The following is a 72,089-nucleotide window of genomic DNA, read 5'->3' on the forward strand; positions in this document are numbered from 1 at the left end:
GTGGAGTTTTTTACTACTAGAAAGAGTGTTAAGTGAGACAAATGATTTATACATAACTAAAATGCTCAGGAAAATATGTAAAACTAAAATAAAATAAAATAAGGGTAAATTGCAAGAAATAAAGTTTGATTGATTGGTATCTTCAAAATGATATTTCAACAAATATATTGAGACAAGAGTAATGAAGCCAAATCCTACCATGCATGACATTGGGTGATACCTAATGTGTGATTATACTAAACTCATGTGGTAGTGTGCCAAACTGTGATATGCGCCTGTCCAATATTACCCCAATAAACAAGCATAAATAAATCAATTCAAACAAACTATAAACTTTAAGACCCTTAACATGTTTTTGTGATATCATAATTGGTTTTATAATCATTAGATTGATAAGAAATTAATAATGCAAGTTGAAATGGATATTTCATCTACAATATAAAGGGCTATATAATTGACCTGACTGAATCTCATATACTTGTTGCAAGATCTGTCAAGTTGGTGAATTGTGAATTCCTAAATTGATATTTGTTTGGAAGACTTTTAAAAATAAAATAAAGGTTTTCCATAATGCAAGACATGTTCTTTGGAATGACCATTGGATTTGTCTTTGTTTGAGGCCCTATTGGCCATTGATTTTACCAATGTTTTTAGAAAGAGTGTGGATTCTTTTATACAATATTATCAAATGGTTTAATGGGTAGAAGAAAGTAGGAAGTGGCCATCCTTTGATGGAAAAAGGCAAATAATAATCTAGTGGCTTCAACTTCTAAGGTACCTTAATTAGTCAATCAAGATGACCTAATATTGCAGTTTAAGATATGGGTTTGGACCATTTTTCTTTACACAAAGTACACTAACTCCATCCTCCATGGCCCTTTTTTCAACCCTAAATTAAAGGGGGAAAAGAAACACTAAAAGATAAGGAAATTCACAAGGCACCAAATTTGTCAAATTCATTAGATACCCACTATGTATCATGGACGCACTATTTGTCATATTATCTTCCTACGTCTTTTTTTGCTATTACGTTTATTTATTTATTTAGTAAAATAATTATAGTATATAGAGTTAATTGTAAGTGGACCAACGACAAATGATAGTTTGTAAAGTTAATTTATAACATTTTATAAAATTAAGAGTTGAACTAACCAATAAATATAAAATTATTTTTTGATAATATTTATTGATTTACATATTTGTGTAATCTGTCTAACACAACTTTATTATTTTATCTGAGTGTGAGATCGACTAAGCATAAAATTATAAAAAGAGTGATTTAACGAAGATTAAGAAAATAAACTCCAATTACTGATAATTAATTTGGTTTTATGTTTGAGAGGTCGACTATGTAAGCGATCTATCTACTACGATGTGTGATTGAGAAGTATCCGATGAACCAACATGACTTACACTTAATTCTCATTGACTTAAAAAATCGTGTATGATAAAGTTGAAGGGTTTTATTTTTACTGTCAGTCAATAAAAGGCCTGTAGAATAGGTCTCAAATGTAATGTTCATTCTGTTTCCATAATTTTAGCTAGCTGAATTGTTTCCTTAGTTTTAGGTGTATTCTGTTCCAATTCTGTTTTGTAAAGGCTATTTAAAAGCCTAGTTTCTAATGAATAAAGCATCGAAGTATTTCCTTTGCATTGTCAATAATTGGCATCAGAGCTTAGGTTAAGAGTCTGACTTCGAAAACACATAAAAGAGTGAAGAGAGATGACGAAGGAAGGGCAAAACCTACTGAGCATTCCAAAATTTGACGGCGATTACGATCACTGGAGTATGTTGATGGAAAATCTACTTCGATCAAAAGAGTGGTGGCATCTCATTGATCCAGGTTACAGTGAACCAGAGGCAGGGGTAGAACAAACCGAGGCATAAGTAGTTGTGAGAGCAGATCTAAAACTAAAAGATTTGAAGGTTAAAAATTACTTATTCGCAGCCATCGACAAGAGCATTTTGAAGACAATCCTTCAGAAGGAGACTGCTCAACAACTATGGGATTCAATGAAGAGGAAGTATCAAGGGAGTAAAAGGGTGCAGAGATCACAACTGCAAGCTCTTCGAAGGGAGTTTGAGGTCTTGGAAATGAAGGAAGATGAGACGGTCACAGAATACTTTGCACGGGTAATGTTGGTTGCAAACAACATGCGTAACAATGGAGAGGCCATGCAAGACATCAAGATTGTGGAAAAGATACTGCGAACTCTCACCGAGAGATTCAATTACATTGTAGTATCTATTAAAGAGGCAAATGACATAGATTGCCTAACTGTTGATGAGCTACAAAGCTCATTGGTCGTACATGAACAAAAGTTTTGAAGGAAGGAAATAGAAGAAGAGCAAGTATTAAAGGTGACATATGAAGAGAGAAACACCCGAGGCAGAGGCAGAGGCATGGCTGGAAGCGGTCGAGGCATGGCTGGAAGCGGTCGAGGCAGAGGTCGAGGGAGACAACCCACCAACAGAGCATTGATTGAATGCTATCGATGTCACAGGATAGGACACTATCAGTATGAGTGTCCTGAGTGGGATAGAAAAGCAAACTTTGTAGAGTTTGATAATGATGAGGAGCTTCTACTCATGGCTTACGTAGAAAAATACAAAGCTACTAGAGATGAAATTTGGTTTCTTGATTCAGGGTGTAGCAACCACATGAGTGGTAATCGAGAATGGTTTTCAGAATTGAATGAAAGTTTCAAACAAACTGTAAAGCTGGGTAATGATAGTCGTATTGCTGTCATGGGAAAAGGAAGTGTGCGGATGCAAGTCAATGGAATTGTTCAGGTAATATCAAACGTGTATTACATTCCTGAATTAAAGAATAACCTACTTAGTATAGGTCAACTACAGGAAAAGGGGTTAGCAGTGCTAATCCAAAATGGTACATGCAAGGTGTATCATGAAAGAAAGGGAGTGATTATGCACTCAGACATGAGTGGGAATAGGATGTTCTACTTTCTAGCTAGTATGGTTTCAAAAGCTCCAAGGTGTATGCAGATTCAGTCCATGGATGAGTCACACTTGTGGCACTGTCGATTTGGGCATTTAAGCTACAAAGGTTTACATGCCTTAGCACACAAAGGAATGGTGGAAGGGCTACCGACCACCATTACAGCTCCGCAGAAATTGTGCTCAAATTGTTTGGTAGGTAAACAACACCGGGAGAACATCCCAAAGAAGAGCTTATGGAAATCAACACATAAACTGCATCTGATACACTCAGATATATGTGGTCCGATTACGCCGACATCGAACAACAACAAAAGGTACATATTGAGTTTTATTGATGATTTCTCACGAAAGACATGGATATTCTTTCTAAACCAGAAATCAGAAGCATTTGTCATGTTCAAAAGTTTTAAAGCATGTGTGGAAAAGGAGGCTGGAGCAAACATTCAATGCCTTAGAACAGATAGGGGTGGTGAATTCACTTCAAACGAATTTACAGAATTTTGCAAAGAGCATGGGATTAACAGACAACTCACATCAGCATATACGCCTCAGCAAAACGGTGTTGCTGAGCGCAAAAATCGAACAATCATGAACATGGTTCGATCCATGCTGGTTGAGAAGAATATGCCAAAAGAGTATTGGGCAGAAGCAGCAAACTGGTGCATTCATATCCTAAATAGATGTCCAACAGCAGCCTTGGATGACAAAACTCCACAAGAAGCTTGGAATGGCATTAAACCAAAGGTAGACTACTTTCGAATTTTTGGTTGCTTAGCACATGTACACATTCCAGATCAAAGAAGAAGCAAGTTAGAGGACAAAAGCAGAGCACATGTTTTCCTTGGAGTAAGCAAAGAGTCCAAAGCATATAGACTCATTGATCCGACCACAAAGAAAATCTGCATAAGTCGTGATGTCGTATTTGAGGAAAATGTAGGTTGGGACTGGAAGAGAAGCAAGGATGAAGAAAGCTTGGATGTCTTGGAGTACAGTGACAATGATAAAAAGGAAGAAAGTGACGGGGCTGAACCGGAAGAAGTGGACAATTCATTAAACTCATGTGATGAAATCAATCCAAACTCTCAAACAGAAAGGCCAAAAAGACAACATAAAACACCAGATTGGATGTCAGAATATACTTCAGGGGAGGGACTCTCTGAAGAAGAAGAAGTTGTAATGATGATGATGTCAGAGGATGATCCAGTGACCTACCATGAGGCTGTAAAAAGTAAGAAATGGAGAGATGCAATGGAGAAAGAAATTGACTCCATAGAAAGGAATGACACATGGAGTATACGTAATTTGCCGAAAGGTGTCAAACCAATCGGAGTCAAATGGGTGTACAAGACAAAACTAAATGAAATTGGAGAGATAGAAAAATGCAAAGCAAGGTTAGTTGCTAAAGGATATGCACAACAATACGGAATTGACTATACAGAGGTATTCGCTCCAGTTGCTCGGCTGGATACAATCAGGCTCATCCTAGCAACTGCGGCACAAAATAAATGGGAGGTGTTTCAGTTAGATGTGAAAAGTGCTTTTCTTCAAGGAGATCTCGAAGAAGAGGTATACGTACAACAACCTTTGGGTTTCGAGAAACAGGGTGAAGAGGATAAGGTGTATAAGCTCAACAAAGCATTGTATGGACTCAAACAGGCACCAAGAGCATGGTACAGTCGGATCGAAGCATACTTTTCTCGTGAAGGATTTAAACGGTGCTTCTGCGAACATACACTCTTTACAAAAGCAAAGGAGGGTGGTAAGCTTTTAATTGTGAGTCGTTATGTAGATGATTTGATTTATACTGGAAATGATAAAATTTTGTGTGAAAATTTTAAAAACTCAATGATGTGTGAGTTTGATATGTCCGACTTGGGTAAAATGAGGTACTTCTTGGGAGTTGAAGTAATTCAAAATAAGAATGGAATTTTCATATGCCAGCGAAAATATGCTCGAGAAGTGTTAGCTCGGTTTGGAATGGAGAATAGTAATGCAGTGGGAAATCCTATTGTGCCAGGGACAAGGCTTTGCAAGGATGAAGAAGGAAAAAAAGTTGATTCAACAATGTTTAAGCAAGTCGTTGGCAGCCTTATGTACTTAACAGCAACACGACCAGATATAATGTATGCGGTGAGTCTCATTAGCAGGTTTATGTCGTCTCCAACAGAGACACATTGGAGTGCAGCAAAGAGGATTCTTCGATATCTTAAAGGAACACTGGAGCTGGGAATATTGTACAGGAATGAAGGAATGACTAATTTAATTGCATACACAGATAGTGATTTTGCAGGGGATCTCAATGACAGGAAGAGTACATCTGGATTCGTGTTCTTGCTTGGGAAGGGAGCTATCTCTTGGTCTTCGAAAAAACAACCCGTTGTAACCTTGTCCACAACGGAGGCTGAATATATAGCTGCTGCATCTTGTGCTTGTCAATGCATTTGGCTGAGAAAACTGCTTGAAAATCTCGGTCATATGGTAGAGGGAAGCAGTGTAATAAATTGTGATAATAGCTCAACTATACAGCTTTCAAAAAATTCAGTGTTTCATGGAAAGAGTAAACATATAGATGTGAAGTTTCACTTCCTAAGGGACTTGGTGAGCGATGGAACGGTAATGTTGAAGCATTGTAGAACACATGAGCAGATAGCAGATCTTATGACAAAGCCGATAAAGATGGAGCAGTTCTTAAAGCTTCGAGACATGCTAGGAATGGTTGAAGCACCAGAAGTAAACTAAATGCTACTGCATTTTAGTTTAAAGGAGGGATTGAAGGGTTTTATTTTTACTGTCAGTCAATAAAAGGCCTGTAGAATAGGTCTCAAATGTAATGTTCATTCTGTTTCCATAATTTTAGCTAGCTGAATTGTTTCCTTAGTTTTAGGAGTATTCTGTTCCAATTCTGTTTTGTAAAGGCTATTTAAAAGCCTAGTTTCTAATGAATAAAGCATCGAAGTATTTCCTTTGCATTGTCAATAAAAGTGCATAGAGAGATTTTATGGAAAATCCTAGAGAAGAAAGTAGTTAGGATTGTGTATATTTGAGTTATCCAAGATATGTATGATAGGTACCGACTAGTGCGTGGACACAGGATGAAGAGACAAGCAATTTTCTCCATTACAATATGATTGCACCAAGATTCAATCATAAATCATTATTTTTTCACTTTAATTTTGGATTTATTCACGAAACACATCCAAGAGCAAGCAATGAAATATATGTTGTTTTCAGATGATATATGTTGGAATTTTGAAAAATTCCTAATGTTGGAATTGCACCTAAAACTTGGAAAATTCTGAGTCAATCTTGATGAACAAGAGTCAATCTTTTCGATTGATTCCGCCTCTTGTTCTTCACTCTTCACTAGAGTGAATCAATCAAATCTTGGTTGCAAGATGATTTCTCTGCATAATGAATATTAAAGAAGAAACAAAAAAATGAATTGGAGAAGAAAAGAGAAATTAGAGTTTGAGAGAAAAGGGAAAAAGGAGAATATTTTTGTAGAGTTTCTCTCTACCTTCAAACTAAAGATTTTATTCAAATTTTTTTCACACTTTACAATGATAGGGTACCTCCTTATTTATAACTCAGTTTGCTTATTAAACAAACAAACTCTAACTAACTAACTAAGCTAAAACACACAATAAGTGCTAAGTTCAACTTTTTGTCGAAGACACACTTCTTTGATATTTCGACAACTATACAAATTTCTGCACGCAAAGGATTTCGACAACAATAAACTTTATCGAAATGGTGCTTTGACACAAAGAATTATATTTTCAACACGCCATATAATTCATTGTGTCTAAGCTATCTATATTCATCATTGTTCTTAGTCTTTTGAACACTTCGACCTGCACACCTTTCGTCATGATATATGCAATCTGATTCTCAGTTCTGCAGTGTTCCAAGTTTAGCTTCCCATTTTCTACTTGCTCTTAAAGATAATGGAACCTCATTTCGATGTATTTGTTTCCTCCATGTGCTATCAGATTCTTCGCCAAATTGATAGCAGACATGTTGTCGATCTTCATGGTAATTTCTCCATAATTCTTCCATGTAATTTCTTCGACCAAATTCACCATTCACATTGCTTGACATGCACAGAGGGAAGAAACTATGTACTCTGCTTCACATGAAGAAAATGATACTAATGGTTCTTTTTTTGAGCTCCAAGCAACTGGTACACCACCTAACATAAACACATAACCAGCTGTGGATTTTCTATCATCGACATCACTAGCTTGCATTCTTTTCCTTTATCAGATGCAGGAAACATAATCTGATAGTCGAGAGTTTCTTTTCCTTCACATGAATCGTATAACCCACTAGCTTGCATTCTTTTCCTTTATCAGATGCAGGAAACATAATACCATAGTCGAGAGTTTCTTTGAGATACCTCAGTATCCTCTTCATTGTTGCTAGATGTAATACCTTTAGCTTTTGCATGAATCTACTCACCATACCTACATTCTATGCTAGATCATGCCTTTTATGACAAAGGTATCTTAATGATCCAATAAATCTTTTATACTGTGTTGGGTCAATATCTTATTCATTTGAGTTTTTCGACAGTTGCAGTCATGGTTAAACAGGTGTCAAAGTTGCACTGTAGTCTTCCATCTAAAATATTTTGAGTATTTCATTTGCATATCTTCTTCTATGCATCATCAAGCCTCTACTACTCTTGTAGAATTCGATACAAAGGAAGTATGAAATGTTTCCCAGATCAGACATTTCGAACTCCTTGCTAGGACCACCTTTGAAGTCTTCGATCTCTTTCTTGCAGCTACCTATTATTAACAAGCCATCGACATAGAGACACAATATAAGAAATTCATTCTTACTTCTTCTTACATATACTCCATGCTCATTTGTGCACTTCACAAATTCCTCCTCCCCTATGAAACTATTTATCTTCTTATTCCAAGCTCTTGGAGCTTGTTTGAGTCCATACATGCATTTATGCAGCCTGTATACTTTTCTTTCTTAGACTTGTTTCACAAACCCAACTGCTTATGCAACATAAACTTCTTCATCTAAGGGGTCATTCAGGAATGAACATTTTACATCCATCTGACACATATGCCAATTGTTCATGTTTGTTAGACTAACAACCAACCTGATTGTTTTGAACCTAACAATAAGTGCAAAGACTTCGTTGAAGTCGATTCCTTCTTTATGAAGAAATCCTTTTGCCACAAGTCTTGCCTTGTGTTTAGTTACTTCTCCTTTAGGATTTAAGTTCACCTTGTATACCCACTTTACATCTATTTCCTTCTTTCCTTGAGGCAATTCGACAAGTGACCAAGTGTTATTGACTTCAACGAACTTCGGTTCCTCATTCATTGCTTTCATCAACGTTGAATCCTTCAATGCCTCAGCTGCATTGACTGGTTCATCATCTGCATAGAAAGAAAAGTGTACCAGCTCACCTTCATCATTGACCATATCATATGATGTAATCACACATTCATGCAACCTTGCATCCATGTGTCTTGTTCTTTAAGGTCTGCTTGTGCTTGCTTGACCTCTGACTTCTTCTTGTCGAACTTTTCTTTCGACTTCACTTGTTGGTTCTTCACATAAGGTTCTCACTGAATTTTTATTTACATTTTAAGTTCAATCCCATTCCTTAATCTCATATATTGTCACATCTTTACTGATCAATACTTGCTTGTTTACTGGGTCGAACAATTTATATCCACCAGTCGAATGATATCCTATTATGATTATTTGACTCGACTTGTTATCAAGTTTTCTTCTCAACTAATCAGGAACATGTCTATGTGTTATAGATCCAAATAATTTTAGATGACTTAAGTTAGGCTTGACACCAAACCAAAATTCTTCTGGTGTGATTCCTTCTAGCTTTTTCGTCGGACATCTGTTCAAGATGTATGTTGTAGTCGACACAACTTCTTCCCATAATTCTTGGATAGATGCTTGCCTTTCAACATACTTATCACCATATTCATGATGGTTCTATTATTCCTTTTAAAAATTCCATTTTGTTGTGGAGTGTAGGGTGACACTACCTCTTGCACATCCCTATTTTCCTACATAATGTGTTGAAGTCTTTCGACGTATATTCTCTAACACCATCAGTTCTCAGAATCTTGAGCTTTCAACCACTTTATTTTTCGACCATAGATTTAAACTTGGAAAGTACCTCAATCACTTCACTTTTCTTCTTGATTAGGTAAGTCCATAATTTTTTACTAAAACCATCTATGAATGTGACAAAGTATCTGTTACCTCCAATCAAATCCACCTGGATAACGCCACACACATCAAAGTATATGATTTCAAGAATTGCCTTCGACTTGCTTCTTGCATCCTTGCTAAAGTTGTTCTTGTGATGTTTTACCTACACACATTCCTCACATAATTCATTTGGAATGTAGATTTCTGGTAATCATGAAACCATATTTCTTCTTTTCAGATCTATGATGTCTTTGAAGTTGAGATGGCCAAGTCTATAGTGCCATATACATTCATCCCTGCTAGCTGCAGTTGCAAGGCACTTGTGCTCCATCACATTAAGTTCAATCTTGAAGGTTCTATTATGAGACATATGAGCCTTCAAGGTTAAACTTCCACCTGAGTCGAGAACTCTCATCATCTTGTCTTCAATTGACACTTTGTAATTCTTTCCTACCAACTGCCATATGTTGAGCAAATTACTTTTCATATCCGGTATACATAATACATTGGAAATTACTGACTTTTTTCCATCTTTCCTCGTAATCAGAACATCACCAATACCTTCAACTGCTAGAGTATTGTTATTTGATAATTTCACCATGTTCTTCATCGAGGGTTTTATGTTGACAAACCAGTCTTCCCTACCAGTCATGTGTGATGAGCATCTTGAGTCCAAGTACCACTGGTCCTTGAACATTTCTTCATCTCTTGTTGTGTCCATCAGTAACATGTATTCTTCTTCACGCTTTGCTAGTTTTGTATCATTTTCTTAATTCTTTTGTTTTTCAGAATAATCACTAGAGTAGTGACCATACTTCTAACAATTGAAACATTGAATGTAACTTTTATCAGGTTTGTGTCCATCATCTCTTCCTCTACTTGCAACACCACCTATGTGGTTGCTTTGGAATGAGGGTCTTCTTTGATTCGACGAATTTCCTTCTTGATGGTTTCCTTTACCATTCGAATTATTATAGCCTCAAATCATTTTCCTTTGTCTTTCTTTTCTCTTGCTGATTGTGCCTGCAAAGCCACATCACTCTTCGACTTGCTTGTAGCTCTTTTAGTCATTCTTTTTCATGAGATACAAGCGTCCATTGAAGCTCTTCCTTTGTCAATGTTGTCAAGTCTTTCATTCTTCTATGGCTACTACCAGATGATCAAATTTTGGAGCCAATTACCCCAAGATCTTTGCGACAACTGATTTTGATGTCAACACTTCTCCACATACCTTGATTTGATTCACCCGTTTCGTGCCCTAGTGAAAAAATCAGTTATGCTTTGACTTTATCCAATCTTAAGAAATTCTTATGTTCTTTTGTGAGTTTGTAACTCACCTCTTTCACCTTCTCAGCGCCTTCAAACGATTTCTCCTAGATTTTCCACGCTTCTTTTGCTGATTCAACATCACCCAACTTTTTGAAATTGTCTGGTTCAACACATTGATGAATTATAAAAAGAGATTTATAATTTTTCTTCTTCAATTCTTTGTGTGAAGCCTTTTCTTCATCTGTCGCATTTTCTGCAACTGGTGTTACTCCTTCCTCCACAAGATCCCTCATGTCTTGATAATAGAATACGATCTTCATCTGCTTACACCAATTATTATAATTCTTACCATTCAGAATTAGAAGACTTGCTGGAATATTCTTGTTTGGATGATTTGTCGCGCTCTGCTCACAAGAATCACACAGGCAGTGCTCTAGGTACCAGATGTTGGAATTTCGACAAATTCCTAATGTTGGAATTACACCAAAAACATTGAAGAATTCCGAATTAATCTTGACGAACAAGAATTGATCTTTCTGATTAAAAGTTGGAGACCATATCATACCACAAGTCACACAATTTAAATATTGTGGGCATGTGCATTACATATGGAGAAATAGAAGGGATTGTAAACCATCGAATTCAAGCTAGGTGGTTGAAATAGATTAGGATCTCATAAAATTTATATGACACAAATGTTGTACGAGATATAATGTTTGGTGATTAAGAATCAACATGAGAATACAATAAGTGTAACAAAGATGAAGATGATGTGTTGGATACATGATATAACTAAATGGGATAAAATTAGAAATGATAATGTTAAAGAGAGTGTTGGGTAGTGCCTATAGTAGAATATATGGTGAAAAATATACTTAAGCGGTTCAGGCATATATAGAGAAGATCCTTAAATTGTGTTGTAAGGAGATTAAATTATACATAGAAGAGTCAAATAAGTAGAGATAGAGGAAGACATAAAAAAACTATGAGACCCTACTTATGAGTTTGAAAAGGATAGAAAGTGAGAGCTTCAACCGGAAGAAATTTGACCAAAAAAAATAGATAGATCTTTTAATTTTTATTTTATATGGTGTTTTTGTAAAGAAGAATAAATGAATGTTTATTATTAAAATATTTTTAATTAACAAAATATTACAATAATATAAAATATATTGAAAAAATTCATCTAATCCATTTAAAATTTTTCAAAACCTTTATCTAATATAATTTCTTAGTCTCTCCAAACTAAGATAATTTTGCATTATAAATAAAAATAAACTCATTCAAAACTATCTCCATTCATATCCTTCGGTTTGCTCTACTTCATCCTTTTTTTTTCAAAGTCTTCTCTTCTCTTCAGCTTCAAATTTTTAATTAAAGCATAATGCTTTATTTGCAAGTTTGAAGGGAATGGAAAGATAAAGCTTCAGTATGAAAATATTTTTAAAAAATAAAGAAATTCTTAACATTTTATTATGAAATGATGATTTTCTGTAAAATATGAATTATATATCATTCATATATTTTTAAAATTTAAAACATTATAATAATATAAATTATATTTGAAGAAATAATATAACCCTTTTAAAATCTTCCAAGCTTCTCATAAAATACAAATTTTTAATTTCTAAAATTTAAGAAACTTTTTTATAATGAATAAAAATACATCTTACAACTCCTCTCAATGCAAATCCTTCCCTTTTTTTTCTTTTTTTTATTTAATAGGATAAAACTTACTTGTTGTTATATTTATTTATTTTTAAATATAATAATAAAATAAATGTTAAATTACAGTTTTGATCTCTCAATTTTATTTAATCTACGAAATTAATTTTATGTTTTAAATTCAAATAATTTTGATCCCTTATTTTAAATACAAATAAGTTTAGTCTTTTTCACATTTTTCATAGAAGATCGATGATGTATTCGTTTTTTAACTTATATTTTTATCTATAAAATTCAACAATATATTTATATATATGGTGATTTGTCATATTTCACAAGTAATTTATTATTTAAAAAATAAAAACATCGTTAATTTTAAGTGTAAAAATATAAAAAGAAAAAAAATTAAAATAGAAATCAATTTTATGAATCAGATAAAGTAAAAAGATTAAAAATATAATTAAACCTAAAACAAAAATTGATAGAAATTAATAAATTAAATAAATAAAAATAAATCATAAATTCGTGAAAATAAATAATTATATACGCTCAAAAATTAGTCTTATGAAAGTGGTTAGAGATTTTAATTAATTTGACTATATATCTTTTTTTTTACAAAGTCGTTACGAAAACTTAAACTTTGGGCTTCGAATTATTGAGTGCGAAATTCATGTGGTTATGTCACAAGCTTCCTTAATCACCGTTAATTTGAAATCAAACCTAAGACCTAACAAAAACAAGCAAAAGCATATTAAGAATGGTGGGACCCTAAATCAAGTGTCCTATTTTTATCAACGGTGGTGATTAGGTTTGTGACAACAAAATACTCACAAGTTAATCCTACCCATACAAATCCACCAAAACTAATCAACATCACATCGTCACACACAAGGGAGAATATAAAAATATGAATGAATAGATAATTTCAATTATCCAATTTATTATGTCACTAAGAAAAGTATATTTTAGTCAAATATAGATACTCATTGAGGGTCTCAAGCTTTAAAAAGAGCTTTAAGCTTTTAACCCACGTTAATGAAAAAACCTCTGGTAATTGTCTTTTAATATTTAGGTTGTAGTTCTTTTTATCTTCTTAAAAATTATTTGAAGTAACTTTGAGTTTTTAGTTTTTAATTTGTAATTTATATTCTTATTATTTTAATAGAAATCTACTCTTATCCTTCAATATACTATCTTTTATATATATATATATATATATATATATATATATATATATATATATATATATATATATATATATATCTTTAATTTATAAGATAAGAAAATGATGCAATGTTTAATGTCTTTAATTAATCTCTAAATTATATAATGGATTTTGAAATAATGTTTGATAATTCTTAAATTAGTGAAATATCATAGGAGAATCAATAAAATTAACCAAAACAAAAAAAATTAGGATATCAATGTAATTTTATTGTAGAATAATAAACAATAATTTCTTTTTTATATTGGATTAATGTAACTGAATTCAAAATTACAATGTTATTAATTTGTTTATCTCGTTAAATTTTATTATAAAATTTGTATATAAATTTTAAATATTTTGATGCTATCTTAAAATTTTCATATATATTAAAATTGTGTTTATGTTTTTATTAATACATTTATTTTTATTGAATAGCAATTAATTTAATAATATAATATAATAAGATAATAAACCATCCATTTTTAATTAAGAATGTTTGTTTATGTCATTTTATATTTATTAGATAGTGTAACAACTAATTTATCAAACACTTAAATTAACTTATCAGCTATGAGTAATCAGTTATAAGCTATTAATTATAAGCTATAAAGTATCTGTCATCAACTATTAACTAATCAATTATCAGCTAGTTTTATTAAATAAATCATGATTTGGAATACAAAAATATTCTAAAATAAATAATATATTTTGATTTTTAATTCATTTTTTCCCCAATTTTATCCTATATTTAATATTTATTTAATACCATATTACTTTCATTATTTTCAATACTTAATAAGAAATAATTTAATAAAAATAACATTCTCTCTTTCAGATTTGGAAAGAGTAGTTTGATAAACAATATTAAATAATTATTATGGTAATTCTTAAAATAATTCTCATAATTATCCTATTATCGTTTTTGAACACACTTACGGTTGAACATAATTATTTTAAATGGTCATATTTGTGGATATTAGTTGGAACACTAATTTAGGTCTACAATTTCTACGCATAATTACGAATATTAATTTCATAAACCCTAAATAACTATAACAAAAAAGTGTTAATTCAATATCATTATTAAGTTGAAAGAGATATGAATCATCACATCTATGTTTTTTTCTTAATCCGTATTCATTAACTTATATCTTAATTTCCATGGGTCACACACTAACTAAGCTCATTGTATTTTTTTTTCTTTTGAACTATTATATAAACAAAAATAAGATATGAAAAATTGACATAGTCTTTTTTTTACTTAGATACAAAACATTTTTATATATTACTTTTATTAATATTTTATTTTGGAAGAGGTAATTGTAATTTTCAAAATTTAAGTGCTATTATTTATTTAAGAATGGAGTTCTTAAAAGAATTGATTTTGTCATCTAGAAAAAAGTAGTGATACATCTTGTTATTTGTGTGTAACTTTTATTATATTAATATTGTTAGAATTAATTCATATTCTTAAAAATTTGTTGACAAAATTTATTAGGGAATATTTTAGTATTTCTCCCAAAGTCCCACTTGTATTTAAGCAAGTGAGTGGTGTGAATAAACTGTATCTTTATTTCTTTTGCAGTATGTGTGTGTGCAACCATTTTGTAACAATTTGAAGAGTAGTGAAAGTTTCTTATTATTCTCTCTTTTCTCTCTTGTTCATTGTTCATCTTTATCACCATGTGCACCAACAATTGGCATCAGAGACTGATCCAGGTCCACAGGAAAACACCACGGGAAACACGAGTGAAACGGTGAGGCGTTGTGTGATTGGTTTCTGTTTGGAGAATTCGTGTCGAATTTTTGTTTAGAATCGTAACAGAATCACATATCTTGATTCTGCAGATTGGGAAACACTATGTTTAGGTGAGATCTTATTAGAGTGAGATATGAGAGAGAAGAGATAGAAAGCTAAAAGAGAAAAGAGAGAAACTAATTCTGTTTGTTTTTATGTATATAATTGGAATGGAGCATGATGCTCTATTTATACAAGAGGAGTTGAACATTCAAGAGTTGAATCATTCAAGCTCTACATTTAAGGATGACCTTAATTATTCTATAGTGCTGAACTTTTCTTATTCTATTAAATTAAGGCTGGTCTTAATTATTCTATAGTGCTGATTTTTCATATCCTAAGATATAACTCTAATACTCCCCCACAAGCTCAAGGTGGCTGCAAAGGCTGACTTGAGGCAGACAGGTTGAGCTTGCTGCTGAGCTCCATAAATCTTGAACTTGAGAGAGGCTTGGTGAGGATGTCAGCCGTCTGGTCAACACCAGGAATGTGGCAGACAGTGAGAGACTTATTAAGGACCTTTTCTCTTACAAAAAAGAGATCAATTTCCATATGCTTTGTTCTCGCATGAAGAACAGGGTTATGAGCCATAGCAACTGTGCTCTGGTTGTCACAATAGATGGCTGGAGTTGTCAAGGGAATTTTTAGTTCAACTAGCAAAGTTTGAACCCATAAAACTTCAGCTGTGGTGTGCGCCAAGCTGCGATATTCTGCCTCGGCACTAGAACGAGCAACAACAGTTTGCTTTTTAGACCACCAAGAGATCAAATTAGAGCCTAAGTACACAGCTGACCCAGAGGTGGATCTTCTATCATCTGGGTCAGCAGCCCAGTCAGCATCACAGTAGGCCTGCAGAGAGAACGGAACAGTGGAGGCAGGAGTGAACAATAAACCCGAGGTGATAGTGCCTTTTAGGTAGCGTAGAATACGCTTGACAGCTAGCCAATGGGACTCCAAGGGGTGTGCCGTGAACTGACATACTTTGTTAACAGCATAGCAGATTTCTGGGCGTGTAATTGTTGCATACTGCAGGGCCCCTACAATGGACCTGTAGTGAGAGGCATCAGACAAGGCAGCAGACCCTGTTTTGATGAGTTTGGTGGTGGATGCCATAGGAGTAGCAACTGGATTGGAATTCTCCATATCAGTTTTGATTAGCAAGTCCCTTAGGTACTTAGATTGAGTGAGAAGGAGATTACCATTGGACAGTTTCTTCACCTCAAGGCCCAGAAAATAATCCAAGTCACCAAGTTGTTTGAGAGAAAACACATGATTTAGTTGTTGAGTAATTTGCTTGATGAGAGGAGGAGAGTTTCCTGTGATGATTATATCATCAACATAAACTAGCATATAAATGACAGCACTGTGATTCTTGTAGATGAACAATGAAGTATCACACTTGCTGTTCAGAAATCCAAAGGATAAAAGAGTGGTTTTCAGTCTTTCAAACCATTGCCTTGGGGCCTGTTTGAGGCCATACAAGGCCTTGTGCAAGTGACAAACCAGAGATGAATTAGGGGCAGTAAATCCAGGGGGTTGCATCATATAGACCTCCTCTTCAAGAATGCCATTCAAAAAGGCATTGTTTATATCCAATTGCTGTAGAGGCCAATTATAAGTAAGAGCAAGAGTCAAAATAATTCTAATTGTGACCGGTTTAATAACAGGGGAGAAAGTTTCATTAAAGTCAAATCCATGGACTTGATGGAACCCCTTAGCAACAAGCCTAGCTTTGTACTTATTTACTGTCCCATCAGCATTTTCCTTTACACGAAAAACCCACTTGCAGCCTATTGCTTTCCTGTTAGCAGGCAGTGGTACCAAAGACCAAGTGTTGTTCCTCATCAAGGCACCATACTCATCTTGCATAGCAGCAAACCACTTAGGATCTTGGAGAGCAGTTTTAACACTCTTAGGCTCAGAATTGACAAGAAAAATGGAAGGATTTAGACGAGGTAAGGGTACACCAGATTTAGTTCTAGTAGTCATAGGATGAGTATTGGTGGGGAGAGGCTGAAGGTTAGGATCCCTAGGAGTAGAAATAGAGGAGGAGGATGGTGAAGTGGTAGTAGTGGGCTGATTGTTGGCATTTGAAGAGGGTGAAGGAGTAGGATTAGTGCTGGCTGTTTGGGTTATAGGGTTGGCTGACACAGAGGCAGTAGGTGTGTGGCTGAAATTGAATTGAGAAGAAGAAGAGGAGTGTGAGGTAGTGGAAGCAGTAGGAACGGGAAAAACATTAGGGAGAGCTTGTGTGTTAAGGGTTACTTTAGATGAAGAAGAGGATGGAATGGTTGATGAGGGGAGAGAAACATTAGGAGAGAAAATATCATTGTAAGGAAATTTGGACTCATTGAAAAGAACATCTTTAGAGATGAATATTCTACCACTTGGGGAGAGACATTTGTAACCTTTGTGAGCTGTAGAGTACCCTAGAAAAAGGCATTCATGGGATCTAAAATCAAATTTCTGAGAGTTGTATGGGCGAAGGAGAGGAAAACAAGCACACCCAAAGACTTTGAGGAATTTATAATCAGGATTTTGATTGAAAAGGATAGCATATGGTATATGTTGATTGAGAGACATGGTTGGTAACCTATTTATTAGGTAGACAGCAGTTAAAAAGGCATGATCCCAAAATTTGAGAGGTAAAGAGGCATGACTCAAGAGAGTTAAACCAAGATCAACAATGTGTTTATGCTTCCTCTCCACTACACCATTTTGGTGATGAGTGTGAGGGCAAATTAGACGATGAATAATGCCAAGATCAGAAAGAAATTTTGTAAATGGGCGAAATTCACCACCCCAATCAGTTTGGACAGATTTAATAGGAAATCCAAATTGTAATTCAGCCATGACTTTGAATTGTTTAAAGATAGTTAAGGCTTCAGATTTATTTTTGAGCAAATAGATCCAAGTAAATCTAGTGTATGCATCAACAAAGGTGATGTAGTAGGTAAAGTTTTGGGAGGATTTGACTGGGGCAGGACCCCATAGGTCACTGAAAATTAATTCAAGAGGAGAGTGATATTGAGTTTGTGATTGAGGGGAGTGCAGCCTATGTGCCTTTCCCATACAGCAGGCAGAACAAAAGACTGATTCAGCTTTATTAGAATAAGGAATATTACATTGAGCTAAAACAAGTCTCATAGTATTAGGATTTGGATGACCAAGGCGTAAATGCCAAGTATGTTGAGAATTATATGAGTTATTAGCTGAGACATTTTGATTAGAAACTGAAACCTTATCACTAGTGTTGGAATCAGATCTTGAAACAGGAGCATTAGAGTCTAAGGTGAGACATGAGACTTGACTTGTTGAAGGAGACTTAAGAAGCTGAAGGTGGGAAAATTGGTACAGGCCATCACTTCCTACACGACCTTGGAGCAGAATTTCATTGGTAGCCTGAGATTTGACATAACACATATCAGCATGAAACTCAAAGAAAACTTTATTATCAAGACAGAATTTGCTGACACTTATCAGGTTCTTTGTAATAGAAGGAACAAGCAGTAAATTATGAAGAGCTAATGGAGTGTTGGGTTTAGAATGAGAGGGAAAATAAGAAGATCCTGAAGAGTGAATGTGCAAACCTTGACCATTACCAATGAAGATCTGATCAGGACCTTCAAAAGGTGTGGTCTGCTGTATGTTTTGAGAGGCATTGGTAACATGATAAGAAGCTCCTGAGTCTGGGAACCAGGCACTGCTTGGAACTGAAGCTGTGTTAGCAATCATAGCATTGGGAGTGATCTGTGATTGAGGAACAGGGAGAGGAGCAAGTCTTGGTTGATAGCTTGGGCGTGACCAAGTGTTAACCATGGGCTGAGCAAACTGAGGTCCACCAATTGGTTGATACGGATTGTAGAAATTTTGTAGGTTCATTGTTTGAAAATCAGCAGGTATGTTAGGTTGAAACTGTTGATTGAACCTGTGATAGCAGTTAGCAGCAAGGTGACCATATTTGAAGCAAACTTGACATTGAATGTTGCTGAACCTACCTCTCCCACGGCCGCGTCCACCACCACAGCCAGATGCACGACCTCCTCTTGAATAGGTTGGATTAAAGGTTGAATTCACAGCTTGTTCACTGTTCTTGTTATTGGAGTTATCAGTTTCAGGTTGAGAATTAGCTTGAGTGAGATTCACTGTGGCAGCCACCTCCATTTGAGAGTGTTTCTTATACTTGTTGAATCTCATCTCATGAGCAAGAAGAAGAGCTTCAACTTCTTCAAGTTCTACTGAATCAAACTTGCTTTCAATGACTGAAATAACAGAGGCAAATTCTTGAGGAAGACCTTCAAGAATCACATCAATGTGCTGCTGATCTGGAACTGGATCTCCGACTGAAGCAAGCGCATCAACAAGAACTTTGATGCGAACCAAGTAATCACCAACAGATTTGTCTTCAAGTGTTGTAGATCTGAGTTCTGCTCGTAGTTGTCTTGCTTTCGCACGTGTAAGCTTTTGAAAATGTGCAAGAATACGTTCCCAGAGCTCGTAGGAATGAACGCATCCAAGAACACGTGAAAGAATCGAAGGTGAAAGCGTGGATTGAAGCCACGTCATAAGCCACTGATCTTGCGTAATCCAGGTGCGATACGCAGGATTCTCACGAGCAGCTTCACGATTTTCATCAGTTAGATATTGATTCGGTATGTCACGAAGGTAAAGGTAGTTTTGAAGATTATTCGCGGTAACGAAAGGATCTACTTGTTGGCGCCAAAGTAGGAAATTCTTCTCATCAAGTTTTTCTGTGATTTTGAGTTGGAATGACATAGATGTTGCGGTGGCCGGAGCTGTAGTTACCGGAGTCGCTACCATGGATAGAACCGAAGCTCTATGATACCATATTAGAGTGAGATATGAGAGAGAAGAGATAGAAAGCTAAAAGAGAAAAGAGAGAAACTAATTCTGTTTGTTTTTATGTATATAATTGGAATGGAGCATGATGCTATATTTATACAAGAGGAGTTGAACATTCAAGAGTTGAATCATTCAAGCTCTACATTTAAGGATGACCTTAATTATTCTATAGTGCTGAACTTTTCTTATTCTATTAAATTAAGGCTGGTCTTAATTATTCTATAGTGCTGATTTTTCATATCCTAAGATATAACTCTAATAGATCTTAGTGTATTGGACAAGGTTGAAGATGAACGAAAACAATTTGAGCCCTAAGCTTCCAGTGTTCGATGGCAAGAAGTGGAATCATTGGATGATTCAGATGCATGTGTTGTTTGGAGCTTAAGATGTTCTTGATCTCATCAACGACTGTTACGTTCAGGTTGCACTTCCAAAAAAATGCAATAGATGCGCAGAGAAATGCACAACGTAATATGAGAAAGAAGGATCAGAAGGCTCTGATTTACATCCATCAGTGTGTGGATGTGAACGTGTTTAAGAAAATCGCTTATTCAACGACTGAGAAAGCTGCGTGGGACACATTGGCGCGGTGATACGGTGGTGATGCATCAGTGAAGAAGGTGAAACTTCAGTCTCTATGTAAGTAGTATGAGAATCTCAACATGAAGAACAATGAGAAGGTATCTGACTACATCTCCAAAGTGATTCTGATCACAAATGAGATGAAGTCGTGTGGAGAAATTCTCTCTGAAAAAAGTATCGTTGAAAAGGTACTTAGATATCTTACTCCTCAGTTTGATTACATCGTTGTAGCAGTTCAACATTCTAAGGATCTGAGCACCATGAGAATAGAAAAGTTCTAGAGCACTCTAGAGGCACAGGAGTCGCGTCTGATTGAAAGAACCTCTAAGAGATAGGTAGAGCAAGCTCTGAAAGCTTCTTTTGTCAAGAAAGACAAGAAACAATCTTGGTTAGAAATCTAGAAAAGACATGGTAGGTCTCAGAAGTCAGAAACATCAACTTTTGGGAGTCATAAGGGAAATGAGAAGTATGACAAGAGAGTGGTTCAATGTTACTGTTGTAATAGGTTTGGACACTTTGCTCAGGACTGTTGGTCAAACAAGGAAAGGAAGTCAGAAGAAGCAAACATAGTCAGATGAGATTCTGATGATGAACTTGTGCTATTGATGGCTTATGCACCTGATGATGATGAACCTGTGTGATTGAATTTTTTTGATTCTGGAGGAGACTTTGAATATGAGTCAGAGTCAGAAGATGACTCTAAATCTAAGTCGAGTCTGATTTTGAATATGAGTCAGAATCAGAAGATGAGCCAGAATATGAAGGTTCTGAAGATGAGTCGGAATCTGAAGGTTATGAAGAAGAGTTAGATTCTGAGGGTTTTAAAGTTGAAGTTGAGTTAGAAGATGGCTCTGAAGTTAAAGGAGAAGTTGCCTTTGAAGAGGATTCTACCTCTGAAGGTGAGTCAAAATCAGAAAATAAATCTGAAGGTGACTCTAAAGATGAAGATGACTCTAAAGGCGAGTCTGACTCAAAAGGCGAGTCTGACTCTGAAGGTAAATCTGATTCTAATCCAGAATCTGGAGGTAATCCAATCTCTCTGGAAATAGAGCTTATACAGGTGGAGCTTCTGAAGGAAAAACTTCTAAATATATTGATTCTGATTATGAAGACAAGTCAGAGCCTGAAAATGATTCTGAGAGTGAGTCAAAATCAGAAGATGAAATTGATTTCGAGGAAAAATCTGATTCTGATCCAAATTCTAATGGTGATTTAGATTTTAGTGGTAGTACAGATTCTGAGAACATTCCAGATTCTGAAGGTGATCATGCTTATGAAGTCGGTACTTCTGGAGTTCCGGCTTCTGATACTGTTCCAGAATCAGAAGGTTCTGAACAAGTTCAGCGGCCACAAAGAATCAGAAACATTCCGAGAAGGTTTGCAGAGTTTGACATGCTGCAAGACACTGAAATAGATTCTAAAGGGGAAGTTATTTAGCGTGTCATGTTAGTAGACTCTGAACCCGTAAGTACGAAAGAAGCTCTCAAGCAGAAAGTCTGGATGAAGGCCATGAAAGAAGAACTTGAGCTTTTGAAGAGATTTGAGCTCCTGAATTGTAAAGTTGTTGTCACACCTGCTGATACAAATCAGAAATTGGATTCTTATTTTGACGGTGATGATGTAGACGCAACAACGTTCAAGCAGTTGGCAGGGTCTTTGAGGTATTTATGTAATACCAAATCTGATATTTGCTATGCAGTTGGAATGGTGAGTAGGCTTATGAGTAAACCAAAGTGGTCTCATTACCAAGCTACTGTCAGAGTTTTGAGGTATATAAAGAAAACTCTGAAGTATAGAGTTTTGTTCCCTTCTGGTGCTGAAAATGACTCAAAACATCTGAGTTACTTAGATTTTGATTTGGATGGAGACAAAGTTGACAAAAGAAGTACTTCTGGATACTTGTTTAAGTTTCTGGGAAGTCCTATTTCTTGGTGTTCCAGAAAGCAACCAGATGTTGCTTTGTCAACCTGTGAAGCATAATATATTGCAGGTGCTGTGACCGTATGTCAAGCTGTGTGGCTTCTGAATTTATTGCAGGATTTGAAGATCAAAGTAAACAAGCCTCTAAAGCTGATGGTTGATAATACGCCTGCAATCAATCTTGTCAAGAACCCAGTGTTGCATGGGAGAAGCAAACATATTGAGACTAAGTATCACTTTTTGAGAAATCAGGTTCAGAATGGAGTGCTAAAAGTTATGCACTATAGCACTAGAAGAAGCTGATAGATGTTCTGACGAAGGCGATCAAGACTGATCAATTTCTTCGCTTGAGGGATGAAATTGATGTTGTTAGTTTTGGTTAAGCTGAATATGAATTAAGGGATAATGTTAGAATTAATTCATATTTTCAGAAACTTGTTGACAAAGTTTGTTAGATGGTATTTTAGTTTTTTTTTCCTCAAAGTCCCATTTGTATTCAAGCAAGTGAGTGGTGTGAACAAACTGTACTTTTATTCCTTTTGCAGTTTGTGCAATGTGTGTGTGCGCAACCATTTTCTAACCATTTTAAGAATAGTGAAAGTTTGTTATTATTCTCTCTTCCCTCTCTTGTCCATTGTTCATCTTTATCACCTTGTGCACCAACAAATATATTCAGATGTTTAAATTAGAAAAATATAATATTTAAAAATTATTTATATTTTTAATTTTATAATTCAAATTAATATTTTCTGTACCACTCTTAGTTAAATCTATTTTACTTTTCATTTTTAATAATAATAATAATAATAATAATAATAAATATGCCAATATTTTATATTTCATAAATTATAAATTACTTTTACAATTTTATACAAAATTAATATGAGTAACTTTACATAATGATTCATATATTTTTTTTAATATTATGAAAAATAAATTATTAAAATTGATAAAAAGAATAGTAAATGGTATGATATAAAACATAAATATTTAATTTATATTGTAGAAATACTTATTATTTGAGATACATGACTTATTTGTTAAAACTTTTTCAAAATATTATATATTTTTGTTAAGAAAATTTAAAGATGCTAGTTTTCTAAAATAATTAAATAAAGTTTTTATTTAAATAGCTTCTCACTAAATTTTTTAATAGCTTATTTTTTTCTTTATAATTTTTTTTATGTATGTTAACATTTTAAAGAAAAAGCTCAAGACCAAGTCCATATTCAATAATTTGTCATAAATATCTTTTTTATGAGATACATTTTTCGGAAAATATATATAAATTTTATGATTTAAAATATTAAAAAATATTTAAGTTATTAAATGTAAAAATTATTTATTAATTTATAACAAATGATTTGTAATAAATTCTTTTATTTTTTAGTAAATTCAAATAAAATAATTTTTTAAAATAAAATTTAAATTTCTTTAAAAACTCTATATGAAACCGTCCATAGTTTTTTTTTTATAAATTGATTAATAATTTAGAACAAAGTGAATAACTAAACCATCAAATATATTAGAATATTATTCAACTAACCCACCTTTTCAAAAAACATCCCAAAATAATCAAATTTTTAGATTAATTCCCAAACTACCACAGTTTGAAGAGTTTGAAGAGGTGACACAAGATGAATTGGTGTCTGCTCTCTAAGTTAAAGAGGTGGCACCAATTGGATTGACTTGTGCACATGGTGTTGCCAATCCAATTGGCGCCCATGTGTAAAAAAGGAGAAGAAACGTCAATTGGTCCGACGCCTCTGTGTATTGTGTAAGTTTTTTTTTGTATAAATACAGTGTTGTGTTATTCATTTTTCCACATCTCTTTTCATTATATTGCAAACATGGTTCGTCTTCGTCGCTGCTATGGAAAAATGATTTGTTCGAGAGACAAGCCTCCGATGGAGATGCTCTTCTAGAACATCTGTCGTTTCGAGCAACTACAGAGCGAGTTGATTTGTTGGTTAGACGGAAACATACCTAAAGGCAAAAAATTTAGAAGTATTGTTAGAGCAAATGATTTCAGTTTGGTTGTTGTAATCAATTAGAAATGTTGTGGTTGTCGCGTAAAAAGTCAATTGTTGACCAAAAGTCAATTGTTGACCAAAAGTCAATTGTTGTATAAATGGTCAATTTTGAATGAATCAAAACCTAAGGACCAAAATGGATAATAATTAGGACCTATACAACGATTCATGGACCAAACACCAATGAAAATGACATGGAATAGACTAAGTGATGAACTTGATGAATACCTAATCATGGATCAATGGACATGACCATAACTTGGATGAACAATGCCAAGCATAAAACAAAAACTCTAGCAAGGTCCAAGATGTACAATGAACTAGGTCATAATCAAAGATTCATGGACCAAACAACAATGTCAATGCAAATGGCATGAATGATATTGGCCAGATGAAATAGGTTAGGTATGGACTAAGCATGAGGATATGATGAGATGCAATGATAAGGATGAATTGAATCAAGTGGAAGTTGTGATGCCATGGAAATAAACTTGAATCAATGAACATAGACAAGCAAAAGATGAACATGTAAGACCATGAAGTGAATGCTAAACAGACCAAAGAAACCTCCATAATAGACCATGAACAAGTGGGCTTTGAATGGATCTTGACTAGGCAAGTGAAGCATACACAATGGATGATGCAACAACCATATGACTACCAATCACCACAACAATCATTTCAACCTTTTCTCGATGCATCATTCATACCAATGTCTCCCTTCAATCGTCCTGGCCACCCTCCAATAACTCAAACACAACCCAACTACTTTGACATGGGTCACAAACTCAGCTATGGCGGTAGCGCTTCATTGCAGGTGGTGGTGATGTTCCTGAGCCCTCAAATCCTCAAACACCTGGGGTGAATCATCAATATGGATTAGGGCCACACGTTCGGGTAGCTAGAGGATGTGGTATCGGAGGTCGGTTAGGTCATCCCGGTCAACGACATTAGTCTTTATGTATTCTTATGTAAACACATATTAATATTAATATCATTTGGTCCGATTTCGACTTTAATATAAAACATACATTGTTTTTCAAAAATAATTACACAACACACATATGTGCTAGATCAATTGACACCTCCTTTAAAACCTAACAGACATACGTCAATTGGATTGACAACACCATATACATAAGTCAACCCAATCGGCGTCACCTCTTTAACTTATAGAGCATACACCAATTCATCTGGCGCCACATCTTTAAAGTGAAGTAATTTGAGAATTAATCTAAAAAGAAAATTATTTTAAGATTTTTTTAAAAAAGTGAATTAGTTAAGTAAAAATTTCAAATATATTCTCGCAACAATAATAAAAGTTGAATTCACACTTTACACGTTTTATATGATATGAAAAAAATATACCATCCATTAAAAAAATTATTTCAAATCTTAAATTTTATTAATTATTTTTTACAATGTAATCAATTTACTTAATTTTCTATAACCAAGAAATAAACAATAAAAAATTTGTGACATCCTATTTATCCACATTTAATTTTTTTTTGTTGTTAAATCACTAAATTAAAAAAAATACTATTATTAAAAAACATAAGTTCATTTTATCTCTTAAAAGGTAAAATTGGAAAAACAACACAAAATCTATATTTATAGACATGCATAGTAATAAAATATTGTTTTTCCTTCCTAATCATGAACTAATGTTAGTAAAAAATGTTAATCAACCTCTATAATTTATATGTTTATGTTAATTAGTGTAAGAGGATCTATTAATGTGGGACATAGGAATCATATACAATAAGAGATAAAATTCCAATTTTAATTACTAAAATAGAATTTAGTTTTTAACTAAAAAAATTAAAATTTTCTAATAACAATAATAACCAAATAAAACAAAATAAAAAGAAAGGTATAATGAGAGGGGGAGTGGGTGAAAAAAATAAGAAAGAGAAAAAAGCTTCTAACATTTACTTGTTTGTACAAAGCAAAACAACTCCAAACAGAGACCTTCCTTCTTTCATTCTCTCTCTCTCCATTGCACCTTCCCTTCTTCTTTTCTCTCTCATTTTTCAGATTCTTCCAATGCTCTTTTCTCTTTCATTCACTTCTTCAGATTCTCACCTAAAATATCTACTTATTAATTTCCGCAATTCTCTCTGATTTCTGCCTCTGTAAAAAAAGCACTTTTAAAGACTTTAAAATTAAAACTGCTTCTGAATTTATAGATTTTTGCTTCTTCTTGCAAGCTGTTTTACCAACAGAAAAAACTAGGTTTATTGTTTTTGCTTCTTCTCGCCGAAAATTAATTAAACTAAAAATTAACTGTTTTTTTTTTCTTCAGAAAATTTCCAGTTTTTTCTTTTATTCAACTTTTTCTTTCTGTGATTACTTTGCTTTCGTTTGAGGAAAAGATTGAGAAATGGGTAAACAAGGACCTTGCTATCACTGTGGCGTTTCAAGTGAGTTCTTGTTTCTCCAAAATATGGTTTTTGTTTTTGTTTTTGCAATTTTTTATGGAGTAATTATTGACTTTTTTTTTTAAATGGAAATTAATTGTTATGTTTTGATTCAAACGGTGTTTTGTAAGCACTAATTATGATTTTGATAAAATTGAGGTATTGTTGTGGGCGATATAAATAATCAAAGAGGTTTTGTGGTATTCTTGTTGTTGTTTAGTGTGTTTGGAATTGGAAGTTATTGAAAACTCTATTGTTTTCTTTCTTTGATGTGTTTTGTGTCACTCCTATGCTGTTTTTTCTGTTTTTCTAATTTGATTGACTGTGTTTGAATCTTGAGAAAATGAATTTGGGGCAAAATTAAGCTTGGCATCTGTTCGATGTTTATTGAAAAGAGTCAACTCATAGTTCATTTATTTCGCATTTGGATAATAATGTGATATATGAGAAATCAAAATGAGGATATTGTGCATTTGTGAAATGTTCTTTGTTAATTCACTCATGAGTTTTAAAAGGATTATGCAACTTCCTTATTGTGTCAATGGATATTAGTTCATGCATTGCATTCAACTTTTGAGTTTTCTCAATTTGATTTTGAAACAAGGATGTTGTTTTGTGGAGATCACCTCAATTGAACTAATGCTGCAACTTAAACATTAGAATGTTGATTGTTTTTCTGATAAATTTGAAAACAGTTTCCAAATGTTGAAGTCGAAGCTGTTTGGGTGCACTTAAAAATTAAAATGTTTCATTAAGAATGCGTTACCATTCATGCAGCAATACTTAACTGATAAATGTTAATCCTTTTGGTTCAAATCTAAGCATTATCTTCCTTACCGGTATCTTATTTTCCTTACAAAAGTGTGTTGCTATGCATCATCTAAATCATGATCATGAATACTGATAGATGATGCTATTGTCAACCTTAAGGTGTTTGTTGAGTTTAGCTTTGTTTAAATATTCGAAATACGTAGATGTGATTATTGTTAATTGTCTATCCGATTGGAGATAATCTCTCTTCTTGTTTATAAGCCGTTTGTTACATTTTAATGCTTTTTTTAACAAACAATCTTTGCAATAGGCACACCACTTTGGCGTAATGGGCCACCTGAGAAGCCAATTTTGTGCAATGCATGTGGTTCTCGATGGAGGACAAAGGGAACACTTGCAAATTATACCCCTTTACATGCTCGAACAGAACCTAATGATTATGAAGATCAAAGAGTTTCGAGGTTGAAGATTGTATCGGTGAATAAGAACAAAGAAGTGAGATTGGTTAAACGAGAGCAGAACCATGATAATGGTTATTCTGCATCTCGATGGCTCACCCCTGAATATAATCAAGGATTTCAAAAGGTTGTGGATGAGGATACAAGTAATAGATCAAGTTCAGGGTCAGCCATCTCTAATTCTGAAAGCTGTGTTCAATTTGGTGGCACCGATGCTAGTGATTTGACAGGTTGGACTATTACTGTTTGCTAATTACGTTGAAATTTGTTTCTTATAACCAATCACAGCAGCATTGTCTTTTCCGTTGAAATATCATTTGATATCTTGATTTGCTTGGTTAATTTAGGTGCTTCTCAATCAGTGGTCTGGGATACTGCGGTGCCGTCAAAAAAGAGAACATGTGCTGGTCGTCTGAAGCATTCTTCTGTTGAGAAGCTCACAAAAGAATTGTGTAATATTCTTCACGAACAGCAACAACAGTCTTGTTTTTCTGCTTCTTCTGAAGAGGAACTTCTTTATGAAAATGAAGCGCCAATGGTCTCAGTTGAGATAGGACATGGAAGCATGCTCATTAGGCATCCTAGCTCTATAGCTCGAGATGAAGAGTCTGAGGCTAGCTCTCTTTCAGTTGATAATAAACAATGCTTAATGAATGAGGCATATTCGTGTTATGGTCCGATTCCCATGCTTAGTGATTACACTGGCATGAATTTCTCTTCTCGGGGAGTTGCAAAGGTCGGAAACTCAGCTGGCCAAAGAATGAAGCAAGAGAAACTTGAGAGGTATGTTTTTACTTCAATCATAACGACACATACGATTGGTTGTTATTTGTTAGGACTGTATCAAAATTAAACTCTAAAATAAAGTTATATTTTGTTTGTCACTACTGAAAACAGTCGAATTCCTGTGCTAGCATGAATTTGGTATTTCCCCAAAAGTGGTAGGGGAATCTCAAGATGTTTATGGATAGTCTTTTTTACCTCTAGTTTGTTTTTGAGAAGTGATGATGATTTTGAATTGTTACGACTTCATTTTTTTTATTTTGAAATTTCAGGAACAAGTCTCAGCTTGAAAAACTAGAAGTTCTTGGAAATCATGATTCACCACTGGGCTTAATAAATTCAAATGTGAGTTGCATGTTAATTCCCCCTCTCTTTTTATAGATTGTTCAGCATAATTTAGTAACAAGCAGTGGTGGCATAAATAATATGATCATGTTTTTGGGTCTTGTAACCTTGTGTCATCTTTTGCAACCACATTCATGATTAGGATTTAAACCAGTGTAATTTTTTTTACACATGCATTCAATCACATTTCACCATGTAGATATTCAAGGAGGTGTATTAAGAACTAACATAACAAAGTGACGTTATGGTTTGATTTAATTGGATACATGTGTCTTACACCATCAGTGCCAGTTAATCTCTTACAATTATATATCGGTCGGTGAAGCTTCGTGTCGTATCCATAAAATTGTCAAATGCTAAATGCAATATCTTATGTTTGTTTAGGATGTGGTGAACTATGAGGAGTTTTCAAGAAACTTGACAGATGAAGAGCAGCAGCAATTACTGAAGTATCTCCCTGTGGTTGATGCTGCAAAACTTCCTGATAGGTTAGAATCTGCTAGTGTTACTTTTGTTTGTTTTTTAAGTTATAGTCCTTGAATATAAATTTCAATTCCGTCTTTCCGGAATAGGGAATCGAACTTATTGAACGGTAATGTTGTATCATGTGCAGCCTTAGTATTATGTTTGATAGTTTTGTATTCAAGAAGGGGTTAACTTATTTTCAGAAATTTCTCAGGGAAGGTGTATTCGATAACTCTTTGTTGGGGGCAAACCCTGAAGATTGTAAGACGCTGAAAAGGCTTGCATTGTCTAATCTCTCAAAGTCAAAATGGGTAGAACACTATAATTTACTCAAGGTTTGTGATGGATATTTATTTAAATGCTAATGCTTTTGTGTTGATAACTTAATTTATGATGAAACTTGTCAGATACTGCATCTAGGGGTGTTTGCCAACAGAATTTGCATCCATTTTTAAGGAATAATTAAACCTATGAATTCTAATCATTGTCTTTGAATAATACCTTTTGATTGTTCAGTTCAAAATGTAAATTCAATCCAATGCAAATTGATTTGGATGAACTGATTTGGTTCTTTCTGAGTGCAGAATGATGGAAACAAAGCTGAAAAATGTAATGATATGGAATCTCCTGCCGTGGCATCAAGTAATGTTAAGAGATTGCGTGTCGGCCAAAACCAAAATTTTCCAGGTTAGCTGAAAATCTCATGTCATCATAAAAAAAGACGAGTATGAAAATATTACAATACCTATGATACAAAATGCTTAATATGCGTTAAGCTTTTACCTCAAAACACATCAATGTAAGTCGTTTTTTTGCTATCCATTATTAACTAGAGCTGTTTACAATTTAATCAAATCATTCATCTTGCAAATTTCAGAATTGAAGGCAACAATGAGGAGTCCCAAAAGGGTCATCATGAAAGCTAGCAGTGGCGGAAAAGAAATTGTAGACGGCTCTAGCATCAGTGGTGGCAACGAAATTGTAGACGGCTCTAACATCTTTGTTAACGATCATGATCTGCTACTAGATTTTCCATCCAACAATTCTTTTCCACAGGCAGAGCTCTTGCTCCCAACTTCTAGCTTGGTTGCTCAAGGAAGCACCAGTAGTAGCTCGGTACACTCTCGTGTTACTCGTCCTTGATTAATCTTTACTAGGTTATACTTGGAAGAGTATCAATGAACATAATTTTATGTTTGGTTACGGTCCGCATGTTTTGCTTGCGTCTTATAAACACCGAAATCCTCGTACAAGAGATCTGCTGGTTGTTCTTTTGTTTTTCTTGCAACCTTATTGAGCTTAGATTGCCAAGGGATGCAAGTTGGATGGGCTTTTTTTGTATAGGTAAATGATAGATTGTATCATATATAAATATATAGCACGAAACGCGGAGTTTTGTATGCGATTGTAACTTATGTTTTGTGAATTATTTGACACCCTCCCTTCACAGAAACACCATTCATATGAAGAAATAAACGAGTGAGGAAGAACTAGAGAATTATTTTGGCTGTAATTAACTTGCAAAACATATGACACTTGATGTGTTTGGTTTTATGGCAAAGAGTGTTGGATGAATTGCTAGGTCTTTAGAAAATTATCTGCATTGCTCACAAATATGTAGCCTTGATTATGCAACATGTTTGTTGAATCATGAACAAGAGCAGAGACAATGAGTACACTTTTGATGTCATGATGGGTTTTTCAAAATCACATTGATTTATTCTAATTTTGATAAATTCATTGTGATACCAAACATAGGATAAGACAGCGAAGGGCATAGTTAAAACATGGTTGGTATTGGATAATTATGGACACATTTTGATTTAAAAAGTAGATTTGTCTCGAGAAACTTACAATTCTACAAAGACATTAGTTTAAGGCTGAGAAAAACTTTTTTTCTTGCAGGAATGAGTTTGTTTAAGTTTGCAAGTTGACTTAGATAGAGAATTTTGCAATCCTTGGTATACATGTATATTAGTATTAGGAAATGAAAGGTGTTCCACTAGGGAACTAGAATTGAGCGGAGATCGAAGATGGTGGGTTGCAACGACAGACTTGAGCTTCTAGTACGGTGAGAATGTGACTGATCTACAAGGTTAACACTTCAATGTTCAAATTAGTATGAGAGTAAGATGAGTGAATAAAGTTTGAATTTGAATTCTATCTGAAAAAATGATGTGCTTCCTCTTTATATAGTGGAATGGTTATAACAAATTACTGTTCTTTAAGCGTAGGATGCGGGGAGCCGTCAAATGGATCTTGGATTCAGATGTACTGCACTCTATCCCATGATAACACTACTATTCAACAAGTGACTTGGTGGATTGTTGCATTTTTGGGTTGCGTTGTAGATTTTTCCGACCAACCTAAAATAGTTATCCCCCAAGCCCTTGCCTCTACTTTATAGTGTGAGGGTTTTGTTGCATTTGTCCTTTTCCGCCGGCCATAACCCGACTTGAGTGAAAAGTCAAGAGGTGATGTTGATGACATTGGGAACTCGCACCTTAAATGTGCCTTATGCTTCAAATGTCTTTTCGTAGGTTTTATCATAATGATTTTTGGAAACTGAAGTACTTAAGTGTTTTCCTGAGGCAATCTGGACTGTTGATAATGCTTATTATCTTTTTTTTTTGGTAAGTCATTATGTGATCTTTGTGGATTCAGTTATAAAGTTTCTTGAGGTGTTACCTTTTCTCTTTTTGTCATCTGTATTTTTACAATATACTATTTTCTTTAGTCGAAGGAAGTTGTGTCCATCATGAGTCAAAAATCGATGGGGGATTTTTTTCCCTCTTGGGTTGATCCTCCATTTCAACAACTGCCTCTACATATGCCCGTGAAGGTAGTCTAGAAATGGCTTTCCTTTGCGCGAGTCCTTCTTTATACTGGGGTGTGTTGATCCCCAAGGAAGATAAATGGATGTGTAGTGAGTAAGATGGGTGCACTATTCATTTTTATGAGTGCACTTTCTCGATCTTCAACCTCTGCTTATCCTTCAACAATTTCAAAATAGAGGTTTTAAACAATCTAATGATTGCTCCCTCGCAATTGAACTCTGTGAGTTGGGCTTGCATCAAATCTTCCATTATTGGCGTGACTATCTAAGAGGAAAGCCCTATTTATCCTTTTCTTCCATCTTTTTAGAGTACAACATGGCTCAGTGGACCACGCGTAGGGACATGGCTTAATTACATTGGTGCATGTTACCTGTTATTTGAAAGTGTTTTCCAATCATGTGAAGCATTTTGAAGATTAGTTATTTTTGGTTACCCCTCTCGACGAAGAGGCTCATGTGAAAATATGCACCATAGGAACCGGGACAGATAGCAGGTGTACCGATTTATTTCATAAGTTTTAGAACCAAGGTCACTTTTTTTTATGGGGAATGGGTCATATGTATACAAGGAAAGTGATTTGCCCATAAATGAACTTTACTTGAAGAAATGGATGACCAAATTCGTCAAAGAGTTGTGTTACACTAGAAGGAACGCTTGGAACAAGCGCTTGAAGCGGTTTATTGAAATCCGCTTGTTGATGGACGCTGACACCAAGGAAGAGAGGAAGGTTATCTTCGGTGAACTTCTAGTGCCTTTGTCTTCCATTGTCAGTTATTTTTACCTGCAACTCTTGACATTTTGATAATTGTACTATACATATTAGATGAAGTATGATAAGATATTTCCCTAAGTGAAGAGGGGAATTCAGACTGTGTCGGTGACTATTGGCCCTTCGAATGCTCTGGTGTTGGTAAATGCTTGTGCCCCTACCCGAGTGACAATGAGGTCTGCCCGGTCTTCTAAGCCAGACTCTCCACAATTGCGGGGAGGAAATGCCTCGAAGGCTGCTCTTGATGTCAAAAAAATTGGCGGTACTTGAGGGGTGTTGCATTTCATTGTCTTCTTGGCTTGGCTAGGACATCTCACACCTAAAGAGCACCATACATCTGCTTTGGAAGAGGATTACTTTTATCTCGCTAGTGTGAATGACGAAGATTTTGAGGAGGAATTTTTGACCATAGCGTATTATACATGTCGTGCTACTTCTGTTTTGGCTATTGTAGCGACTTGTCCTAGGGACACTCTTTTAGCTTGTCAATATTGCAAGGAGAGACAACTATTGCAGGACAATGTCTGTAATATGACACTTTAGCATAAAACGTACCTGCAAGAAGTACAATAGACTTCCGTTTCTCTTATCGGGATTGGTGATGCTTTACGCGCTTTTAACCTTCCCGGTTCGCCGACCAACCGAGTGAAGTTACTGGCGAGAGAAATGGTAAAGAAAGATAAAGTTTTGGCTTCTGCTCAGATTTTTCTATCTACCACTAAAGCATCTCTTTCAAATTTCCAGGAGGTTCTCGAAAACTTGTGCCTTGAGTATGTCTTTTTGGCCTAGAAACTGGATGAGGCGTCCAACACTGTCTCACAGTTGTTTCTAAGTCTTTTGAGAATTCCTTATTGCAAGTAGAGCATTTTTACTCTCATTTGCATATTTCAAGGGAGTCAGTACGACCATACCAGATAATTAATATGAGAATGTCATTTCACTTAGAGATTATCCACGTCTTTCTCCATTTTTTATATATACACCACCCTGTATTGGGAAACATAAGTATATGAACTTGAAATTAAGATATTGTTGTTACCTGATTAAAGTGTATGTGTGTAGTGTTATATTTGTTAAAATCCTACCCTGGGGCGCCCTTGCCCCACAATTGTGTTGCCCAATGGGGATCTAAGGGACTCGTCCGAGGGGCTCCTTGAACGTGGGGGTAAAGTAAGAGAACGTCGCCACCAACTCCTAAAATATAGGTAGTTAATAACCTTCAATAGTAAGAGGGGAGCAGTTAAGACCACGTATGGGGAGAGAACCCTAGGTCCAAGAGACCCCTATAAATACATAACCCCTCAAGGGGATAAAGGGTTGACTCTAAGTCGTACAAACTCTCCATAACTCTTATAGCACTATGCTCGTTACCATTTTAACATACATGATCAACCTAACCGCCCCTTATAATCCTAGCAGCGTCGACCACCGACAAAGCCTCTCACCTCACGTGAGATGGTCCCTAAAATAGCCTAAAAAACCATCATACACGGCTTCTCGTCGTCGTGAGAAAACCCTCACCACTAAAACATGTTATACACATACTAATGCCTCTGAGTCTTCCTACCCTAGCAAGGGAACACACACACGTGTACTTTTTGACCAGTATAGTGGAGCCCACCATGAGGTCATAGTAAAACAAACATAGGACACTTACTCTCGTCATCATCATCCTTCCCGATGTGGTCCTCAATTCCTCCACTTAGCCACCCTTAATTATGGTTACTTCACTATGTAACACCCTAAACCCCACATACAATTTAACGCATAATTTAATAAAAATTACAACCACATAAGATGTCACTCACATCAAACATATCCTGCTTCGTAACACGGGTTACAAAATGTCACATAAAACTTGTCATCGCATGCTCACATTCACTTACAGTATCATCGCAGCAGAATCATTATCAAATCAAATAAACACAATTTTGCAACTCATGACATTTAGTCTCATAAACTTCAACTTTCATAACGCAACAAAAAGAGTTGTATTATTCAACTTGCCACAACTTTGAAATCCTATTAAAACATAAATAATAACTTCAACAAAACAAAATAAGTGAAAGCAAACGTTCTTAGCCCGATGTTACATGATCAGAGCAAGACCCTACTAAAGAAAATGACAAACTATTGGAAGCCAATCCAAGAGCTATCTTCCACTTACTTCAATAATGCTACTCTTGAGTATCTGCACGATGCCCATGAAAAGGCAACATTCAAACAGAAGGGGTGAGAAACAACAAACCGGTATAAATAATATAAATAATTCTAAGGTAGAGAATACACATCAAGTACACATTCATTACACAACTATCAATAACATATTCTCACATCCAATTCATGACAACATTCACTTAATCACATCCAATCATAAACATCATGAAAAATCAACAACATATGCAATCATATATGCGAATGTACTCCACAACTGACTCATTATACATGCGGTACCATTCATGAACACTCAGATTCACCTCGCTCCCGATCCCAACCATCAGACCAGAGCACACCAAATTGAAGGTGGCAAGGAACACAAGAAAGATGGGTTTGAATTGGCTTTCTAAAAATGAAAATTTGTTCTACCCAACACAATTAGACAGTAAACATGATCAAGAAAAATAAGACAGTTATTTTTATACTGGTTCGTTGTTAACTAAGCTACCTCCACTCCACCCGCCAAGGTAATTTTTCCTTATCAACAAGGACTTAATCCACTATAGTCGAAATTGATTATAGATACACAAAGACTAACCGTCTTTGTCTTCTCACGTATATATGACTAAATCCAAGTCACTCAAGGAATACAACTCAAACAAATGAGATTACAGTAATGTGTTTACAAGATTGATTCTAAGAAAGCAGAATAACACAAGTTTTTGTACAATGAATTTCTCACACAATAACGAACAAAATATCTATGTGCGTTTCTATTTTCTACACACAATAATATTTAGTTCAACAAAAGCGTTATGTAATAGTGTAGTGAATTAGCAATAACGACTAGTAGGTTTTTAGTCTCCTTTATATATGCAATGAAAAGATCTGTTGGAGGGTAGACTTGGGATAGAAAAATGCAGTTGTAGCCTTGCATAACAGCTTGCATAATAGGAGGCAAAGTGATACAATAATATAGTCCTTATCCCACAAAATTAACATAGTGGAAGGAATATTTGATCTTGTACTGTGTACTATTTTCCTTACGTAAAATCTTTTAATCTTATCTTCTAATCTTCAGAGGCTTCTGAATGAATGATGTTGAAGCATATTTAGAAGGATCAAGAGACTGGTTAAGAGAATCTTCAAAATCTTGGTCTTCATAGTCTTGACACAGTTCCTCAGAACCCGGTCTTCAGAGTCTTCATATCTTGTTCTTTAAAGTCTTCATATCTTGTTCTTCAGAGTCTTCAGAACTTAAGAGCGCAAAATCTTGAAGGCTTGACACACTTCTAGAGGCTCTTCTATCAGAGTCACAGTCCGAAGCTTTAACACAAACGTCCATCAGAATCGTTTTCTAAGAGAGTTCTACAATTTGACATCATCTTATAAATCACTTTTGTATCTCTTCAGAGTCAGAGTTGTCGCGCCGCGAAAGCTACAGAGTCGTCACCAGATTTTATTTATTCCAAAGGAAACGGAAAATAGCGATAAAACCCCAAATGAGAGAATGGTCTCGCAACCAAGAGCAGATTTAGAAGTAGGTTATGCAAGGGGAAGGTATTAATACCCCTCACATCCATGGTACTCCATGGGAACCACTTGCTCGTATCAAATACGTATGGATGTTGTTTATCTATATGTTGCTTTCTATCGGGATGAGATGAAAGAATGAGATGGGGGAAAGAAAATAAGTTTTAATTTAGTGTACTCGCCAAGGATTTGGACCCTTGTGCCTACGTATCCTCATACGTGCAATAAGGAAGTCAGAGCTCCGTAGTTCGGCTCACAAGCGGAACATTGATTTGGTTATTTTTACTGAACAATATTGACGTTCGCGTGCTACTGTTCACTTGCTTGTATACTCTGTCATGGGAGCGGGAAGTATTTTCTTGTTTGCGGTAAAGTAGATGTTCTTGGATCACACTCTAGCAGTTAAACATTACTTGTTCACACATGGAGGTTTAAGCGTCGTTCACGGTAGAACGGAAGTAACACGTTCTTTCTGAAAGATTTTTGAAGAGAAGTGCGCTGAGGCAAAAGATGATTTGATTTGTTGGGGTTGATTTTATGTACGGAGACAAGCATCAGACCCTTGTCTAGATACATTCAACAGTCCAAGAACTCGGGAGTTGAGAGGACCATGCTATCCTAACCACTCTTTTTCATCCAAAAAAGAGATTTAAATTGTGAAAAGAGTTTGGAAAGTCTAATAATTGGAACTTAGAGGAAGACAAGTATCTGACCGTTGACTAAGTACGACCAACAATCAGAGTACTTGGGAGTTGAGAGGACAATGGAGTCCTAACTACTCTTTTTCTCCCTCATAGCACCTAGATCTAACTTGTTTGAATCATTAGATGTTTTAAGGGGGAAAGTCAAGTGTCAGGTCCTCAGGCTAGGTACGGCCGACAACCCAAGTACTTGAATACTGTGTACAAGCACGTACACCCCATTTTGCATTCCGGTTTATCATGAAAATAGTTTAAAAAAAGGCATTTAACGTTGGATCGAGTGTTTGTTTTTATTATGAAAAATGTGTGTGAAGAATGGAGGTGAGAGGTAGAATGAAGTTGGGATGAGTATGTTGGTGTAAGTCCTAGAGACCAATACTTTTGGTACTTGTATCGAATTATTTATTAATAATAAAAGGTTTTTTCTTTATTATATTTGTTTAATAAAGTCCATAGAATAGCTAGTCCGTTTAATGTATCAAGTGTGACTTGATCATGAGATCACATTAAACATAAAGACACTATTCTTAAAAGTATCCGTAGTCGAGCTTTATTATGAAGTGGGATAACATTAAAGCATAAAGACTATTATGTATATAGACTGATGATCACATCTCATGGATCATGGATAAGGAGTTATCAAGTCTTAAACATAAGTATGAATATTAAGAGTAATATTTACACTGGATTGACCCACTATGAGAATACTATATAGAATATTATGAAAGGTGTCATAAGTTATTCTCATGGTGATAATGGTGTATACCACCCTTCGACCTGAAACCACTATGGACCCTAGATGTAGAGTCGAGTGCCTTATTGCTGATCAAACGTTGTCCGTAACTGGATGACCATAAAGACAGTTGATGGGTACTCCACGAAGCATGCTAAGGGACATGAGTGACCTAGATGGAATTTGCCCATCCTACGTAACATGATAAATGTCTATGGGCCCAATATTGAACTGGACAAGGATGACACAGTCTATGCCTTATGTTCAATATAGACATAAGGGCAAAAGGGCAATTATACACATAAGTATTATCACAGAAGGATTTGTCAGATCACATGGCACTTTCGTGTCTTGGGTAGCAGTGATGTGTTGCCAGATACCACTCACTGTTTATTATGTTAAATACGTGATTTAATATAATTGCCAATGCCGCGAAAACCTACAGGGTCACACACAAAGGACGGATTGATGAGAGATAGAGTAACTAAGGAACACTGTAAGGTACAGTGCGCTTAAATGAATTGTAGAACATCGTAAGATACGGTGTACTTAAGTAGAATACGAAATATGGTAAGGTACCATGCGCTTAAGTGATTTTGGCATATTATAAGATATGGGCCACTTACACTTAAGTGGGCTTTTTAGCTTATAGCCCACACAAGTGGTTATATAAATAGAACCCTTGTGAAAAAGCATTGAGTGCGGTTGCATTTTTTGTTTCTCTCTCTCTCTCTCTCTCCCTCTCTCTCTCTCTCTCTCTCTCACTCAAAGCCTTCATTCGTAGCAGCTAGCACTGAGATTGAAGGAATCCGTTTGTGTGGACTGAGTAGAGGCGTTGTCATCGTTCAACGTTCGTGATCGCTCCGTAGATCTGCATCAAAGGTTTCAATCGTCACAAGAGGTAACTATTCTATCACTGATCATGCCCATTCGTAAGGATCACTAAAGGAGAAATTTTTTAATTTCCGCTGCGTTTTGGATCGCCCTTCTCCTTTAGTGGTATCGGAGCCACTTACGAAACCATGCATCTGATAGCTGTTTATTTTCTGTATTAATATGATTAAAAGACAGAATGAATCAAAGAATAAATGAGTAATTAAATTTGGCATCATATGTGACGATTTGGATGATTGATGTTGACTATGCTTCGGAATCGACATTTGTATGGTGAAGCAGTGATACATCGATCGTCCATAAGTTACGCAATTGAGATCGATCAAGTTATATATGATATAAGTAATCCTAATGCAAAATACGGTATATATGATATACTGTTTCTGTTTCGTTCATTCAAACACTTAATGGTTGTTTTCCTTTGAGCGATCAATGGTCATTTGCTTCGGAATCCGACATTAGTATGGTGAAACAATGACCTATTGATCAATCATACTGAATCAACAATCGAGGTGTGTTTGACGGTCTGAAATTGGTGCATTAGGGTTAGTGACGGCACAAGGGTTGTTCCGTCAAAGAGTTGTGAATTGAGGGCTTGTTGGATCACGTCTGTTGACTGTTTCAAAAGCGTTGATTTTGGCCGCGTGACGTTCGTCACGAGCCTGTGACGATCGTAACAAGCTGGACGTGACGATCGTAACATGCTTCATGACGGTCGTCACATTCGCAAAGTCTGTATTCTCTGTTTTTCTGTTTTGTGATCGGGCAGCGGACCCCGGTTAACTCTGTGTAGTGTGATCGGTCGCCGAAATTTAATTTGGTTTTAATTAATTAAAAGAATTAAAATTAATAATAATAATGTGTTTATTATTATTGTCTTGTGGTGATTGATTATGGCCTTAGTTTTCCTTTATTTTGTTTTGGGTTTTTAAAATACGACATGCGTGTCGTGCCTCTCTTTTAATCTCTTAATGTAACTTCTTTTCTCATCTCACTCCCTTGTATGTAAAACGAGTTTCTTTTATGTAATGTAATGTTATGAAGAAAGAGAAGAATTCAATATCAAAGGAGGACAACCTTGAAGATCTTGCTTGGAGAAGCTTAGATCGTTATTAGGTTAGCTTAGGTTCTCTCATTGGCTTGGGAGAACAATTGCGCTAGGGGCCATAACTGTTTCATTATATATGTTGATGCATGTGAATGAATTTTGATGCATGTGAGAGATGATTTATATGATAAATAAGCCGGTGAGATCAGAATAATTGCAAATTCCCTCAAATTAAATATTAAGTTTATGCTTTCCAAGTTTTAGCACTCATCAAGACTAATATCGGATAATGTAGGTTTCGCCTACGCGAGGTGCATGTTCTATATTAGTAAGGTGCGATGGGATAATTGTAATATCCAATTGCTAAAACAATGGGTCAACCTTAACTAAACAAATTATAATAAGATTATATTTGTTTAGAAGCAAGAGTTGGAAATGATGCATGTGATGGATTGGAATAAGGAGTTATTCACCCAACTAAAATATTCGAGAGTTATATTAGATACAATTGGAAGGAGTTCCTACCTAAATAACCTAGTTTTGTGTAATCCGCCTACGTGGACTTAAAACAAAGTGAAATGTGGATCTCGACCCACTAGAAAATCTTCCAACGGGATTTTTCGAATCAAATGATGAGGATCATTTGTTTTGAGTAAAATAGTGGGAGCATATTTAATTAAAGGCCTAATTAAATATGTTATTGATACTTATATTTTCATTAATTTCATGGAGATTACTATGACAACAAACACCTCTAACAACATTTTGCGATCAATCCTTGACAAGGAAAAATTGTCTGGGACAAATTTTCTGGATTGACACCGAAATCTGAGGATTGTCCTCAAACATGATAGAAAGATGTATGTCTTGGAGAAACTTGTTCCTGAAGAGGAGCCTCCTAGTTCTGCACCTAAGGCAGAAAGAGATGCTTATAAGAAGTATGTCGATGATGCCAATGAAACTGCTTGTCTCATGCTAGCTACCATGAATTCAGAGTTGCAAAAGCAACATGAGAACATGGCAGCGTTCGATATGATCGAACACCTGAAGATGCTCTATCAAGAGCAAGAAAGGCATGAAAGGTTTGGAGTTTCAAAAGCCCTTTTTCAAGGCAAGTTATCTGAGGGAGCCCCTTTAGGTCCCCATGTGCTCAAGATGATTGGGTATGTGGAAAACCTTTAGAGGTTGGGTTTTCCCCTCGGAAAGGAACTTGCGACTGATTTGATCTTGCAATCGTTGCCAGATAGATTCAGTAAATTTGTCCTAAATTTCAATATGAATGATATGGATAAATATCTCCCTGAACTGCTAGCCATGTTAAGAACTGCTGAGCAGAATCTGAAGTCAAAAGGGAAGTCCATTATGATGATCGGAAATGGAAAGAGACAGAACAAAAGACCCACCAAGCAGGGTGATAAAGGGAAAGGCAATGAAGTTGCCAAACCCAAACCCACTGTTGCTGCTTTAAAGCCTAGTGGAGGCATAGCAAGGGAAGGCACCTGCTTCCATTGCGGTAAGACCGGACACTGGAAGAGAAACTGCCCAAAGTACCTGGAAGATAAGAAGAATGGAGTAGAGACTTCAACTTCAGGTATTTTTGTTATTGAAATTAGAGTATCTACTTATGCATCATGGGTATTAGATACTGGATGCGGTTCTCACATTTGTACAAATGTGCAGGGGCTAAAAAGGAGTAGAGATTTGGCAAAAGGTGAAGTTGACCTACGAGTTGGCAATGGAGCAAAGGTTGCTGCTTTAGCCGTAGGAACTTATGTATTGACTTTGCCTAGTGGTTTAATAATTCAGTTAGAGAACTGTTATTATGTACCTGCAATTAGCAGGAATATTATTTCCGTTTCTTGTTTGGACAAGTTTGGTTTTTCATTTATAATAAAGAACAATTGTTGCTCAATTTATTTGAATGATATATTCTATGCTACTGCACAAATGAACAATGGACTATATGTCCTTGATCTTGAAATGCCTATTTATAACATTAATACTAAAATAATGAAACCTAATGAGTTAAATCCAACTTACCTTTGGCATTGTCGATTAGGCCACATAAATGAGAAATGCATTTCCAAACTCCATAAAGATGGACTCTTGAACTCTTTTGATTATGAATCATATGAGACATGCAGATCTTGTTTAATTGGAAAGATGACAGAGTCTCCATTCACAGGAAAAGGTGAGAGAGCTAATGATCTTTTGGCCCTCATACATATTGATGTATGTGGACCACTGAACATACCAGCCAGAGGAGGTTTTCAGTACTTCATCATATTTACCGATGATTTCAGTAGATATGGTTATGTGTATTTAATGAAACGCAAATCAGAGTCCTTTGAAAAGTTCAAGGAATTCAAGAATGAAGTACAAAACCAACTAGGTAAGAATATTAAAACTCTTCGATTAGATCGAGGTGGTGAGTATTTAAGCCTAGAGTTTGATGACCATCTGAAAGAGTGTGAGATCCTATCCCAACTTACTCCTCCTGGAACACCCCAATGGAATGGTTTATCTAAGAGAAGAAATCGAACCCTGTTAGACATGGTCCGATCCATGATGAGTCACGCCAATCTTCCAAACTCCTTTTGGGGACATGCACTATTGACAACAGCTTACACACTTAACCGTGTTCCATCCAAAAAGGTTGAGAAGACACCATATGAGATATGGAGTGGTAAGAAACCACATATGTCTTACATGAAGATTTGGGGTTGCGAAGTTTATGTGAAACGACAAATTTCAACTAAGCTTGAGCCTAAATCTAACAAATGCTTATTTGTGGGGTATCCTAAAGAAACAAGAGGGTATTACTTTTACAATCCTTTTGAGGGCAAAGTGTTTGTCGCTCGAACTGGAGTTTTCCTAGAAAAGGATTTTATTTCCAAGGGAATCAGTGGGAGGAAAGTAGAGCTTGAAGAAATTCAAGAATCATAAAGCATTGATACACCTATGGAGGAATTAGAGCAGGAAACACAAGTAGTTGTGGAAGAGCAACTTGCTCAAGTAGAACAAGACTAGCGTAGGTCAAGAAGGATACGTCACCTACCTGAGAGATATGGATATCTCATAAATGATCAAGGTGATGTATTACTCATGAATCAAGATGAGTCTGTGACCTACCAAGAGACCATAACTGGTCCCGAGTCTGAGAAGTGGCTAGAAGCCATGAAATCTGAAATGGATTCCATGTACACAAACCAGGTTTGGACCTTGGTAGAGCCTCCTGTAGGAGTTAACCCTATAGGATGCAAGTGGGTCTTCAAAAAGAAGACTGACATGGATGGTAAGGTACATACCTATAAGGCAAGACTGGTTGCAAAAGGATATAAACAAATTCATGGGGTTGACTATGATGAAACCTTTTCACCAGTTGCAATGCTTAAATCTATTCAGATTTTACTTGCTATCGCTGCATATCATGATTATGAAATATGGCAGATGGATGTCAAAACTGCTTTCCTTAATGGGAATCTTCTTGAGGATGTGTACATGACACAACCTGAAGGATTTGACAAACCTGAAGAAGCCCAAAAGACATGTAAGTTACAAAGATCAGTCTATGGATTGAAGCAAGCTTCCAGAAGCTAGAATCTTTGTTTTGATGAAACAGTAAAACAATATGGATTCATCAAGAACGAAGATGAGCCTTGTGTCTACAAGAAGGTTAGTGGGAGCATGATCATTTTCCTGGTATTATATGTAGATGACATATTACTCATTGGAAACGATGTCCCTACCCTACAACAAGTAAAGTCTTGGTTGGGGAAATGCTTTTCTATGAAGGACCTAGGTGAATCAGCCTATATATTAGGAATCAGAATCTATAGAGATAAATCACAAAAACTGCTTGGCCTAAGTCAGAGTACATACATAGACAAAGTGCTGAGACGCTTTAATATGCATGATTCCAAGAAAGGATTCATACCTGTACAACATGGCCTGTGTCTATCAAAAAGACAACCCCCTTCAACTAAGGAAGAAAGGGATCGCATGAATAAGATTCCATATGCATATGCAATAGGATCTATCATGTATGTCATGTTATGTACTCGACCAGATGTCTCGTATGCTTTAAGTGCAACGAGTAGGTACCAATCTGATCCTGGTGATGCTCATTGGGTAGCTGTCAAGAATATCCTTAAGTATTTGAGATGGACTAAGGACTCATTCTTGATATATGGAGGTCGGGAAGAGCTGGCTGTAATTGGATACACCGATGCTAGCTTCCAAATAGATAAGGATGACTTTAGATCGCAATCTGGTTATGTGTTTTACTTAAACGGTGGCGCTGTGAGCTGGAAAAGTTCAAAGCAAGATACAGTTGCTGATTCTACAACCTAGGCCGAGTATATTGTTGCCTCAAGTGCAACAAAGGAAGCTGTTTGGATCAAAAAGTTCATTAGTGAACTTGGCATAGTTCCTAGCATTGTGGATCCCATTGGTCTCTATTGTGATAACAATGGTGCTATCGCACAAGCTAAGGAGCCTAGATCTCACCAACGATCCAAGCACATACTTAAGAATTATCACCTCATTCGAGAGATAATAGATAGAGGAGATGTGAAAATATGCAGAGTACCTACACTTGACAATATTGCTGACCCACTGACAAAGCCTCTTGCACAACAGAAGAATGATGACCATACTAGATCTATGGGCATTAGGGGTATGCCTGTTTGGCTCTAGTGCTAGTGGGAGATTGTTGGTGTAAGCCCTAAAGGCCAATACTTTTGGTACTTGTATCGAATTATTTATTAATAATAAAAGGCTTTTTCTTTATTATGTTTGTCTAATAAAGTCCCTAGAATAGCTAGTCCGTTTAGTGTATCAAGTGTGACTTAATCATGAGATCACATTAAACATAAGGACACTATTTTTAAAGTATCTGGAGTTGAGCTTTATTGTGAAGTGGGATAACATTACAACATTAAGACTATTATGTATATAGACTGATGATCACATCTCATGGATCATGGATAAGGAGTTATCAAGTCTTAAACATAGGTATGAATATTAAGAGTAATATTTATACTGGATTGACCCACTATGAGAATACTATATAGAATGTTATGAAAAGTGTCATAAGTTATTCTCATGGTGATAATGGTGTATACCACCCTTCGACCTGAAACCACTATGGACCCTAGATGTAGAGTCGAGTGCCTTATACTGGATTGACCCGCTATGAGAATACTATATAGAATGTTATGCAAAGTGTCATAAGTTATTCTCATGGTGATAATGGTGTATACCACCCTTCAACCTGAAACCACTATGGACCCTAGATGTAGAGTCGAGTGCCTTATTGCTGATCAAACGTTGTCCGTAACTGGACAAGATCATTACTGATAATGGATCTAACTTGAACAATAAGATGATGAAAGAGATGTGTAGGGAATTCAAGATTGCGCATCATAATTCTTCTCCCTATAGACCCAAGATGAATGGGGTTGTTGAAGCTGCTAACAAGAAATTAAGAAGATTATTCAGAAGATGGTTGTTACGTACAAAGATTGGCATGAGATGCTGCCATTTGCTTTGCATGGATATCGTACATCTATTCGCACTTCAACAGGGGCAACCCCTTTCTCTCTTGTATATGGCATGGAGGTTGTGCTCCCCATAGAGGTTGAGATCCCATCAATGAGAGTCTTGATGGAAGCCAAGTTGACTGAGGCTGAATGGGTTCAGAGTCGTTATGACCAACTGAATTTGATTGAAGAGAAGCGATTAACTACCATGTGCCATGGTCAATCATATCAACAAAGGATGAAGAAAGCCTTTGATAAGAAGGTCAAGCCTCATGTGTTCCGAGAAGGTGACCCCGTGCTCAAGAAAGTCTTATCTTTCGCGCCTGATTCCAGGGGCAAGTGGACTCCAAACTATGAAGGTTCATACATTGTTAAGAGAGCCTTTTTAGGCGGTGTTTTGTTGCTCACAACTATGGATGGGGAGGATTTTACTCGTCCTGTGAATTCATATGCAATCAAGAAATACTTCGCCTAAAATAAAAATAGAATAGCTCGCTAAGTTGAAAACCCGGAAGGGCGGCTTAGGAAAAAATGAGCGTCTCGGTGGATTGAAAACCCGAAAGGGCGATCCAGGCAAAAGTTAGAGACATGAAAAAAATGATGAATATATATATATATATATATATATATATATATATATATATATATATATATATATATATATATATACATATATCCCGCTAGATTGAGTACCTCACCCTGGGGCAATCTAGGCAAAAATTAGGGATTTGGCAAGTAACTGCATCCTAACAAGACTTTATTCTACAACTGTCATCAGTCAAAGATTCTCGCTCAGTCATCGTCAACTAAAGTTTCAAATACAGTGGATTCGGAGTTGGTGGAGAAACGGTCATTATGTTCAATGTATCCCTTTTCCATGTATATCACCAATTTCAAATTTGTAAAGATCCATGGAGTCTCGCCATTTGCGGACTACCATTCTCTTAAATAAATTTGAGCCTTTATCCAATTCTTTGCAATCTCATTTGTTTCTGTTTAACGAACATTTACGTGCTTTAATTGATGAATATCATTATTTTAAACAAATAAAGTTTCATAAATAAACTGTTTTTAATCAAAGTGAACATTCACAAAGACTGAAAAGATAAGTGGAATGTCCTCAATGCTTTCCCAAGGATAATATGATCATCGAAGGGTAAGACATTTATTCATATTCTGGCATTCTTATATCCTCTTCATCAGCTTTCAAGTTATCACCCCAGCGAGCGCAGAAAGGATAGTACATCATCCGTTTCCCAGAGAGTATGGTTTGAGAAATTCTCTTTGATGGCAGCGGATTGATCCGTCTTATTGGATTGCTTTCCCCTAGCAGGATTTTTGGATGCTCATCCAATGCATTCCCGGATAGTTTGTTTGTGCATACATGCTTGTTTCTCCCACGGAGTTTTGGCAATCCATGATTGGTGTATGGTTGATCTGTGGATGATCCCTTCTGTTCCAATTTTTGCCTCGATGTTTTAGAGATGTGTATCCCTCTATATCAGGCACTAGCATTTGTGTTTTATCATTTGTAGGGTTGTCATCCCTTGTGTGGATCGACCTAAAATCCCTTATAGATTGATAAAAGTTGATATGCTCTCCTTGTCTCGTTATCCGGATTGTTTACTCGCGAGGAAGTTTGTCTTTCCCCCCAGCCTGAGTAGGAATCTCCAGGGGAGTAAGCATGTGATGATTGTTTCCCCAGTGAAGTCGCCAGTTGATGAAGGGCTTATTTCCCATTTCATTTTGAAAAGAAGTATCCTCGGTATGTCGCTTGTGGATGAAGGATCCATTTCCAATTTCCCCAGCCAGGGTGATTCCCCCGAGAGCATCTACAGCTTGTCCCTAGTAGGGTTGCCAGATCAGAGCTTGATGTTTGTATCCCCTCCGAGTGTGAAGATTTCTTCTAGAATTGAGAGCTGGTGATGAAGATGTTTATTTCCTTCCCCAGTGGAGCAAAATTTTATTTTTCCCCTTTGCAGAGTTTCCTCTCCAGCAGTTAGAAGGGAGTGTTTTGATTGATGAACATCTGATTGGTGGTTGTTCCCCACGGAGTTCCACATCATTTCTTAATAAGCTTCCCCAGTAGAGTTTCTTCTCCGACGGATCTTATTGTACTTTAACCACCTGTCCCCGAGAGAGTTGATGGAAACTCCCCGACAGATTTTCAGATCTTCCTTGTGTCAGGATCGTTTGCTCCTGGAAGACTTCTCCGGTGCAAAGTGTTACCTCTTGCAGTTGGAAGCTTCGGCTTTTCCTATTCCCAGTTGTGGCTAAAGTCTCCCCTTGATCATTCTTATTCCAGAGTTGATCCCCCATCAGAGTTGGGTTCTCTGTCTGATTCTCTTCTTTCGCTGCTCCTAAATACATCTTATTTGTATCCTCAGCGAGTGTAGCTTTGGGATAGGGTTTGATATCCCTGATAATTTATTTTCATCCTTCTCGGGTTGTTCCCAAGCTTGGGTTCTCCGGTGGGCTTCCCCGCCTTGTCGAGACGTTTGTCGAGTGTCTGTTCGGGATTCTTGGACCTGTTTGTGTTAGATATGTCTGTTTGTCAGCATTAATCATACACAAATCATGCATATACATGCATAATCATTGCATTCAGATATTCATGATGCATTCTTTGCCATATATCTTTGCTTGTTATCTCCTGCTATTGGTAAAATATTCTTCCCCAAGCAGATGTTTGTGTCTGATCTCTCCATATAGAGTCAACCCTATAAGCAGAAAGTGTTCATCTTTCCTTCTTTCTTCCCCACTGAGTTATGTCCTCGTGGATGGTTATTGTTTCAGTTTCCTCCCCATTTGTGTATCAGGATGGAATTACTCCCCTGAGTTATATCCTCACCGGGTTGAGTCTTATTTGATTGTGTCTTTCTAGTTTGTTTCTAGATTGCTTCCTTTCTTGTTATCCCCTGCAGTTCCTTGTGGTTCAGTTGTTCAATTTCTCAATAACCAGTAATTGTTCATCCTTTTCCCCAGCGGACTTTGTGGCCTTCTACCCAATAACTGGTAGTTGTAAGTCCTATTTCTGTGGTTTTCTACCTAGTAAGCGGTAGATGTAATCCCCTCTTTGTTGGTTATCTTTACCCAGTAACCAGTATTAATATTCCTTCATTTTGAGTATACCACCAAGTAACCGGTGATATATCTCTTGGATAATTGCTTTTGTCAGGCAATTTTTCCCTAGCGAGTCATCTTTCATTTACCCTTGTTTGGTAATGATTGTTTCTCCTTATGATTGGTCATCATTTTATACCCAGTAACTAGTATCCCGATGCCCTTTCTTTTCGGTCGATTTATCCTTTATTAACCCAGTAACCGGTTGTGGACAATCTTCCATGCGAGTATGTTACCTACGTTTTACCCATATAACGGTAGTAGATAATATATCTCATGCGCTCTTCAGTCGAAGTCTTTTCTTCCCCAGTCGAGTAAGATTCGTGTTCCCTTGTGGAAACGAATGTCCATCCTGTAAGTCGAGTTTGCTTTTTCAGCCCTCCTTTCGGATGATGAATGTCTTGGATTATTCCCAATTCACGTCTGGTTGGTCACCTATTATATACCCAGTAACCGGTATCCCTGGTGTTCCTTCCTTCTGCTCCCTATTATGACTTTTTCTCCCCTGTGGAGTCAGATTTTCCTGAGTTGAGATGTGCCTTTTGGGTCCTCCTCAGATGTTTCGGATGATTGATATCTCTCACCCTTATACTGATCTTAGATACTCTTTCTTCCTGAGCGTGTTATTCTCTCACCCAGTAACCGGTGTTTTGATAACAGGTCTCCCTTTGAGTTTATTACCCAGTAACCGGTAATATCTCGTTGTTTCTTTCTCAGCTGAATCCTTTGTGGACATCTTCGTCTGAGTCCGGATATTTTATCCGATGTATCCATTGTGGATAGTTTTGCTGTATTGGCATATTCTCCAATACATGCATCTTTGCGTCAGCTCGAGTCTTTCCATCGATTTATTTTTGTGGAATCCCTGCGTGTCTCCCCACAAGTTTTCAAGTTATGACCTGCTCACGCATTTTTACCTTATTTCCCCCAGAGTCTCTGTCTCCTTAGTGAGTGTGTTACTCCTATGGATTCTTCAGTTTTTCCCGATCTCTTTTCCTTTGTGGCAATTATTCACCATGAAGATTTTATTTGGCATGCATACATTTGCATCATGAGGTCTCTTAGGAACCAAAATTCGTCTATTTGTTATTATTTAAGCTCATTCTATCTCGTTGAGACGAAGATTTTAACCTTCATATCTCCAGCTAGAACGACCTTAAATAAGGGCATCTGTAAGACCCTAATTTTGACCCTAAGATCCCTCATGGCATCATGTTATTGCACAAGTGCATTGCCTCAAGGATCATAGCATGTTTGGCTCCTTAACCCTATGGGTGGGACCTTGTTTGAGTGTTTTGAGACCACTAAGCATGCTTGTATTGTATATTATTTCTTTTCTTATTTTATTACTAACCAAAAGCACAAAAATAGGTCACTAACTCTTTTTGTTTTGAAGCTTAAGTGATCATGTGCTCCACAATGCTCCTAGGAGGCTCCTAAGCCCAATGAAATGACTAGATGAAGATGAGAAAAGTATGACGATAGTCCACAAAGCTCCTAATCACCATATATGTCTCCCAAGTATCTCAATTTGCCAATTTGATTAAGATAACCCAAAGGGCTTGAAGATTGTTTCCCAAGGAAATCCTAATTTCACTATGCTTTGAATGTGCCTTGCCCATGAAGCAATCTCAACCTCTGATCAAATTTAATCAAGGTAAGTTCTTTCATTTATCATTTTATGCATATATGAGCCTATTTGAGGCCCATCAATCATTTATTCATCAAGATTGGAAGTTTGGCCTTGAAAAGTTGACCAGTTAAGTCATTTGACTAAGCTGAGAATCAATGAGATATAACTTTGTGATGTGTTTGTCAAATGAAGATGACCCCAAAAGAAAACATGTTCCTAAGAACCATATGAACAACTTTAATGTTCATAAAAAATACATTTGAATCTTGTAAGGTCATCATTCATTTCAAAACATTATAGGTCATTTTGATTGAAACCCTAATTTTAGGTCAACTTACCAAGGGCATAACTTCCTTAATTTTTATGATTTTGAGGTGATATAAAATGCATTGGAAATATTGAGATGTATACTTAAAATGTTATGTTTGACAAAATTTCATAATCCTAAAATAAATACATGTGATAATGCAAAATATTATAGGTCATCTTGGACCTAATTCATTGAATTTGAAAAAGTACCCAACTTAAAATGCCCATAACTTTGTCATAGAAAATCCAAATGATGCAAACTTTGAGTCTAGATTGACCATATTGAAAAGATCTACAAATTTGATATTGGAGTACTTTTTCATTTTAAGCTTGCATCATGAAAACGGAGGGGTTTGATTAAGCTTACTTTTGGTGAAATTTTTCAAAGTGATTTGAATATGTTTTGTACTTGAATTTTCCAAGCCAATTTTGATCAATTTGCGCATGCCAAATGATTTTTTTGCCCAACATGACTTTTGTTACTTATTTCAAGGGCTTTCCAACCATTACTCACATTAGTCTTTTGGATTCACCATTTGGGAGATTCGAAATTCTTTTCATTTAGGTGCATTTTAATATTTTATGGTGAAACTTGAATTGCAAGCTTGTTCAGTCCAATGTGCATGTCCAAATGCATTTCACTTGATCTCAGCATGTTGCTTCATTCATCCTTGGGCCTTCCACACGTCCACACAGGCCCATGCATCAAAATTCAAATTCTCATGCACATGAACAAAGTGTGATGCACAACCATATTCAGCTATAAATAACACCCTCATGAGCTGCATTTGTTAGCCTTTTGGAGATTCCAAGTGTTGAAGAAGTGAAACCACACCCTCACCAAAGGAATCATTCCATTGTTTCTCTGATTTTCGAGCTTGAAATTCAGCATCATTAGCTGAGTTTTAAAGCCATATTCCTTAGCCAATCACTTCCATTACGTTCATAGATCAAGAAGGAGAAAAGATCTTGGAGAATTCGTGGCCAGAAGTTCATCTATTTGAAGGTATCCATTCAAACTTTTTGGATTTGAATCTCTTAATTCAATGTAGTTTCCTTGTGTTTCTGTGGTTTTCTGAAGTCCTCACACTTAAGGCAAGATGTTAATGCATTTAATTTACCATTTCATGAGCAATCAGTATGAACACCATGATTTTCTCCTTCACATTCCTCTCAATATAGGAAGAGTGAGAGAAATCCATTGGTACAGTGATGATCTCCATCACACGAGCTTCATTTCCATGGCCTTGTTCTTAATTTTCATTAAGATTTATTTTCCTGCAACTGGTGGCCGGAATTTGTTGCTTCGCCGGAGAAGATGGTGGTTTCCACCACCATCACCACGTGTGTCATTCCCTGGCCCTTGGATCTTGTTGCCACGATCTAATCTCACACGTCCGTTTCAATTACTTCATTTAATGCTTGGTGTTGCGCGCTTGACTCATGTGTAGCATGTTTCCTCAGATCCCAGCCATCTACAGGTGCCACATTAATTAATGAAATGCATCTGATGGCTCTGGCTTTTTCGCTTATTTCATTTTTCATTTTATTTTCAGTTAATTCATTTCATTTTCAAAAATTCATTAAAAATTCATTTGAAGTCATAAAAATATGAGACCAACTCCAAAAATTTTCTTGAAAAATCTAATTTCATATTATGATTTTTAATTATTTTTGTGACTTCATTTGATATTTTTCATGGATTATTTGATTTTTAATGGTTTTAATTCATTTTAAAATACTTTATGACTTTTAAAAAATCCAAAAATATTTTCATAGCATCTATGGATCATGATAAGTCAATGAAAAATAGTCTCCACAATTTCTTGTTTGTTTTGAGATTATTTGAGATTTTAATCCATATTATGCTATTTTTAGTTGTTTTTTAATTGATTTTAATTACTTTCTGATTTCAAAAATTTGTGAGAAAATTAGTCAAAGTTTGTTTGACTATGTTGAACCTATGAGAATTTAATTGGACTTGTCGAAGTTGTTTTGAATTGAATTTGAGGTTCAACCTTATTTGTTTATTTTTATTTGTATTTTATTTTAATTCAAAAAAATATCAAAAAAATATCATTGACTTCTTGACTTGTTATCTTCATTTCTCTTATGTTTGGTGTTGATTGAGGTTGAATTGATTCAACTTTGATCAAATTCATTGAATCTTGTGGTTTGAAAGTCCTTATGGATCATCACTTAGAAAGATGAATGAATTTGATCAAGGATGAGTTATCCCTTGATCAATTGGGATTGTTTGTTGACTTCTTACCCCCTCCCTTTCATCTTCATCCCTTTCTTTCTATCAATGGCCAATGAGTTAAAGTCTTGAGGTTGGTCTTGACAAATGAGAAGTTTAACCTTCTTTGATCCAAACCAAACTCAACTTGATCCATGATCAAGTGAGTTATTTTGTGTCAAAGATAGGTTACTTCTTGGTCAAGCAAATAACCAAAAGTCAATACAAGACCCTTCCCCTTTTGTTTGGCATGACAAGTTTATGGAGCTTGGCTTACTAGTCATGATCTCTAACTTGTGTTCTTTGCCTATATTCTTATTGACCGGCCTCAGATAGGTGTGACTACTACATTAGTCCACTTATGATTGCTTAACATAGCGCTACATTGTCTTATGACAAGTTAACATAACCTCACTAACTACTAACTTTAATTTGAGCTTTTAATTTCTTGTCCTTTACTTTTAATGTCATTTATTTCTTACTCATTATTCATATTGATTTTCATCTTTGCTCACTTGAGCACATATTTTATGTTTATGTCATTTTTCTTTTGCTCATTTGAGCCCATTATTGTATATAAATATATTGCTATTTTGTGTTGTTTGTGTTTGTTTTGATGTGAACAAAAATGCAAAAGGAGAAAGGACTTATAATTAGGATCTACCCATGCTTAAAGGAGTTTAAGAGCAACTAGGCCTCATTGTAGCACCTCAAATTTGCACCTACCATTGTACATACATTTTCATCATTAGGTCATTGACAAAGTCCATTGCATAGCCATTTGCCCAAGTGCAGGTCCAGCTGACAAATTAGGTCAAACTGGTCAGGAGATCAGGTCAAACAAGCAAGCATGTGCTATTTTCATTGGGACAAGGCCCTAGGGTGGGTGTATCAAGTTCATATGGTCTGAGGATCATTTTGAAATGATTTGGCCAAAGATTGGATGCTCAGAAGTCATCAGTCAAGCTGAATTTCAGCTGAAACCATAGAAAGTCAACTGTGGTCAACTGTGCCTGATTTTATGGATTTGAAGGTGTGAGATGGTTTGAAAGGCTTCATTCATGTCCATACAAGTCTCATTTGACATACCAAAGATCAAGGTTGAAGAAAATAAAGTCAGACAAGAAGTTTCCAAAATTGGCAGGTGACCTGTAATTTCAACTGCCCAAAATGGAAAGTTTTTCTCCCCAAAATTACTTCATCATACAAGCTTCAAATGGAATTTTTTCCAACATGAAAGTTGAAGATCTTGATCTCACCATTCCAAAAAGTCCAAGAACTTGAAGTTCCCATGTGTGGTTGGCAAGATATGGTCCAATCATTTTCAGAAAATGCCCAAATTCAAAGTGGCATAACTTTCACATGGAATGGCCAATTTGGTTGATTTTTATTTAAGCAAACCACATTTCATATGATCTTTCATGGTGCATAATCAAATTTCATCAAAAACTCTCATGGCAAAATGGCATTTTTTAAGTGAACACATTTGCATTTTTGGCATGAAAAGGTGATTTTGAGAAATACAAGCCATATGCATATGAGACCTTTTGCAGCACATCACAAATGATATTTTGGACTTGTGTGAACTGGTTTTGAGCTGATATATGGACTGGTTTGGAAAAGGGCATATTGGACCTAACACTTGAAAATGCACATTACACTAATCCTTTCCATTTGCTAATCTTGATTAATTTTTTGGATTAAGCCTTGGTATAAATGATCTAATCATAACAGAATGCTTAATCACATTCCATTTTTTCAGATCCAAAAGCAAAACACAAGAATTCTCTCATTTTTCTCCATTTTGCACTTTCACATTTCTTCACAATTCATCAAGATTCCCTCCATTTTTTCGTGTTTTCTCTTGTGATTCATCATCTGTAGGTGTTGTAGCAGTTCTGTTGAAGTTCACAGTGGAAGAACCTTGAAGATCCATGGCCATGGCATTTGCACCTTGTGTATAACAGTTGGAGATTTCCACCAATACAAGCTGCTTCGAGCTAGGATCTTGACTCCGCATGCTTGTATACACCTTGCTGCGCATCTGTTTTTGGATTTCAAGGCCTGAACTCAACAATTCCATAACTGCATTTCGATTAAGGTTGGAAATCAAACTCCATAATTGCTTCAATTAGGATAGGGATTTGATAGAATGTTCATTGTAGAGTAGCCTAAAGCTTGAATCGTGCGTTTTCATTGGATATTGGCTGAGAAATCTTGAATCAAAGTCTAGATGTTAAAACTTCTTTCAATCGATTCTCATTGTGTATGAATTTCTGGACAATTTCATGATGATATCTGTGATGTACGTGCTTAGACGTTTCCAACCATATGCCATTTGTCAATTTTGGTCGAGTGTTGTTCTTCGCTAATTTTCTGGAATTTGATGAGTGTTCATGTGAAGAACAGCTCAAGAACGAGCTTTGATCCGTTTTTCTGGATTCCAATTCGAATTAGGTGTTTACCGCTGGTTTAGACGAATCAGGACGCGCCACTACATTAAGTCATGCGCTGCGTTTTGATCCCTTGGTCCATTATTTACAAAAATGCCATCAGATTTAATTAATTCATTTTTCATGTTAAATAAACATTTCAATATTTCAATTAACTTCAAAAAATCAAAATAAATCCAATTTTCATCCAAATTGAATGGGAATTTTTGCATCCATTTCCAAATTGTCTCTAGTTTTTTTAGGCATGGTAGTCCAAGTTGTGCTTGGTGAATTTTTGACTTTGCCTATTGATCTTTAACATGTATGCATTTTGTGTATGTTTCACCATTTTTATCATGAAATGATCATACCTGATCCAAAATAAATGAAATTTCACATGCTTGTTCTTGACTTTCTTCTGGTGATTTTGATGTATAGTTTATGAATTTTGGATTTATGGTTTGCTAGATAGGATGTGTGCAAGTTGAGGGTGACAATGTGTGTCACACTATATTAGGTCAACTTCATGATTTTTGTTGCCATGCCTATACTTTGCCAAATGCTCTCAAATTTTGCATGTGTTGTCATCTCTATGTCTAGTTTCACCATGTTTTTTTGTAGGAATTGTTGAACCATTTCCTATTTGATTGGGATTTTTGCTTGCTGTTTAGACATTTTAGTGTTTTGCTTGAGTGATTGCCTTAAATGTTATGTGAAATGCTCATACCTTATCATATGAAGATGAAATTTGATGGAGTGATTCCTAACATGTTTGAGTTCACTTTGGCTTTGGTCCTATTCATTTATTGATTGTTCTCACTGTTTTGCATTTGATTGAAGTTGATGCTTATTTTGCTACCATGGGTTGGCTTGTTTGGATTTCTGCTGACTTGATGATTTTCATTGACCTACTTCCTCTCGGCCAAATGGCATGAAAATTGACATGTAGCTCATTGAATGTGTCCTGTTTAGACTGGAATTTTTGTGGAATTTATTGAGCTGTTTAGGTATTTGTTTGAGTGTGACCATTCTGTTTGCTCATATAGGGTTCACAATTGCCTAGTTTGACTTAATTTGTGCATGAAATGAATTTGGTGCATAGTTTGGATGTGAGACTAATTGGATTCTCTTTTTAATTGATTAATATTGGTTTTGATCATGTTTCACTTGCTGTTTTGACTTTTTCACTTCCTTTTGACCCTAGGCTTGTCCTAGTGGTCTTGTATCTCATGTTTGAATGTGATTTTCAGGTTAAGAAGCAAAATACCTTAAGGAGGTGGATTCACATTTGATTGAGTTGTCTCATTTGATATTGTAAACTAACTTGGTTTACGTTGTAGGATGCTTGGCTCCTTTGAGTTGATTGGCACTTTAGTGCATTGGATTTTGCTTGTCTGTGTATAGCTAATTGTGAACCATTTGCTGTTTAGTTCTGTGATTGGTATACTGATGATATTTGATTGATTTCAGGTACATTAGTTGCTGTCATACCCCAAAATTTGCCCATTAATCTTGCAAAACATTTCTCAAAGCACTCCAACTTGTTCTGCAAGACACTGACCTTAAAGGAACAAAAGCCCAGCTCACAACAGGCCCAATCCAGAAAATGGCCCAAACTGGCCTGCTCGCTACACGCTCGCCTAGCGAACCTTCGCTACACGCTTGCCTAGCGAACCTTCGCTACACGCTCGCCTAGCGAATCTTCGCTACACGCTCGCCTAGCGAAGCTTGCGAACATCAGAATTTTTGGGCTTCATTCTGAGCCCATTAGGTCACCACGATCACTATAAATACTGGCACTTCAGCCACGAAAATGGACAGACCAAGACGGACAGAGAAGGACGGATAGAAACCCTGGCATAGAAACCCTGCTAATCCAGAGAATTCAGAAGGAGGAAACCCTGAAGGCAGCTCATCCGCACCGGAGCTACCGCCGCCCAACTCAATCCGGTATCCAGAGTGATCAGTCCCTTTCAACATCGCAATTGCAAACAGGTTTGCGCATCACCACTGTTTTATGCTTTCAATCGGTATTCTTTACATGCATAATGCATTATGATTAAAGTTTTGACGTGTAATTTGATTTCACATGTGAGTCTAAGTAGGCCTGAATATCCTGAATGTTTGTCCATGTTATTCATGCAACTATATGCCATAAAGTTCAAGGTTCCGGAGATAGTGCTGTTGTCAAATTCAAAACCCGTAGACGCTCGCTAGCACATCGCTAAGCGAGCCCGTAGCGAGTCCTCACTAAGCCTTCGCTAGGCGAGGCAGGGGCGAACGTACCAGTAGCTGTTTTTGTGTTTTGTCTTATGTTTGTCTTATTATAATCATGCATTATTTGGCCTTATGGCTGTTGTGTTCATTTTGTAGTGCAATTTTCAATTGCACTTTATCTCGGTATTCTCACCCGTGTGTTTGAATTGTGTAAAGCTTGCATATTCCCGAAGAAACGGCCGGCTAGGTATTCCACTTTATTTGTGGGATACCCTCATGGAGATGTATTCCGAATTGCTTAATTAACTTTAATGTGGAGATGCATCCTAATGGACTAATTAATATGAATATGCATCCTAATTGTCTAATTAATTTTAATGTGGAGGTTCATCCTAATTGATTGTAATACGGAAATTCATCTTAAAATATTGCCTTTGAATATGTGATCTTGGACCTCTCTTTATTGCCTTCGGTATTACGGTATAACGGTCATGTCCCGCGAATGTGGGGATACCCTTAGCAAAGACCCTCCGGTTAAATCATCATGTCCCTACAAAATAAATCATAGTCCCTCCGATGTTGCCTTCTTCGAATATACGATTTTGTCCCTCGATGACCCTTCGGTGTAGCCTACGGTTAAATGATGATAGTCCCTTCGAATGCTAAGGTATCCTTACAACTGTTGCCATCAATGACCAATCAATGACCCTACGATGACCCTTTTACATCCAAAGGATAAAATTAATTATTTCTCAATAATAAGGACAGTTTTACCCTCATAAGGAAAGGAAGTGCCTATAAAGACCTTGGGTAGGTATAACTCTTAATTGCTGGCCCACAACCTAAAATATTTTTCGCACCTCACACCTTTCAAACTATCTTTGGAAAATCACCACTTGGTATATATTCATACTAGAATCATTACTGAGTTATATTTTTCTAAACCATTTTCAAAACTAAACGAGATAACCACTTTGTATACATTCATACGAGAATCATTACAAAGTTAAATTCTCTTTTTCAAAACATTTTCTAAACAATTCACGAACACGCTTTCAGACAAGAAAAATAATATAAGTGATCAAGCAATTAAGAGTCCATGGATAACCATGGATACAAAGGGTGCTAACACCTTCCCTTTGTATAATGTACCTCCCGAACCCAAAATCTAATTAAGGTCTTTCCTGTTCTTTTCCACCTTTCCTTATTGGATAAAAGAAAAGTCGGTGGCGACTCTTGCTATCCGCGACATTGCGATTAAAAGCAAAACCCAAAAAGTCAGTTCACCGTATGACAGAACAGGCGACTCTGCTGGGGAGTCTTAAAGAGAGGTTACCTTAAAAACCAGATCACTTATTGTCGGATTTACTTTTAAGGGATTGCTTGGGTATGTTATGCTTGAGTGAAAGATCCTACACCCGGATCTAGTGTACCTTAGGTAAGTAGCAATAGATCATCGCGACTATCCGGCGTATACCGGAATGGTTAAAATGATGGCTACGGTTAATGTGACACTTTGGATGTCCTGATGTTCCTCATGTTTACTTGAGGAAAAATTTGGCATTCGCGTGGTGTCATTAAAGAATTAACCAGACCTTTAGAACCCTAATTGACTCATCCTAGCCATTAGAAAGTAGTGAGATAACTGACTTCGGTTCCGACTGGGGTTGGTTGATACTCGATACTACACTCTTTGAGATTGGACTTTAGGGAAGCTTCGGTCAACCACTTGGTGTTGCACTGAAGTGGACTTAAAGGAAGGTCGGTGATTTGAGATCCTTCTAGAACCCGGTTACTATTCTAGGACAGGTTGAACCAACTAAACTTCAGTGGGGAGGGTACTTACCTATGGAACTCATGCAAGCCTTAAAACCTAGGAATGATGGTTGTGTGACTTGCTTGTGCTTGTTATTTATTTAACCTCATAACATCATAACATCTTAACATCATAACATCATCACATTGTACTAACCATTTCAAGGACTTAGGGATTTAACTTTGCTCTGTTTTGTAAGGCTATGGCTCCCAGGAAGACCATCCGGATCAATTTTGTAGCAATCTCTCCTCAACTGAAGAATTTAGTGTCAGAGCTCCCCGATCATGCCCAGTTCATCAAGAAACACGGTTCTCTCCTCAATTTGGTTACCACTGGTTTCAAAGAAGATATGATGAGAGTTTTATTCCAGTTCTTCGACCCTAAACATCATTGCTTCACATTCCCAGATTATCAGTTGGTTCCCACATTAGAAGAATTCTCCAGGATGCTTGGGATCCCTATCCTTGATCAAACACCTTTCAGCGGTTTAGAAAAGATTCCGAAGTCTGAAGAAGTTGCCGCGGCTTTACGCATGACAAAGTCCGATATTGAAACCAATTACGTAACAAGAAGTGGAGTTAAGGGTTTACTTGCCAAGTTTCTGATAAATAAGGCCCGAGAATTCTTAAAGGATATGAATGTCCGTGCTTTCGAAGACATCCTGGCATTGCTAATCTATGGCTTGGTGTTATTCCCTAATCCAGACCAATTCATAGACATGAATGCTATTAAGATATTTCTCACTCATAACCCTGTACCTACCTTGCTGGGAGACATTTTGCATTCCCTTCACACTCGTACCATGAAGAAGCAAGGGACTCTCATGTGCTGCATACCTTTGTTGTCTAGGTGGTTTATTTCGCACCTTCCTCAATCAGTCTTGAAGAACGAGCAGAATTTGAAATGGTCTCAAAGGATAATGTCGCTCTCCCACCCAGACATCTGTTGGTGTCCTCAGTTCAAGGAAAATGTTACCATCATTGACCGTTGTGGCGAGTTCCCTAATGTACCACTCCTAGGAATAAGAGGAGGTATTACTTATAATCCTGCTTTAGCTCTGCGACAGTTTGGTTGTGCTCGAAGAGATGGTCCACATGAAATGATCATCGAAGGCATTGTGTTCGACTATGACAACGATTCCCAAGGCCTCCGTCAAAGATTTGTACGAGCTTGGGGCATGGTGAAGAGAGGTACGTTAGGACAGAAAAATTCTATTCCTATGGAACCTTATCTCAGATGGGTACGCGCCAGAGCTCGTGAACTTGTCATGCCATATCTTGCAGTCGGACCTCAGATTGTCGAACCTGAAGCTGAAGGAGGTGCTCCTCAAATCATTCCTTATCCAGATATTCCTACCAATGTTGAGGAACTAAAGAGATCCTGGATCCAGTTGAGAGAAGAAAGGGATACTTTCGAGACTCAGTTCGTCGCAGAAAGGAAGAAAGTGTTAGAACTTACCAGTCAGCTTAATGAGGAACGAAGACTCAATGCGTATCTTCGCCCAAAAAGAAGTCGCCCCTGGGAGACTTGAGCTTTCATTGTATTTTTATTATTATTCCCTTTTGTAATGAACATTGAAAAATTATTATTAGTAAAAGTTTCCCTCTTTTTGGTGGTTTACGCAAAGTTAAATCCCCAAAGTCCTTGAAAACATTTCATACATTGCATAGCATAACATAACATTGCATAACAGGTATCCTAAAAAGATCAATATTCTCACGATCTCCCTTCCAAACAGAAAAATGGACCTCGAACAAACTGTCAAAGATCTCCAGGCTCAGAATGCTCAATTCCAGGAGATGATGCTAAGCTTATCCAAGGGGCAGGAGGAATTGAAGGCTCTCTTGCTCGAGAAGAAGAAAGACCAGAAAGCTGTGAGTTACATCAACACGGGAAGAAGGCTTAAAAGACAGGCCGCAGGAGTCAAGTTTGGAATTCCGAATGGTCCAGAAGAGGAGACGGAGAATGATTCAGAGGAGGAGAATGTTGATTTCTCCAACCCTGAGGATGATGATGAAGATTATGAAGGTGAACAGTACTCTCCAAGAGATGATAAGTACAAGTTGCTGGAAGAACGTATGCTAGCCATGGAGGGTCAGAAGACGCCCGGTCTGGATTTCGAAAGTTTGGGTCTGGTCTCCGATGTAACCATTCCTCGCAAATTCAAGATCCCCACTTTCACTAAGTACGATGGTGCGTCCTTTCCTCAGATGCATCTGAGAGCTTATGTGAGAAAGATTCAGCCGCATACCACTGATAGGAAGCTATGGATCCATTTCTTCCAAGAGAGTCTGTCTGGCACACAGTTGGAATGGTATTATCAGCTTGAGAGCTCTGACATCCGCACCTGGACTGATTTAGCAACAACTTTCTATAAACAGTACCAGTATAACTCTGAACTAGCACCTACTCGGCTACAGTTGCAGAATATGACTATGGGATCCAAAGAAAGCTTCAAAGAATATGCTCAGAAATGGAGAGATTTGGCTGGCAGAGTCAAACCCCCTATGACTGACCGAGAATTAGTGGACATGTTCATGGGCACACTGACTGGCCCATTCTACAGCCATCTACTGGGAAGTTCTTCATCAGGTTTCACTGAACTTATATTGACAGGTGAGCGTGTTGAAAGCGGAATCCGAAGTGGAAAGATACAGGCGGCTACCTCTACAAGCACCAAAAGGTCCTATCAGGGGAGGAATGAATCAAATGCTGTGTACGGTCAAAAGGGTCGTAACAAGAAAAATCGTGACCATACCATTGGAGCGGTTACGATTGCAGCACCGCCATCTCAAAGCTTCCAGCCCAAACAAGACAAGCCAAGAAGGCAGTTTACCAGGATCAATATGACCTTGGCACAGGCACTGCAGGGAATGCTAAAGGCAAATCTGATCACCCTCAGAGATCCTCCTACGAAACCTAACACTGCTTCTTCTCGTTATAATCCCAATGCCAGGTGTGCATATCACTCCGATAGCCCCGGGCATGATACAAACGATTGCTGGTCATTGAAGAATAAGGTTCAGGATATGATCGAAGCTGGAGAAATTGAATTTGAGCCTCCGGAGACTCCTAACGTCATCACTACACCTATGCCTAATCATGACAAGGCTGTTAATGCTACGGATGACAATTCTCACATTTCTAATGTAGCTGATTCAACATCTCCTCTCCTGATCATCAAGAAGAATTTATTGCAAGCTGGTTTATTTCCAGGTTGTGCTGAAAATTGCGATCGCTGTATACTCCGACCCAATGAGTGCTTGAAGTTGAGGAATGGTATTCAACGGCTGATGGATGATCACACAATTCTCTTCGAAAAGGTTCCTAAGGTGGAAAACCCTACTGAAGAAGTATCTGTGATTGCTAGGCCCAAAGTTCCAGTGAAGATTACCGCTACTAAAGCGCCTGTGAAGATTACTGCTGAGCCCAAGGTAGCTCCCCTAATCATTATTGCACCTGGCCCAGTACCGTATTCCTCCAGCAAAGCCATTCCGTGGAATTATGGAGGTGATGTTTACATCCATGGCGTAAAGCAAGTTGGTAATTCTGCTAATCCTAATGACATTGTTGGGACTAGTAAAGTTACTCGAAGTGGAAGGATCTTCTCTCCAGAAATCTCACCTCCCGTCCCTGAAACTCGAGACGAGGAACCAGTCAACCCTTCTCAGTCAAAGACACCGGTCGAAGTTACTGCTGAGGATGTTGCCAAGCAGGAAGTGGAGGAAATGCTGAAAATCATCCGTAAGAGTGATTTTGATGTGGTAGAACAGCTGGGGCATACCCCGTCTAAAATTTCGATGTTATCCTTGCTGTTATCTTCTGAATCTCATGCCAATGCATTGATCAAATTCTTGAAGACCGCTCATGTACCTCAGGAGACATCTGTCGATCAGTTCGAAAACTATGTTGCTAACCTGACTGTTGACAATGGCCTAGGCTTTTCCGATGCTGATCTGACACCAGCAGGAAAGAATCATAACAAAGCTCTGCACATCTCCATTGAGTGTAAGGGGATCACCTTAGCTCATGTGTTGATCGATAATGGCTCTTCTTTGAATGTGCTACCGAAAGCTGTACTCGATAAGCTTGACTGTAAGAGCATCGAATTGAAACCTAGTGATACTGTGGTGCGTGCGTACGACGGTGCAAAAAACGTCGTTCACGGTGAAGTGGTTCTCCCTATCAAGATAGGACCTCAAGTCTTCAACACTACCTTTCACGTGATGAACATCCGTCCTGCCTATTCCTGCTTGCTGGGACGCCCTTGGATTCATGGGGCAAGTGCTGTAGCTTCATCTCTCCATCAAAAGCTGAGATATCCAATAGAGGGTAAGATTGTCACCGTGTGTGGAGAAGAAGAGTACATCGTCAATAGCGTGCAGGTCTTCAGATACGTTGAGATGGATGGCGAATTCTTGGAGACTCCTTCTCAGTCATTTGAAGTAGTTCCTCCGACCAGACCTGTCCTTAAGTCGACTTCCTGTGTGCCCAAGGTTATCCGTGCTCCTCCTTCCATGATTTCTCTGAAGGACGCTCAAGCCGTGGTTGAAAATGGTGGTCGTACTGGTTGGGGTCAACTGATCAACGTACCATACAAGTCTGACAAGTCTGGTCTGGGATTTAACTCTGAAAAGATGGTCAAAGATCAAATTAATGCTGTAGAAGATGCTGATAGCGATTGCGATCTGGATAGCTGGATTTTCCCAACAATTGGTGACGGACTCAATAATTGGAAGGCTGGAGACACTATCCCGATTTCCTTTAGTCAGGAGTAATTGCTATTGTCTGTTTTAGTGCTGCAATTTTTAAATTTTATAGTTGAACTTCTTAAAGCATTGTGTCTATGCCCGGGGCACAATAGCTAATTTGTTAAGGGTTTTGTCATTTTCATAAGCATATTCATATTCAATAAATCAATGGATTTTTTGCATTCAAATTTTGCGTTCTTTATCTTTCCTGTCATCTTCCAAAAAAGCTATGTTTTCTTACACACACTCACGTAACGAATTGCAGATCCATACCCACTCTGGATCCTGTTGATAATAGCTCTGCTACTGTTCATTTTGACTTTGAAAATCCGATCTACCAAGCCGAGGATGGAAGTGAGGAAGATTGTGAAGTACCTGGAGAACTTGCCAGACTGTTACTGCAAGAAGAAAGGACTATACAGCCGCATGAAGAGTCAATCGAAATTGTAAACCTGGGTACTGAAGTGGACAGGAGAGAAGTCAAAGTAGGAGAAAGCTTGGAAAACAGTATTAAAGAAAGATTGATTCAGATGTTACATGACTATGTAGAGATTTTTGCTTAGTCTTATGAAGACATGCCAGGATTGGATACTGATATAGTAGTGCATCGTTTGCCAACGAAGGAAGAGTGTCGTCCTGTTAAGCAAAAGGTTCGTCGCATGCGCCCTGAAATGTCTGAGAAAATCAAAGCCGAGGTTATGAAACAATTTGATGCAGGTTTTCTGGCTGTTACTTCTTATCCCCAATGGGTTGCTAATGTGGTACCGGTACCAAAGAAGGATGGGAAGGTACGGATGTGCGTCGATTACAGAGATCTGAATAAAGCGAGTCCCAAAGATGACTTTCCACTCCCGCACATTGATGTTCTGGTAGACAATACCGCTCAACACAAAGTATTCTCCTTCATGGATGGATTCTCGGGTTACAACCAGATTAAGATGGCACCTGAAGACATGGAGAAAACTACGTTTGTGACGCAATGGGGCACTTTCTGTTACAAAGTAATGCCATTCGGTTTAAAGAACGCCGGGGCAACGTACCAGCGTGCTATGGTGGTTTTGTTCCATGACATGTGTCATACCCCAAAATTTTCCCGTTGATATTACAAGGCATTCTTCAAGACACTCCGACTTGTTCTGCAAGGCACTGACCTCAAAGGAACAAAAGCCCAGCTCACAAGCGGCCCAATCCAGAAAATGGCCCAAACTGGCCTGCTCGCTAGGCGAGCAATTCCTTCGCCTAGCGAACACTTCATTATGACACTCGCCCCAGCGAAGCATCAGATCCAGTAAAAGCCCAAACTAGCTGGCTCGCTAGGCGAGCAACTCCTTCGCCTAGCGAAGCTTGCGAATAGCAGAATTTCTGGGCTTCATTCTGAGCCCATTAGGTCATCACGATCACTATAAATAGCCAAGTGTCAGTCATGAAAGGAGGAGGAAAAACAGAAGAAGACGGACGGAAACCCTAGCATAGAAACCCTGGAGAGTAGCCCAGAGAAGTCGGAGTGAAGAAACCCTGACGGCCGCTCATCCGCACCGAAGCTACCGCCGCCCAACTCCATCCGATACCAAAAGCGATCAGTCTCTTCAACATAGCAGCTTAGTTGCAAGCAGGTTTGCTTATCACTACCGTTTTATAACTTTTAATGGGTAATCTCTATATACATAAGGCATCATGATTGAAGTTTCGAATATGTAATTTGATTTCACATGCGAATTTAAATATGCTTGAATATCATGAATGTTTGTCCATGCTGTTCCTGTAATCAAGTGCCATACCAGTTCAGGTTTTCGGAGGTCATGCTGTTGTCAAACTCCAAACCCGTGGCCGCTCGCTAGCACATCGCTAAGCGAGCCTGTAGCGAGCATTCGCTGAGCCTTCGCTAGGCGAAACAGAGGCGAACGGGACAGTGGCTGCTTTATTTCTTTTCTATTCTGCCTTATGTCTATCTAACCAAGACTTATTATAATTCTGCATCATTTGGCCTGAGATTATGACTGTTGTGTTGTAGTGCAATTTTCAATTGTACTTTACTTTGATGCTCTAACCCGTGTGTTGAATTGTGCAAAGGTTTACATATTCCCGAGGAAACGGCCGGCTAGGTATCCCACTTTATGTGTGGGAGATCCTTATGGAGATTCACCCTGAATTACTCAATTGATTTTAATGTATTCATTTCATGGCGAAGATCCGCCCTAATGGCTTAATTGATCTTAATGTATTGATTTTAATATGGACCTAATTACCTACTTGATTACGGTTACCTAATTAATTGTAAAACTTTGCCTTCAAATAAGTGATCTCGGACCTCTCTTTGTTACCCTACGATTACGATATTACGGTCATGTCCCGCGAATATGGGGATACACTTAGCAAGACCCTTCGGTTAAATCATCATAGTCCCTCGAACGTTGCCTTTGTCCCTCGATGACCCTTCGGTGTAGCCTACGGTTAAATGATGATAGTCCCTTCGAATGCTAAGGTATCCTCACAACTGTTGCCTTCGATGACCAATCAATGACCCTTCGATGACCCTTCTACATCCAAAGGATAAAACTACTTACTTCTCAATAGTAAGGACAGTTTTACCCTCATAAGGATAGGAAATGCCCAGAAAGACCTCGGACAGGTATAACCCTTAATTGCTCATTCATAACCTAAAACTACTTTTCACACCTTACACCTTTCAAAACCTCCATTAGAAGATCACCACTTGGCATACATTCGCACTAGAATCATTGCCGAGTTATATTTTTCTAAACTATTTTCAAAACTAAACGAGATAACCACTTTGTATACATTCATTCAAGAATCATTACAAAGTTAAGTTCTCCTTTTCAAAACATTTTCTACACATTTTTCAAACACTTTTTCAAACGAGAAAAACATAAATGATTGAGCAATTAAGAGCCCATGGATAACCATGGATACAAAGGGTGCTAACACCTTACCTTTGTATAATGTACCTCCCGAACCTAAGAATCTAAATTAAGGTCTTTCCTGTTCTTTTCCACCTTTCCTTATTGGATAAAAGAAAAGTCGGTGGCGACTCTTGCTAACCGCGACATTGCGATTAAAAACACATTAAAGTCAGTTCACCGTATGACAGAACTGGCGACTCTGCTGGGGACTTCCAAAGAGAGGTCACCTTAAAAATCATTTATGTTTTAAACTGTTCCTTCTTTTGAGGGTATTTTATGCTTGAGTGAAAGATCCTACACCCGGATCTAGTGTACCTTAGGTAAGTAGCAATAGATCATCGCGACTATCCGACGTATACTGGAATGGTTAAAATGATGGCTACGGTTAATGTGACACTTTGGATGTCCTGATGTTCCTCATGTTTACTTGAGGAAAAATTTGGCATTCGCGTGGTGTCATCAAAGCATTAACCAGACCTTTAGAACCCTAATTGACTCATCCTAGCCATTAGAAAGTAGTGAGATAACTGACTTCGGTTCCGACTGGGGTTGGTTGAGACTCGATACTACACTCTATGAGATTGGACTTTAGGGAAGCTTTGGTCAACCACTTGGCGTTGCACTGAAGTGGACTTAAAGAAAGGTCGATGATCTGAGATCCTTCTAGAACCCGGTTACTATTCTAGGACAGGTTGAACCAACCAAACTTCAGTGGGGAGGGTACTTACCTATGGAACTCATGCAAGCCTTAAAACTTAGGAATAATGGTTGTGTGACTTGCTTGTGCTTGTTATTTACTTAACATCTTAACATCATAACATTATCATAACATCATGGCATTGAACTAACCATTTCGAGGACTTAGGGATTTAACTTTGCTCTATTTTGTAAAAAAAAAAAAAAAAGTTTCTTTTTTTGGTAGTTTATGCAAAGTTGAATTCCAAAAGTCCTTGAAAACATTTCATACATTGCATAGCATAACATTGCATAACAGGTGTTCTAAAGGGATCAATGTTCTCACAGTTTTCATGCAAGCAGAAAAATGGACCTCGGACAGACTGTCAAAGATCTCCATGCTCAGAATGCTCAACTCCAGGAGATGATCTTGAACTTATCCAAGGGGCAGGAAGAACTGAAGGCTCTCTTGCTCGAGAAGAAAAAAGACAAGAAATCTGTGAGGCACATTAACCCGGGAAGAAGGCAGTTTACGAAGATCAATATGACTTTAGCACAAGCACTGCAGGGTATGCTAAAAGCAAATTTAATTACCCTCAGAGATCCTCCTGCAAAACCCAACATTACTTCTCCTAGTTATAATCCCGACGCCAGGTGTGCGTATCACTCCGATAGCCCCGGGCATAATACGAACGATTGTTGGTCGTTGAAGAATAAAATTCAGGATATGATCGACGCCGGAGAATTTGAATTGGATCCGCCTGAGACTCCTAAGGTCATCACTGCTCCTCTGCCTAATCATGACAAAACTCTTAATGCTATAGAGGATGCTGACAGCGATTGCGACCTGGATAGCTGGGTCTACCCAACAATTGGTGACGGACTCAATAATTGGAAGGCTGAAGACACTATCCCGATTTCCTTTAGTCGGGAGTAATTGTTATTGCTATTTTAGTATTTCAAAAGCATTGTGTCTATACCCGGGGCATAATAGCTAATTTTAAGGGTTTGTCATTTTCATAAGCATATTCATATTCAATAAATCAATGGACTTTTTGCATTCAAATATTGCGCTCTTTATCTTTCCTGTCATTTTTCAAACAAGCTATGTTTCTTGCACACACTCACGTAACAATTTGCCGATCCATATCCACTATGGATCCTGTTGGTAATGACTTTGCTACTGTTCATTATGACTTTGAAAATCCGATCTACCAAGCCGAGGATGGAAGCGAGGAAGATTGTGAAGTCCCTGGAGAACTTGCCCGACTACTGCGAGAAGAAAAGACTATACAGCCGCATGAGGAATCAATTGAAATTGTAAATCTGGGTACTGAAATAAACAAGAAAGAAGTCAGAGGTTTCTTGGGGCACCCGAATTACATTGCCCGATTCATTCCACACTTGACTGCTACCTGCAAAACATCTTCAAATTACTAAAAAAGAAAAATCAAGAGATGGTATGGAACGATGAATGACAAAATCAAGAAGTATCTCCAAGAACCTCCAATCCTGATACCACCAGTTGAAGAAAGACCTCTCATCATGTATTTGATCGTGTTAGAAAATTCAATGAGGTGTGCGTTGGGGCAACATGACGAGTCTGGTCGAAAAGAGCATGCCATATACTGCCTTAGCAAAAGGTACCGACTGTGAAACAAGATACTCACAGCTAGAGAAAGCTTGATGTGCTTTGGCTTGGGCTGCTCGCCGACTAAGACAGTATATGTTGAATCATACCACTTTATTGACTTCTAAGATGGATTCTATCAAATATCTATTTGAGAAACCTGCTGTCTCCTGAAAGAGTTATCACTGACAATGGTACTAATTTGAACAACAAGATGATTACTGAACTCTGCACGCAGTTCAAAATAAAACACCATAACTCTTCTCCGTACCGGCCAAAGATGAACGGCGCCGTGGAGGCTGCTAATAAGAGTATCAAGAAGATCATACAAAATATGACAGTAACGTACAAAGATTGGCATGAGATGTTACCATTCGCTCTCCACGGTTATCGCACTTCAGTGCGCACTTCGACAGGGGCAACTCCGGTCTCTTTAGTCCATGGAATGGAAGCCATCTTACCAGTGGAAGTTCAGATTCCCTCTCTAAGAATCATGAAAGAGGCGGGCTTAGATGAAGATGAACGGATTCAGACTCGACTCGATCAGATAAATTTGATTGAAGAGACTCGCGGCTGTTTGTCATAGGCAGATATATCAGAAGCGCATGACCCAGGCATTCAACAAAAAGGTCAAGAGACGAGCGTACCAAATCGGTGACTTAGTTATCAAGCGTATCATTCTACCACGAGGTGATCCCAGGGGCAAATGGACTCCCACATACGAAGGGCCATTTATGGTTAAGAGGATATTCTCTGGTGGAGCCATGATACTTGCTACGATGGACGGCGAAGATTTCCCGCATCCTGTGAACGCTGACATAGTTAAAAAATACTACGCATAAAAGAGACCCGCTAGGTCGACGTACTTAGGCAAAAGTGAGGGCATCCCGGCGAACCAAAAGGGTTCGGGCAAAAATTAGGGATAAACATATAAAGACGTACACCCGGCAAGTCGAAAACCTGAAAAGGCGGCTTGAGCAAAAAAGGGTATCTCGGTGGACTGAAAACCTGAAAAGGCGGTCCAGGCAAAAATTAGGGATTAAAGCGTATGACTATGCCCCGTTCTCTGTCTGCTTCAACCAAGTTCAAGGGACTGAACAAGCCAATCACTTCTATCCGACAGCAGGAGATGAGATGCTTGAAGACATAATGACAGTAGTGGAATTAGAATCGATAGGACTTTTTCCGCATAGCTTTCTCTTTGTTTTCCTGACGATTTCCTCTTACTAGGATTTCTGTCTCCTTGTACTCAAATTGCCTATTTACAGGCCCTCTTTCAAAATCAATACAATTTCATTTCCAAAAAGATGCTTTTGTTTTACCTTTTCTGTTTTGTTTGCGTAAACGTCCATTGATTTACTTTGAATTGATTTATGCATTTGAATATGATCAATGTTTACCAAAAATGCATGCCTAGAATGGTAATAGCAATTACTACACGACTTCAGGATCAAGGAGAAGGTCTAACCATGCTTCCCAATGAATCCGTTGCTAATTCGATTCCCCGGCAACGCCAGTTATTCCCCAGAAGAAATTGGCATCACTAGACTGGTCATCTCTTCTACCCCCAGCCAGACTCTGTTGAATATCTCTGCCATCAGATAAAAGTCAAATACCCCTAGCTAAGGAAGGGTCATCAATACAAATATCTCCGACCAGAAGACTGAGATTTATTTCCCCAGTAGAGTCCCCTGGAAGAACGTTTCAGACACATAGTGCATTCATACCTACATACAATTCTCATTCCGCATCATATACATTACGTCATTTCATAACATATACATGTTAATTATCCTCTTGATACAATTAAAACAAAGGTCCATTCAGACGGACAGCTTTATCAATTACAGGATTCAACTACATCTTTCAGATATACTCCATGTCAACATTCATTCTGACATCCTCCTAACGATGGCATCTATAAGCCCATCCCAGACATTTATCGCAAATACAACATATATAAATACTAGCAGATATAGCCTAGCGTACGGTTCATTCTGATTCAGCTCAACATATGACTCCTTCAACTCAGATACGATCTAGCGTACGATCCATTCTGACCTTCAACAACTCAGATACGATCTAGCGTATGATCCATTCTGACCTTCAACCACTCAAATACAGTCTAATGTACGACCAAGTTAGACCTTCAAGTCCTCAGATGCCACTCAAATACAGTCTAATGTACGACCAAGTTAGACCTTCAAGTCCTCAGATGCTGCTCAAATACAGTCTAATGTACGACCAAGTTAGACCTTCAAGTCCTCAGATGCTGCTCAAATACAGTCTAATGTACGACCAAGTTAGACCTTCAAGTCCTCAGATGCTGCTCAAATACAGTCTAATGTACGACCAAGTTAGACCTTCATCTCCTCAGATG

The 72,089-nt window shown here is 37.1% G+C and overlaps 2 protein-coding genes across 2 annotated transcripts; both read left to right on the plus strand.

Moving 5' to 3' along the window:
* The first annotated feature begins 20,961 nt into the window (after positions 1 to 20,961).
* Positions 20,962 to 22,776, plus strand: LOC127136474 (uncharacterized). Its single transcript, XM_051063023.1, has 5 exons — positions 20,962 to 21,058; positions 21,291 to 21,578; positions 21,665 to 21,880; positions 22,115 to 22,260; positions 22,591 to 22,776. Exons 1-5 carry the CDS (start codon positions 20,962 to 20,964, stop codon positions 22,774 to 22,776), a joined length of 933 nt encoding a protein of 310 aa, XP_050918980.1.
* A 3,638-nt stretch (positions 22,777 to 26,414) lies between these two features.
* LOC127074243 (GATA transcription factor 26) lies at positions 26,415 to 31,323 on the plus strand. Its single transcript, XM_051015546.1, has 8 exons — positions 26,415 to 26,929; positions 28,008 to 28,385; positions 28,503 to 28,938; positions 29,211 to 29,283; positions 29,668 to 29,771; positions 29,963 to 30,083; positions 30,333 to 30,435; positions 30,626 to 31,323. Exons 1-8 carry the CDS (start codon positions 26,890 to 26,892, stop codon positions 30,889 to 30,891), a joined length of 1,521 nt encoding a protein of 506 aa, XP_050871503.1. The 5' UTR covers positions 26,415 to 26,889; the 3' UTR covers positions 30,892 to 31,323.
* Positions 31,324 to 72,089: the final 40,766 nt, after the last annotated feature.

This window comes from Lathyrus oleraceus, chromosome 4, assembly GCF_024323335.1.
Source record: "Lathyrus oleraceus cultivar Zhongwan6 chromosome 4, CAAS_Psat_ZW6_1.0, whole genome shotgun sequence".
In the NCBI taxonomy this organism is placed as follows: Eukaryota; Viridiplantae; Streptophyta; class Magnoliopsida; order Fabales; family Fabaceae; genus Lathyrus; species Lathyrus oleraceus.

What these genes read in the sequence shown, in the direction of transcription:
- LOC127136474 (XM_051063023.1), top strand. Translation starts at nt 20,962, where the DNA reads ATGGTAGGTCTCAGAAGTCAGAAACATCAACTTTTGGGAGTCATAAGG. An exon ending in TTCTAATCCAGAATCTGGAG is followed by an intron (nt 21,579 to 21,664) that starts GTAATCCAATCT and finishes CTGATTATGAAG; the next exon opens with ACAAGTCAGAGCCTGAAAAT. An exon ending in TTTGCTATGCAGTTGGAATG is followed by an intron (nt 22,261 to 22,590) that starts GTGAGTAGGCTT and finishes AATTTATTGCAG; the next exon opens with GATTTGAAGATCAAAGTAAA.
- LOC127074243 (XM_051015546.1), top strand. Translation starts at nt 26,890, where the DNA reads ATGGGTAAACAAGGACCTTGCTATCACTGTGGCGTTTCAA. An exon ending in CGATGCTAGTGATTTGACAG is followed by an intron (nt 28,386 to 28,502) that starts GTTGGACTATTA and finishes TGGTTAATTTAG; the next exon opens with GTGCTTCTCAATCAGTGGTC. An exon ending in GCTGCAAAACTTCCTGATAG is followed by an intron (nt 29,772 to 29,962) that starts GTTAGAATCTGC and finishes GAAATTTCTCAG; the next exon opens with GGAAGGTGTATTCGATAACT.